Source organism: Dermacentor variabilis, chromosome 1 (assembly GCF_050947875.1).
Source record: "Dermacentor variabilis isolate Ectoservices chromosome 1, ASM5094787v1, whole genome shotgun sequence".
Lineage (NCBI taxonomy): Eukaryota > Metazoa > Arthropoda > Arachnida > Ixodida > Ixodidae > Dermacentor > Dermacentor variabilis.
Genome location: NC_134568.1, coordinates 236,795,215 through 236,867,303, shown reverse-complemented (window position 1 = coordinate 236,867,303; position 72,089 = coordinate 236,795,215). Strand labels below are relative to the sequence as shown.

At 47.8% G+C, this 72,089-nt stretch overlaps 2 long non-coding RNA genes across 2 annotated transcripts; one reads left to right on the top strand and one right to left on the bottom strand.

Annotated features, from left to right (window-relative positions):
- Nucleotides 1-13,028: 13,028 nt before the first annotated feature.
- Nucleotides 13,029-62,498, bottom strand: LOC142560011 (uncharacterized). The gene is made up of 2 exons (XR_012823297.1): nucleotides 62,045-62,498; nucleotides 13,029-17,250 (listed from the first exon to the last, which is right to left on the bottom strand). It is a non-coding gene; the product is annotated as an uncharacterized LOC142560011 (long non-coding RNA).
- LOC142560007 (uncharacterized) lies at nucleotides 25,800-55,915 on the top strand. Its single transcript, XR_012823294.1, has 2 exons — nucleotides 25,800-26,335; nucleotides 55,723-55,915. It is a non-coding gene; the product is annotated as an uncharacterized LOC142560007 (long non-coding RNA).
- Nucleotides 62,499-72,089: the final 9,591 nt, after the last annotated feature.

Below are 72,089 nucleotides of genomic sequence, written 5' to 3'. Positions count from 1 at the left end.
TTAACGCGCTCCCAATGGACGGGACAGTGACGTCTTTGCATAACGCCGCCATCGAAATGTGGCCGCCGCGACCGCGATACCATCCCGCGACCTCCCGCGATCAATCCGTCTGTGCGTACTTTCGTCGCACTGGGCCAGCAATGGCGGCCGGAGCACGCTGGAAAGAAAAAAATATACAAAAGCGCGACGCGTGCTTCCACGTGACACGGATTAACCAATGGAGGAGCGGACAAGGCTGGGGCGACAAGAGGCGTGGAGGAGGAAACGCCGGGGAGAGCGGGGTGGCGGAAAGATCTAAGAATGGCGCTACTTTTAGAAAACTGATGGGTTTTATCAATTCAGCCAACCGCGCCGTATGTGCCAGCCCCTGCATTGGAGACGGCCAAGTCGAGCTCTGCCTACAGCCAACCCGACATCGACCCTCACGAGTAGCAGCATACGAGGCGACCTAGCGAGTCGCAGCGAATGTCAAAACGTCGTAATGTCTTGCTACCACGTGACAGAATATTATGTCGGGATGTCATGACGCGGTATCCTCCTGAGAAACGTAATCGAAACTGCCTGTAGAAAAGCTATTATGATAAATTATTTACGGGATCTCCGAAGCTTGTCACCATTTTTTCTAGCATTTAGTAGTACAGTGGCCTTCACTTAACGCAAAAAAAAGAGAGAAAAAAATGGAGCCATTCCACTCTGTAGAGGTGGATGACCAGCGAAGCTGTGGCACATCATACAGGGTTAGACAAGAGTAGATGTATTTATTGTCATCATTTGGTAATGGCAGTGACAATAGCTTTGCATAATGCAAAGAAGGGGTAAGGCGTGCAGACACGGACACAAGAGAAGTGGACAACACGAACGCCGACTATCAACTTAATGAAGCACTGAGGCGAAAAAAGAAAGAAGACACAAAATTCATCTGCGCATGCTCTGGAATGGTAGCACCACGTGTCAATCGGGTACACGTACCGGTCTACGTGAGAGATAGCTGTTAAGGCAATTGATCTTTTCCTTACGTAAGGTACTGACTCACGCACGCACTTCCACCATTATTGATATGCCATGCATCGATCATAAGACGCGTATCTTCATTCCTATGTCTGTACAATATTGCGCACTCATCTAACTCAGGCGTGCCGTTACAATCTTGGCAGTCTTGGCAATGTAAGGAAAGATTATAAGGCACTGGTTAACGACCTTTTATGTTCCATTAGCCTCTGATTGATACAACGCCCCGTTTGCCCTATACGTAGAAATGGCCACAGCTAAAGGGAACTTTATATACCACATCCAAACGACAATCAGTAAAATTGTTGTTCTTGCTGTGGTTCGCTGGACAAACATCTGTTCTTTTTTTGCCTTTCACCTGCTCCTTTTTTCTCTGCACGCCAACGCATACCTTACCTAGCCTAATGGGAGCAGTAAAAACAACATTAACACCATATATACTTGTAACTTTTTTAAGACAGTGCATGCTGAATGAATGTAAGGAATAGCTAATACTCTTTTCTTGCTATTACTGTTTTCTGTAATCACGTCTGTCCCGCTCGAAATCGACTTCTTTAGGAGTTCAGCCACAGTGGCCACTGGTATACGATAGGATAACCTGCTTTTAATATGCGCCGGACCTGTGCATTAAAACTTGCTCTCATTTTGTGCATGCACGATCTGGTGAGAGGAGACTTAAGGCATGACATGGCAATTCATTTTTTACTACTTTGGAATTCTTGGATTGAAAGTTTAACAATGGCTTCGAGGATCTAGGGGAGTACTGCCAACACACGTGATTTTGTTCGAAAACCAAGGAAATGACTAGAAACTGTATTACGCGTCTCTGAGGAAATTCTTTGGTGAACTTTAATCCTCCTCCATTAAGTTTAAATTGCTCACTTACTGAGCTAGCAGCGGAACTTAATAGAGGAGAATTAAAGCTTACCAAGGAAAAGGAGGAAATGGGGCATTGAGGTTACTCCTTTAGGGGAGGAACTGATCTGCCACAACCATTCCTCCCCTTATCGGGTAAGTGCGAGGGGATGAACTGTTACTCTCCATGCGGTTACTCCTTCGAGGACTAACAGTTGCCCTTTTCCGATGCTCCTCAAGGGAGTAACGATCATTCTTTCCGATGCTCCGCAAAGGTGTAATTAATGAGATTAGGCATTTATACCCTGATAAAAAATTTCTGAGCTAAAAAAAAAAAAGAGCCTGAAAGAAGCATTCGAACTCACGTTATCTCGCTCACAAGTGAGGTACTCTAACCACTTCACCACGGCAGGTTTTTTTTTTTTAATTACGGCTTGGCAAAAGAAAATACAATGTGAGTATTACATGGCCATAAAAGACAACTAGTCAATGCCGGATTAGTGTGGCCCTCACCTCACCTCACCACGGCAGGTCGGTTGACGGTACAGGATATTGAGACAGGGTTAAGCATCGGAACGCAGGTGCGTCAATATAAAAGCGACTTGGCATTTTGTGTATGTTATGCGGGGAGAGTCTAACGTTGAGTGTATACTTGCAACCATAAGCGACTGCGAAAAGAAAGCTGCCCGAGTATTCTTAGGGTGATTTAAACTGAGGCACTACGCGATGTATACGTGTCCCGTATGAGCTACACATCACTTCAGTTAAGTTCGCAATCACCTTGGAACGGAAGGAACTTAGGTGCTATTGACCAAGAAAATCTAAAATAGACAGTTTTACTACTGTGCCATGACGATAAGTACGCAGCACGCAAGTGCTTTGCGGAACGTAGGAGCGCGTGTCGCGTTATGGCTTAACCCCATGAGCGCGATTTTGTGCGGGACAGCGACGAGCGACGTCTTCGAGCGACGGATCGGGCCGTCGCTTAAACAGATCGCTCGGTCTTGTCGCGCGATCGCTCGGTTCTGCAAATCGATAGAATTTGTCGCTCGTCGCCCGGAAGTGCTATGAGCGACTAGCCAGTAGCGCGAAGCCGGAACTGGATGTACATAACTCAAGTACTTCCGATTGTCGCACGGAACGAGCAAACGATCGAACTTTTATACATACAAAGATAAGAACCTATATATACGGGAAGAGCTTCAGAAATATTTTACGCTGCTTTTTACAGTAAAACACATCAACTAAAGTTAGTAAAGCATGCGTCACGCTAGTTTCGGCTCCTATATTGCTGCCCTCATACCGACAACACTGGGGAGACGTCGCTCGAATTCATCGCTCGCATGGGGTACGACTTGTAGGCGACGAGCGAACGCGACAGCCATCTACATCGCGTCGCTTGTCGCTGTCGCGCGCAAGATCGCTTGCATGGGGTTTATACTTTAGGGCTTTTAGTATTGCGAAATGCCTACGTACGTAACCGGGCGAGCGTTAGACGCCGGGCGCGTCGGAGCGCATTGGCCGCGTCCGCCAGTACGTCGAACCGTCGGTCGAACTTGACGCTCTTGATCTCGCTAACGTGATGTAGCGTATGGGCGCGTTCCCGCTTCGTCGAACTATATTCAGGCCTTTAAGAGACTCTACTTTTAATACGGACGAAATACACGAATCGTATCGAAAAAAATAAAAACCGAGTACTTGCTTTCTGAGGCTGGCACGGTCATTTGCGACGAACTGCGCCAACAGCAGGTCGAGCATTTCGCGCGAACAGCACACAGTGAACACTTTCTCCAACACAAAGTTCCTATTTTCGCTATGCGTTCCCACCATGCAGGATCCTGGAATGGTTTCTGCGCGTTAACTTCACGCAGCAAAGACAAATCGTAGGCCTTTGAAAAGTACAGCCTTCCGCAGGTCGCCTTTGACGCTGCCATTTTTGGGAAAATCTTTTGTCTCGCGCTCTCCCGAACAAACGACAACCACGAGAGCAGCACGCAAGGTTCCCTACGTACGCGCACGCAAGAATTGGATGCGTGCGTAGGCAGCGGCCGCGTACGCATCACGTACCGTAACTTTTCTATGCAGATGAGGGGGGATGAGGTACTTTTACTAGCACAAATGTGAATAATGCCCACCCCTCGCAACAAAGACGCGTAAACCCGCAAAAGAGAATTGAAATGAGGTGTATCTCACACGTGCGCGTGTGAGATACACCTCTCCTTTACTTGGCAAACAAGAAACCACATCAAATGGACTTCCGCATGAAAGAAGCGCAGGAAGAACACTGCCAAGAACAAGTAAACAAGCGAAAGTGTCAAATAAAGACTTCTCGTAGCGCTTTTTTAATTAGCTCTGGAAGAATTATAGATAAATATATATTTGGGGAAAACTAACAGTTCTTTTGTATCCCCCGTTTAATGCTCGACCAAATGGCAAAACCGACTCGCGTTATTATTTGGGAAGTTGCGTAATGATGCGTGGTCAGCAGTCCCGTATACAACCGCGTAGAGCGCAGGACGCTGCGGTTCTAGACATACTGCGCGCGCCGCAGAAGGTTAGAAAAACACCCACATTAGCACAGCGGAGAAGTGGCTACGTCAGGCGGCTCGATTGATAACTGTAGAAGCGTCATTCAAAACACGCGGAATTATTATCCACTTCCGGCGGCGTATTCTCTACTTCCTTTTTAAATAAAGAGATGTTGATCGATAAATATTTTCACAAACAACGCTTAAGTTTTTTAATTTTCGCTTTTCCTTCCTGTTTGGCTGTTGGCCTTGGCTCTCTCCCTTAGTAGATCGCTTACTTTCTCAATACCTTGCGACTGTTGTTTCCAGTTGTCAATTTTGCACGAAAAGTGCTGCACAATTAGGGAAAAGCCAGACGACGTAACGGGCTACATTCATATTGCTTATGGGTTTAACGGTTATTGCAGGGTCTGATAATGGACGCTGCTTCGCATTATTTCATTTTCCACTTCACCTAACCCATATCGCGGGTATATGGTTCCGAGGATCTGCCAGCGTCGCGGCGAGCCGTCACTCGAGGAAATAATGAAGCAAAAGGAAAAGCTAAACGCAACTGGCGTCTTCTCCGGCCGCAACTCTTTCCACGAGCATATATACAGACCAGCTGACTACGAACCGAATCCCTTTCCTGGTCCCTGGATCAGTCTAAACAAAGAAGATTGAACTAACGAAGCAATAGCGATGCGCGTGATCGGTAAATAGATGGTGACAACTGAACTCATTTCGAGTTAATCGCTCAGGCACCGAATCGATGAGAAAACAGGCCTTCACACCCTAGGAGATGCTGACAACTACCGCCATCCAAAAGGAGTGAAAAAAATTCACAGCCATTCCACTCTGCGAGGACGGAATGACAGCGAAAACTGACGACAGTCAAAGCTCTCGAGCGAAAAGCAAAGTGTTTCACCTCCGCCGCGGGTCGGCCCGAAAATATATTGCAACACCAGGCCGACCCCCGGTGGCAGTGAAGCAGGCATTAAGCACTCCCCATACGTGGGCCGATCCCGACGGTGGTGCAATGCCGGGCCGACCCGCGGCGGAAGTGAAGCAGGCATTAAGCACTCCATATGTGGGCCCATCCCGAAGATACCGAAGGACGCGTTAGAGGTCCTCAAGCCCACAGGTGTATGTGGCATTGAGCTTGGACCCTTTCTGCACTATCACCAGGATCGGCCCACATGATTATTTTTTCTGTTGACGGACGCAGAAAAAACTACGGAAGGTTAGCCATACACAGCTTTCGCTTTAAAAGGGAGCAAAATGTTGACAGCCTAATTGTTTCGTCGGCGCTTTAGGAATGTGTGAGAAGAGTGGTGGCGTGGACGGGGAGGGAAGTGGGGGGGGGGAGGGGTATGCCGCTTAATTTCGGGGGCAGGATTCCAGAACTCACAATTGATGCTCGCATCATTGTGTTCTTTGTGTGAGAGTCACTGGAGTCTGGGGATATCTGAATCTATCTATCTATCTATCTATCTATCTATCTATCTATCTATCTATCTATCTATCTATCTATCTATCTAATATTCGCACTTGCCTTTTGAGCGTTTAGCACCATCGCATTTAGCACCATCGGAGGCGAACTGCGGTGGAACGGTGCGATATCATACGTGGGATATTGCGACCGATTCGACGATTGTGATTGGCCGCGATACAGTCATCAGATTCCCTAGTCTAGTCGCCTAGGGTAGACGACGGCATTAAAAGCAGAGACCTTTCGTGCAGTGGTAGGTGCTGACGTGCCCTGGTGTGAACTCAAGACATATATATGCTCCTGCATGAAGTGGGCTTCCGTATCTGGAGCCAGTGTAACTGATGTAAAATAAACCCTTTTTCCTTCATTCCTACTACCGGACGTACTTGTCAATGGATTCCTGGCCCAAACGCCACCTCGAGCCGCAACACGCTGTTTGAGCTGCCGTCAAGGCCTTTTAGAAGCCTCTTCGATGGACTGCAAGCTTAAGGCTAAGAGGTTGATGCTGTCAGGAAACATTCTGTTACATAGGTTTGTTATACAAACATACAGGTTTCCGTGAATATCGGTAAGCAGCTGCTCATGTGATCCGGGCCCACCTAGACAATTCGGCCGGAAAGGAAAAAAGAGCCTTTATAGCCGCTGAGCCTTTGTAGCCGCTGTAATTTCGCGCCAAGTTACCCAGTGGCGTAAAACTTCCTCAGCTAAGTGGCCCATGCCCAGCGAGGCGGGCAATCCGACGAAAGCGGTGGCGAGTACAGACTCTTTATCGCGGAAGTTCTTGCCGGTTACGTAAGAGCAAAGGTTACGGGAGAACGCTCACGGAAGACGAAACGTATACGATTTGGGACGGCAGCAGCTAAGGAGCTGCGCCATGAGAGGAGCGGGCGAGGGCGGGGTAGGTTACGAGGCGCACAGGGCGCGCACCCGATGCAACCACAGGCATGGCACGGCCGCTGCATGGATAAAAACACACTGTGCTTTTAACGCGCCATACCGAAGTGCGCTACGCCGAAGAAGCTCTGTTGCACGATGGCCTCCGATATCAGACAGCGCTGCGTCGCCCTATCTCGGATATATAGGTTGCAGAATGTTAAATGCATTATCTCCACGCGACGAGGCTGTGACGCCATGTGCGACTCACAACTTTTACTTTTAACGGTGCCGAAAACTAGCGGTGTGCGGGGGAGTTGAGCGAGCATTCACGTTTTTCACGAGGCCATATTCATGCAATTTAAGTGGCACAAAAGAGCGGCCAGGAGCTCAAACCAGGCTTTACACACCGACACATGCTTTTATTATCATTCATACTTATGCAAGTTCGGACAACTGAGGGGCTTGTAAATGATGGACAACTGCTTCCTGTTATCCAGGGCACATGGCAATGACAGAAATGGAACAACGGAACAGCCTATTGCCATATGCACGTATACAGTGTGGCTTTCCCTGAAGGAGAGAAGTGTGATACTATGTAACACCGCACATTGCTTTAAAAGAATGAAAATGCAGTGAAACTGGCCAAATGAGAAATCGGAACGCCCTCGCATATAGACTGCCTAAAAGCCAGCCTTTCTTATTGAATGACTGGGAATCGTTGAGCGGAACTGACGTACCCCGTGGGTCATTTCGCTCCGGCACTGATGGACCCTTGTGCAACAAGCGCAGGTATACTTCGGCTGGATAATTCGGAACAGTCCTTACATGCATCGTTCTGGCTCCCTCGGTACTCCAATTGATGTGAATACTCCGATAATAAACGAATATTCAATAACTTCGAATGGTCATTCATCCAATCGAACACCGGGGACTATTCGATTCGAAATTTCGGATATTCGCGAAGCCTATTTTTATGTAAATCATAAGAAATTGCGATACAACTGATATTCTTAGTATGCGCAAGAATTCTTGGCTTCTGGCAAGCGCACAGACGTGGTTCCTTACCGAACAAAAATGCGTGAAAAAGGAAGCGAATCATATATGTACGTGTGGCGGACCTAGAAGCTGGATTTGGCGCAGAGTACAAGGTCAAGAAAGCTGATCGAGCCACATCCAGACGGATTAGGCGTGTGTTGTGTTTTCTTTTGCGTGTCAGCAACATGCGCGTGCAACTCTGCGCAGGCCCGCCAAACAAGCTCAATACCTACTCTCTTCAAGCGCAGATGCAAAAGTTCTCCCATGCCCACGTTCTTCCTTCAAGCCAGACGTTCTCCCAAAGCAGCGTCGGAGGCTCTCGCGCGGCGAGGAGGAAACCATGCGGCACGTCGCATTGCAGGCACTCGTCACAGTTACTGCGTTGTCCGACGCTTCGACAAAAATATCACTCGGTTGGCTCTTCGATCAAGGAAATACGCGTCATCCACATTTCTGTTCATTCTCGTGTCTCCCATTTTCCCCCCTTTATTTCTGTATCACATATTTCCAGTTCGCACTTCCATTTTCTCGTCACTTAACATACCTTTTGTACGTCTTCGTGTTTTGCGCGGATTTAAGTCGTTTCTCTCTCCTGTCTCGGAAGGTGCTCTCCGTTTTGTCATACTCTAGCCAACACGACCTTGATTCTGTCCCTGCCATCCGTCGAACCTTACTTTCATTTCTCGTTCATTTTTTAAGCGCTGACGCATGCTTCGATCGCTCTTACTGACGAAGAGTTTCGGTATCTGCGCCACTAATCTGATAGAGCATTTTAGTTTCCTTCTTGCGGGTTCACTTTTTAATCAGTTGACGGAAGTACATGACAATTTGACCTGCCCACAAACTTCTTTTCAAAGGTATATTTGTGCCTGAGCACAATAAACCCAACTACTTAGCAGTCAGCGCCTGTCCCGTGTTCCTCCCTTGTCCGTATTTATTTCGCGATGTTTTCTTCCTCTCTTTTTTCCCCCCCAATGGATTCGTACCAACTAGCTCGCATTCATGCCCTTTTAACTTACCTTGTTAACTCCCGCACCTGTTGTTATTATTACTTCTACCTTTCTTTCTTTCTTTTTTTTCGATTGAAGTATATTTTTTGGTTAACACACCCCACATTATTTCATTTCCAATTGGCTTTAAGCCTTCAATACCTTGGTGGTTCGGGCTTTCCTTCCCCTTCACTTTAAATTTATTCTAATGCAAGAGGAGCATAAGACTTGCGGTTGTCATGGCAAGTGTGCGACAGTAATTATGGGTGAGCACGCGCGCAGCACAGAACAGAGTGTCTGCAAATGCCACGAGCCGTGAAGGACGCTGTTTATTTTCTTTTTCTTAATTATTTTTTTCCCTCAACCGCTTTCCACACCCGTAAAAAAAAAAAAGACATTGCAATACGGAATTCACAAAAAGAGAGAGAGGAAAATAAAGGGGGAGGGGGATTGCAGTGGCTTGCGCATAGTGCACGACTCGATTTTCAGCCTCACGCATAAGCAGCGAAGAAATTCAACCCGCGTTCAGGGTCAACGGAGAAAAGTTTTGCGGGTGAGTTGTGAACGCGCCATGAGTGAGAATTTCGGGGGGCTGCACTACAGCGCTCGCGAGAGAGAGAGAGTAGAACATCTTTATTAATAATATTTAATTGAATGGCGAGAGCAGTGTGGAGTTGCTCGGTCCAAGACGGCGCGTGAAGCGGCGGTGAAAACGTCACACTGAACGCACACCCTCCCTTTCAGATACTGTGTCACCCTGTGCACTGTGTTTACGACGCGTCCGGCCGGCTACAACGCTAGGTAGCGTCACCGCTGGAAGCTGTTGTTTGAGCGAACGTTGTCTCCTTTCCTTCAACCATTTCACTTTCGCGAGGAAAACCTTTGATGATGCTCGGGAGCACAGACAGTCACCTAGGAATAAAGGCAATGCGCATCAAACTGCACATTGGATTTGCAAGTGCGAACCTTGGTTTCACGAGACTGAAGAAGCAGGGAAACTGCTGCACGCAAATTTTACAGCGAAGTTGTCTATGTGGCTACCTTTCGGAAAAATCGTGGCGGCCAATAGAAAACGCCTTGGGGCAATCAATGTATGTAGGTATCTTGGAAAAAAACTAATTTATGTATCTTGGAAAAAAGATCATACTGAAATTTGCAGCGAAGTCGACTCTATCATTACGCCGAGTTTGGTTTACTTCTCATAATTAGTCACAGTGAAGTTGTAAACATCACAGAATTCCCGACGGCTGTCAATACATGGGCATCTACGAAGGGAGTATGGTTACAGAAAACGGCTGTAACTCTTATTTTATCAAAACTATACCGAAACAAACTATGTGACAATTAGCCGCTAAGACGAATCTAACATTACGGCGAGTTTTATTTACTTGTCACAAATACGTAGTTCACATTGAAGTTGTAAATATTGTGGAATTTCCGTCTGCTGTCAATACATGGATATCTACGGGAGGGAAAAGGGCAGCCCGATGTTTGTCCGCTAGAATAAAACTCTAGTCCTTCCAAGTTTCATTCAGCTAATTAGCTAGGAAGTATGCTAAATCGCAAACAAACGTACGTGTTTTGTTTCGTGCACTTCTTTGAACTGCGCCCCGGTCAACGCATATCGTCGCTCACGTCAAGACTCGGTTTAACGGCCACCTGCGTGTAAACGGCGCTCCGTCGCAGCTGCGTCGACACCTGCGTCTTTAGAGCGGCGTCGTAAAAGCCCTTCGGCGGTAGCTATGTGTATTTATGACGTGGTGTGCGCCTGATATTTCCTTGTATTTCGCATAAATGACATATACATAATTATATGTATAGCTACGTACCAACAAAACCCTCAGTGGCTATGGGGTTGGGCTGCTGAGCACGAGGTCGCGGGATCGAATCCCGGCCACGGCGGCCGCATTTCGATGGGGGCGAAATGCGAAAACACCCGTGTGCTTAGATTTAGGCGCACGTTAAAGAACCCCAGGTGGTCAAAATTTCCGGAGTCCTCCACTACGGCGTGCCTCATATTCAGAAAGTGGTTTTGGCACGTAAAACCCCAAATATTATTATTATTACCAACAAAACCCTATACCAACATAATTTATACCACCATAGCAGCTTCGCTGGTCGACCACCTACACAGGGCAAAATGGCTCCTCTCTTTTTTTTTTTTTTTAGGCTTTTCATATCAGGAAAAGAGGCACGGATTGCGTCAGCGATACTTCCGCGTGTCAATTTAGAAACTAAATTTCCTTGCCTTTCGTTTTCGAGTTGCTTTGCTGGTTCTGGTCTTGTAGGTGACTCTAATGAATTAGATGCGAGTGTAGCTCCCGTGGGCTCCGACTTTGTGTGTTTTATTTGCGCTACAATTGTTTGACCCCAGATTGGGCTGCGCATTTCTGTCTTCAATGCCTGCTCCATTCCTTCGCTAGAGTAGCGCACCGTCACACTTGCGGTACTACAAGTATCTCTCCCTCTTTTCTCCATCCGTTCCATTTCTCTCCTGTCTAGGGTATCAAACTAAACGCTCAAATGGTTGTCGTTATGTTCATTTCATTCTATTCAGGCAACCATAAACAAGACAGCAGCCTAGGGAACTGACGAAAATGTGGGGAATTGTCTGACAGAGCGCCCGTTCCTGTACGTCCCACTGAATAAATGTTGCGCAGAGGATTAAGAAATGTATACATGCATCTTGTCTAAAATTAATCAGAGCAGAACGATACCTTGTTATCCACGTTGTGACGGCATGGTTACGACCACAGAAAACTTGTTGTCAAGAGTTCTTGGAAGCTAAGTTCTCTAATTGTTCTCCAAAGCTGCATCGGTAAAAGGGCGAATGCTGAAACTCGGTTCACCTGCTCAAGCGAGCAGTGGCTTCAAAATTTTTTTATAAAGCCTGTCGTGCAGAACCGAACACAGCGTTCGTCTTGAAGAAATACTGAGCGCATGGCATTCGAAAGAAATGGCAGCTGCAGCGCGATACAGGACGCGCCAAGCGTATATAGGGCCTCTGCAATACAAAACAGAGACTTCAAAACTTGGCGCGGATAGGGCGAAACGCTTGAAATACCCACAAGCAGCAGTATTTATATTACTTCGATTACAGAAGAAAAAGGTATTTTGTATTGCGTTTGAAGAAATCAAGAAAACGTCACTGGAGAGGCCTCTCCGCTGCCAAAACTGACAAAAAAGAAGAAAGAAAACCTACTCAGAACCGTGCCTTCCTTGGTATCGATAAAAGTTTAAGCACAAAAAGAAAGAGAAAAACAGATCGTCATTAACGAACTTTTTCAAACAAATTGAGGCATTAGGTTCGTGACAGCCAGCCTTAAGTGTGTCGGAGGCCAGAAAAAGGTTGGATGTCACGGTATATGTTCGGTAAATGGAATATATTTTTATTCCGGAATAATTTTTAGGGTGAACTGGGCAGCGTGAGAGCAAGTTGTACGCGTGACGCTACTGCGAAAGACTACACAATGAAAACAGCGCATTTAATGCTTCCGCAGAAAGGGGAGCGCTGAATATGTTTCGTAACGTATCGCTTTTCTTGGCACTTTTCCTTTCCATGAAGAGACTGCGAAAGAACGTGTTCAATCGTCTTTTCATTATCAATATTATTGAAAAGTTTCTCGCTGGGATGTTAAATCGGGCTTGAGGGGTACACACTTTTGAGGAAGCGCTAGTATTATTGCCCAGTAAAATAAAATACAAATTTTCAAGGTCATTCTTCTTGTTCACACCTGCGAAAGGCAACGTCGCATCGGACGCACCTCATATCTCTCTCCAGATATTCCCCGCTCATTTCTTAGGTATTCGCTAGACTGACTTGAGCTGGCTATAAAGCGTACTACTCGTCATGTTAGTATCCTATGCACTTCAAACGAAGCGACTTCACGCAAGAAAGATGAAGATAATGATTGGGCCAGATGGTGAGCGCACAAGAGCGGCGCGTAAGCTCATCGTGCTAATACACGCTAATCCTGGACATTAGCCCCACAATCAACAAGACACACACGTGTGCGCGCATGTTCCGGCTTTGTGCAGCGACGTGAAGTGAGCTGGGGCGTTCGGCCGGTCCACTACAGCGAAAGTCGCCAGCCAAACGTCGGGCGAACGTACAGCTCAAAGCTTTCCGCGCGTTTGCCTTCTGCGAACAGTGCAATAGGCATTGCGCATAACACAAATGTACAGTCGGAATCAGACTTGTCTGGAGCAGTCGAGTAGCCGGCTGACGGCTGCACGAGCGCCGCCTCTCGGTGTATAACTGTTGGGTTCAAAGTCAAAGAGTCAAAGAGTTTATTCAGACAACGTATGGTACAGTTGCCTACGGCGCAGACCAAAAGGCAAGTGGATGCCTGACACGGAGTCTGCGCCCTTCTTGCTCCCATTCGAGAGCACAAGACATTCAGCGCATAAGATAAACACTAAACGAGATAGAAATACAGAGTGGTTCGTAACATTGAAACGGGAGTTATTTCATATTGAACATTTATGTACAATTGGAAGAAATGCTGTAAGAAACAACAGAAAAAAAAAAGGAGTGGTCGTGCCTGCAGTGACAACAGATACACAGTGATGTTATTTTTGAAAGCTTTGAATGATTTACTTTCCTGGATAATGTTTACAGCAGGATGGTGATCGTTTAAAAAACTGGAAATTCTGTAGCTAAGTTTCTGGGTGCTCTAGTTCGTACGTATTTTTTCCTTATTGTAACATATGTGCCGGGTGTTGTAGGTGTGTGTTTTCGTTAGATACTGATGAAAAAAAGCCGTAGGATCGGAATGCATTTGAAGGTAACTAGCTAACGCTATCTTTCTGTTCATAACATTCCACAGTGTAAGCAGTTGATGCTTTCTAAGCAGTGGGGCAGTGTGGCTAAGGTATGGTGCATTATCTATTAGGCGCGAAAATTTATTTTGTAGTAAATATATCAGGGCTGAGCTCGGCTTGACAAGTGTCAGCCTGCCAACGATAAGACGGATGCTCCACGAAGCTCGCATGTACACGACTACATGTACTCGTTGCAATATACTCCGATGCCTTCCGTGCTCGAAGAACCATTTCCCGATGGCATTTTTTTTTTTTTGCTTCAGCAAGGTGAAGCGTCGGTGCATTCAGCCAGGTGCGTCAAAGAATTGCTGGACAACTTATGCATCTCAACGTTTGAGTGGCGCCTGCACGAAGCCCAGACCTGAACACGATAGAGAATGTTTGGGGCCTGGTGAGGCAAAATTTGAGCAGAAGGGTGGGTTTAACGACAGCCACAGCTGACCAACTCTGGGCAGCTGTTCAAGAAGAGTGGGAGCGCCATCGTCTTCTGCCCGTCACTTCGCTCTACGATTCCCTCCCTCGAAGGATCGCGTCTGTTATGGAACGGCGAGGTTGTTTATTGAGTTCGTGCATTTCAGTGCTGCACTTATATATTCTTTCTTTAGTTTCGCTTGATCAGAGTGAGTGAACGTGCTGCTTTATATTTATTTATGTATTTTCATGAGAGGCTTAATAAATCATGTGTGTCATACCCACTTGAAACACGGCTTCAGATATGTCTGCCGAGCTATTTACTTTCATTTGTTGAAATATCCGCCCAATAAATTTTTAAGACAGCAAATTGATGCTCGTTTGCAGTAATGCTGCGTTAAAACAAATCTTAACCGAAGGGCAAACCTCGGCTTTCACATTCAGTGGCTCCGGGGTATGCTGAAGTATCATATGCTTTCAAAAATCCTGTAACTCACTCCAATAATATCTTTGAAATCATTGAATTAATTTTGGAAAGTGCAGAAGAATATCAAATTATGTGTAATGCTTAGCTTCTCGCTGCACCATAACATATCTCTTTGTTTTGCAAAATGCCGTATTTTAGAGCATGGGAAGTGGATAAATTTGATGTATAGAATAAGTAAGCTATCTGAAGTTATTACAAAGCTTAGTACCCCAAAACTATCTTTCCAAGTTAGCGATGTAATTTGGAGCTCCGTATGACGCACTATCATTCTCTTTATAAGTGTCCCGAGATGCAACAATATCTAAAAAAAAAAAGACGAAATTTTTGTTGATAACCTTTGCGTCCTACAGTTATGGATTTTCGCTTCATTTTAATTCACCAAACCGTGTCAAATTCGGTATGGTAAAGGCCAGATAAACAATTTCAGCCTTTTATTGTGCGTTCCCTAAGGTAAAGAAGCTTCCTCTTACTGCTTCTGGAGTTTCACCGTTTATTCTATATACTGCTTGAAGTGTTTCATCAAGTCGCTACGCTCTTTCGGTATGGTCTAAAGCAAAAATGTATAACTTCAAACACTGCCAATCTTTCGGCTTCAACCAGATAGGAATGTTTCATTTTCGCTCTCTTATCAGCAGCGGCGGCCGCTGCACGCGCCGAAGCAGGCCAAGAAGAAAGCGCAGATTCCGTTCACCATCACTCGTGACAAAATCTGATAACGCAAATAGCCACGAGCAGCCATGCCGCATGCAGGCTTCTGGCGCTCGTATCCAACATAACTCGAACCTAGCAGCTACTGAGAGCTCATGCAGCCGTCAGCCACCTGCTCGACTGCTCCAGACAAGTCTGATTCTGACTGTACTTGTGCTGCTCGCACCGGCCCTTCTTTGTCGTGCTGTTCTTTCTATTGTTTACGTTCGCCCGAATCCTGCGCAGGCGTGCTTCTTCCTTTCTTTATTTTTTTTTTTTGTCGTCGGCAATATATCAGAGTTCAGGTCAAGAAACACTCAGCAAAATGGCAGCTGCTGTCATTCCAGGCAGCCTATTGTAACCGAGAGCCTTTCAAGGCGCCGCCCCGGTCGCGTGCCTGCAGACAAAAAGATCCAGGCAGTTCGTGGAACTGCTGAGGTTGTCACTGTGCTAATAGTTGTATTAAAGGCAAAGCGCGGCCACTGACAACGCGCAGACGTCATGCGGACCCGAATCGAGCGCCAATGTAATAATCATACGGCTTTTTCTTTTTTTTTTTCTCCTCGTTCATTTCAATTATTTGTTGTCGTTTAGTCTCACTATAACGTTTGCTGACCATGATGACAGCGGAGATCGGCGGGTAAATACATTCATTCAGTCGCCGGTGCGTTCCGATGCGAAAGACTGACGTGCTGTCGCGGTGCCACACAACCAGCCTCTATCGCTGGCAAGTTTCACCGGGCCGGTACTTCTTAAAAGCAACGCGCACATACGAGCGCAGAGAATTGCGCACCGCGTGATGACAACGCTTAAATGTGTGCTGAGCGTGCACGTGAGCGTTTCGTCTAATAAAGCTTTGAAAAAAAAAACAAACGAATAAACGCACAGCATGATGGAAGCACGACAGCTGCAGTGTGCTACGAGCGAACGGCAAGGTGAAACGGTTGCCATGCGATCGGTTCGCCTTGCCGCGTGCACCCATGAAGCGAATTCGCAATTTTCCAGATTCGCAGATCGGACGACAACGAGAGCACAATGTGAAGAGCCGTGGTCGAAACCAAAGGTGGACGGACCGCGACGTGCCTCCAAGAGCACAGTGCACGGCTTTTCTCCTCCCTCGAGCACGCGCTTGGACGCTGAGCTTGTGCGGCACGCATTGTTAACGCACCATTGTGCGTGTGTGTGTGTGTGTGTGTGTGTGTGTGTGTGTGTGTGTGCGCGTGTGCGTGTGTGTGTGTGTGTGTGTGTGTGTGTGTGTGTGTGTGTGTGTGTGTGTGTGTGTGTGTGTGCGTGCGTGTGCGTGCGTGTGTGTGTGTGTGTGTGCAGCGACAGCCAGCAACACAGAACTGGAATATATGTCGCAACACGCGCAGCAAACCTTCGCTACTTGTTATGAGTTATTCCAGGGCCATTACGCCCTCATTCGACCGTGTTACGTATTCTTACTACACCGCCAATGGTCTTTCTTGGCATTCGAATAGGTGCGGGCGAAGTGTGAAAGTGTGACGACCATTAGTGCAAGCAACCGTGGGGGACGACGACCTATCCGCGGCACAGGCAGCGGCTTCGGGCACACTCGTGCACTTTTGGTTTCGTCCGGGCGTCGCGACATTCCTCATCCACAACACCCCACTTTCCATACTTTAGCTTTCCTACAGTTTATGCCTCCCGAACTTACCAGAGCACCTATTTACAGCGGACCTCACGCCAGAGGGCGCGAGACCAGCGCATTATATCCGAAAGGTGTGAAGATTGCAAAGGTGCACCACTGATCACGCAACACACTTCATTCTCTCCTTGAAAGGGGGCACTTGTCTCGCGATGCACAACACGACGGGGCGGTCACAGGCGCCGCCGCATTAGGCAGGTCACGCTCGCTCATGGAGCCCGCTTGACACAGAACGCGATGGCACCAAACACGCGCGCACTGGCACCCACACACAGTATCCGCCGTGAAGCAACGTTGGTCTCTTCTGCCTTGGCGTAATCCACAGGGAACGCTGGGGCGGTGCGCGGACGTGGCTGTTACCGCCACACCGGGCCAGGACCGTCAGAGTTCCAGCACACGTTCGTCACAAACTGCGAGAAAAAAAAAAAAAAAAGAAACGAGAAGACCACTCTTACACAGGTGCCCAAAATCTACAACGTGTTCACTCAGAACGGAAGTTTATATTGCTCTTCCGTCCATAAGCATTGTGAAGGACACGTGAAGGTCACTATAATGCGTGAGATAATCATGAGGTAATCAGACAGTTAAATTCAATGTGCTTTCGTAATAAGTTCAGCTTAGGTTATGTTATCGGTCAGCAGTGCGACGGCAGTCCTGGAGCACGTTGTCCTGGAAACCAACGTTCTCGCTGCCGCTGTGCAGCTCCAGGTGCCTTAACATAGTGTCACCAAATAATGTGAAGCGTCACGCTCAAAACACTAGAAATTACGATAAATTAATTCTGTGTGAATAGAAAGAATAAATGGGCGCACATATGGATTTTGACGTGACACTAAAAGCAGGAGCGATCTGATTTTAATTGGGGGGTTTAACGTCCCAAAGCAACAGAAGGACAACGAGAGACACCGTAGTAGGGGTTTCCTGTATAATTTCGACCACCTGTGGTTCGTTAACATGCACCTAAATCTAAGCACACCAGGGTTCTTTGCATTCTGCACCCGTGTGAATGCGAACGCGGCGGCCAAGAATCGAATCGAACACGCGTCCTTGTGCTTAGCAGTAAAATGTCATAGCCACCGAGTCACCGCAGCGCGTCCGTAAGCAGGAGCGATAAGTTCACATATCCGCAGTTGTTAGAGAGATACCGATGTAATATGTGGCACGTCGGTAAGGCAGGCGATGTGAAATCCTGGTGTCCACGAAAACTGGACCACCAACAGCCGTAGGAATCCAAAGCAACAGAGAGGTTCAGAAGATGGTGGCTTGAAGAGATTAACAGGCTATAGAACCAAGGGATGTCGCCGAAGCCAACGTTTCGACAAAGGGACTTGTATTCGCCAGGGCAGCAACTGTTGAACGTTGGCTTCATCGACACCCCTTGGTTCGACCACTGTCAATCTTCAACAACTATAGAGTGGGATACAGAAACGTTAAAAACGTTTGTGCATATAAAGAACGTGGAGAGCGATTACCGCGTGATCTATTGTCCTTGTCTCTAATAAATGAATGAATAACCTCGATTTTCAAGGGTACTATACTTCTACAGTAGTGCAAAAAATCGCAGGAGGAATACTTGTTTCCGGAATGAATCGTGAGGAAGGAACACGGAACCCTTACAAGCTGCTTTTGTTTGTCCTGGTATTACTTTTAGCCTGGCCGAAAAGTACACCATGTTAACACATATGCTACCTGGAATAAATCTGTGAGCAACGCTGTGCGGTTTTACAGAAGTCTCATCTTAGCAAGCGCGAAATTAGAGTACTTGCGTTCAGAAACGCTTATTTCGTCTTTCTTTGATATACAGAAACGACAGATGGAAATGTTGGTCCGGATTATCTGCCAAGCGTCAGGCCAGACGATGTCAAGACTGAGTGATTGCCTTGTAAAACACTACACACATACAATTGGTTAAGCACAACCAACATATTACGTTAACTAGTGAATAGGTAATATGACAGAGAGAGCGTCGCACAATTCTTATGTTGTTAGCGCCTTAACAAGGCTGCTAACGATGCTATTCTGCACACTGCGCACCTTGTTCCGATTCGCCAGTCACTGAATAACTCAGTATCCGCATTTATTTAGGACGCCCAGAAGTTCACGGCGTCAACGTGTAGTATGTGTGCAACAATTGAGCGGAAATACTAGCCAGCGAGAAATTGAAACGGGTAACTTCGTACAAACTGGGTGACCGCTAAATGGTCAGCCCATGGACGCATGTGATTTCAGCGCATTTGTAACGTTCCTCAGGCTGGGCAGGGATCAACGAATCTGCACTTTCGTGCGCTGAAGGTACTAATAAGAGAATAAACATTCGAAAAACGCGCACAAATTATGTAATAAAACGGCATGATGACACCCAGCCCTTGTTTCCCTGGTAGCGTAGTATCCATACTCGATTCTTTTTTCTCTTTTTTTTTTTCTGGGTGGAATAAATGTGAGCGGCGCGGCTCAAAGAAAAAAAAAAACTTTCCGTAGCAGAGTTCAGAGTAATTCTTTATTGATTTTCGGACACACTTCTATATTCTATGAAACTGCACTGAAAGGCTAGAGCGGCACTGGCTCATAAGCAGGCTTTCTTATACGGACGCACGTGCCGTCTGAAAAGGAAAGAGCATGAAAACTAATTAATACACAAAGAAGAGCAGGCCCACGCGAGTTTGTTTTAGCATTTGCTTGGACAACCGCTGTCAAGCAACCTGGAAGCGATCGGCAACGCTATCTAGAACGGATAACGCAGAAAGGTGACCCCGCAGGGCGGTAGAGGTGGGGAGAGCGCGGCCAGATAGTGCGCGGGCAATGGGGCAAGGAGGAGTCACCTGTCACATGGGCGATCCCCGACACGTGCGCTTACTTCCTCGCCCAAAGAAAAAAAAGTAGTAGAGGGTAGAGAAAAAGCGCACTTGTAAGAGTGCAGATAGGGTGCCCCGTAGTCCTCCTCGCCCGCCGCTCCGTACGGAGCGGCGGGCGAGGAGGACTTCGAGGCAAAGTGCAGGGCGTGTATCGCTCCGCCAACCACAAGCTCGTTACGCCGTCGGCGGCCGAGAGATGGCGCGACGAGCCTGCGACCGAGCCGATCTATTCTTGCTGTTGGCAGGCGCGCGGAACTCGATTTGGGATCCTTTTTTTTTCTCTCTTCTTTTTTTTCTTCCTTCCTTCTGTTCTCCTCTTCGCAGTGGCCTTGACCATAAGTGTCAGGCGGTCGGTGCTCAGAGCTTCGTAATTTTAAGGCTAATGGCTAATCTTAATCGGAGACCGCAGTCCGCTTAAAACGATTTTTTTTAATTTCACCCTCAGTGGCCCATCTTCAAGCGTCATATTCGAACAGCCCTGATTAGGACCACTATCGTCAGTAATAATGCCAACTAGAGATCGATAACTACGTGCCGTGAGCAGCTTGCGGCTGAACGGGCGATGCCTACGTAGGCCGTACAGCTCGCATCCTGATACACTGTCCACACCAGCCCACGGCAGTTGGGTCACTTCATCAGCGAAGGTAGACGTTTAATTTTAGTAAAGTTCTGACTTGTGTTAGTTGGTTTGGTTCCATAGTAAAAGAACGCAAAATAGACGACCGAGCGCCGTCTTCACATTCGTCCGCGACTTTTGACCTGTTGTCAGTGCTTCACTTTAGGTTTGTTCACTGCAATGTGGCAGCACCATTGCCTTTAAACGGTGCTCAAGAGTTTGCTTGGCCGTGACAGCAGTAGGACGGCGGGAAAGCTCATCGCAGAGCAGTAAAACGGCCCGGAAGCATAACGAAGCGTCGATCGCGGCGGCACTGCTGCGGGCTGCGAATGACAGCAGTAACTCCCTTTTCCACGACAGAGCTATTTGCCCAGGGCTCATGCTATGGAATCGGCAGGAATGACAGACAGAAGCATAACAGCCATCTCGTGTTTCGTACAAGCGGCCAACCTTTCGTGTTGATGCCTTTATGATCAACACACAAGGCAAAGAGGTGCAGCGTTAATGTATGTACGTGGAATGCACAACAGGCGTCAGCGCTAAGCATAGTGAGCACCTGTATAAAAGGGAACACTTAGACTTTGTTGAAACTGTGATGTATGCTAGAGTGCAATCCTGAACCTAATTCACTGATATGTGCGACAAAGCTTGCCGAAGAATCCTGATCATATATATATATATACTTTTTTGTTGTTCTTCTTAAAAGTTCACTTCAGTAACAAGGTACATTAGCGGCGCTTTAAACGCACATCTGGCACTCTTTCATGCAGGCGTGCCGTGTGCAGCAGCACTTGCGCGTTTGTTTCTCCGTCTTCGCGGTGATAAACGCATGGCTCAAGCCAAGCAGGGAGGGATACCTGCGAGGCAAGAAGTGTGCACGGCTTGCACAATGCAGCCAGAAAAAGCACGTCGGCGCTTCCGCATAGGCCGATTTCATCATTGCAACAGGTCAGCGTGCCTGTGCGGCGACAGGAGAGAAGTGACGAAATGCGGACCATCACAGAGCATTACGCCATGCCCTACAGGACTTCCGCGACGTTTCTCACGACGGGTGGCGTCTGCTGACGCGTTCTGCTCCTCTGGCTGCTGCTGCTAGCAGTGAAAGGATGTGAAAAAATCTCGCGTCTCGTGAGCAGTACGTTGGGCGTGTTCTGATTATCACAATCAACTCCCTAACGCTCCCAGATGACTGGTAAATGATCAATGGAACGCCAAGTGCCGAGGAAGAAGAAAAGGGCAAAGACGCAAGAATAGATTGTCCGAAAGGCGCCTGTTTTCTCCTTTTCCTCGCAACACCATGAGCACACGATTAGAGTACAGAGCACGGGCGAGGGAAGGGAGGACAGGTGTAGTCAAATTAGCGTGAGTGACGTGACAGAACTACTGTGTTAATAGTCGCATGTAGTAAAATGAAAATCTGGATCACGGCCACGTTAATTACGTTCCACTGTGGGCACACAGGGTGGAATTCGGGTGTCTGTCCTGTACATCATGAGACGTGAGGTACAGAAAACGCCCACTACGCAGGACAAGAAATAGAACTAAACGAAGTAGTCGCTTTTAACCCTCGTGTTTCGCGAAAGCCCAGTTTTCGAAGTTTATATGTATTTATATTACCAGCTAGGATGAGTACAATTTCTTCTGGATACATGTATGCAAAAGAAAGAAAAGCGAAATAGAAAAACAGGACGTGGGCGGGGGGGCGCTTCCTGTTTGCACCGCAAGGTTATCCTTTTTACACTGAAGTGCCACTGAATAAGTGATTTGAAACGTTATAAACTGATAAACGCACCGATAGATAAAACAGAACCCATATTCGCAACCTTTGAGCGGCCAGCGGCAGCAATCTGCGCGATCAAACCGCAGGCAGCCATGATAACGTCACGTAAGGAACGAAAAGACCAAGTAAGGCTCTACACAATATCAACCCATGTCAGAACGCGTAGAGCACACGCCCAACCACCTGGCTGGATTCTGCATAGTTATGTGCACAAGCGACGGGCGCTGAAGTTGGATCTAACGATCCGTCTCGGCACGGGTGACCTTGGCGAGGCCGACTCAAGGGCACCTGCGCGCCACATCAGCCGTGCAGTCACAGAGCCAGCTGTTGCTAGCCGTGCGTGCCCTGCGGTTCTGCCACCCCATTGAGGAGTGAGGCTGGCGCCCACCGCCTCTGTCAGCGTCCCAGACACGGAACACCCGCGTTCACGACCCGGTCGGCACAGCCTCGAGGCGAGAAGCGACGCCGCGTAGTTGGATGCAGCAGCGAATGAAAGGAAGCTGTCCTGTCTGTCTACGTGCCAGGAGGTCGGCGCCGGTCTATTTTTCGCATTTCGCAGCGATACAGAGACGTGCAGGTGCCCCTGCAACATGGCTCTTAATCTTGTAAACTAAACAATAAAGACGGTATCGTATGTAACTTTTAGCGCCTCAAAAAATTCAGATAAGGTTGCCTAAGGTTACCCGGCACCTAAGTGATATGCAACGCAGAGTGCAACACTGTACATATATAACTTTTGCATCATAGCTAAATTCGCTATTGTGAACCACCAGCACAGATAGAGGATGTGACTCGGTCTGACAATCGCTGAAGTTTATTTTTCGCCTCAGCACCGGAGCAGCAGTCGACTACCAGTTGTTTTAACAGTCTCCGCAAGCAGCTGGGCTGCGGCCAATACGCGCTGCACGCATCTGTTTTTCAAGGTAACAGACAGTTAAGCCCTTCGCGGCTTTCTTTTGTTGCACGCGTGCGCACAATGACATGCTTAGAGATCTTCGGTGCAATGCTCCAGGGCGTAACAGTTCGCTCCATCGTATAGACGCCACAGGGACACACGCGCCCAGCACATCACACGTGCGCTCCGATAAGGCTCATTGAGTTGACCGCAGATAGCGTAAGCTAGCCGAAGCACGGTCAAGGTCGGCGACGCAATGGGGGTAATCGGGCTGGCGCCACGCGAGATTCGTCGATGCGTTATTCCTCACCCAGGCGCTCGGTGCTCCTGCGGGCAGTGCGCAAACGATTCATGGGTCGAGGGTATGGCCCGCGCCACTACTCGCACCAAGAGGAGCAGAACGCTCATATCCTGAAATATTGGATCGTCCGCGACTTGCAAGCGCGTCATGATGGGACCGCGCTACGGTGGCTTTATGCAGAAGTAAGCAATTGCCTCAACCGGCAGTAGTGAACCGTAGGCTACTCCGCATCGTTTCTTTCGTCTTTATAGTCACTTCGCGCCCACAGCCCAAGAGGAAATGAAAATTTAAAAAAATAATAATAATAAAGGGAGGAAACTGGAGGAAGGGGAGGTACAAACGAGGCAAAAAGGGCGAAGTATACAAAACACGGACAATAGGTTTTGATGAAAGATAAACTGGGTGGGGAGGCAAACCTTGCTGAAATTGAGGAACCTCTGTGAATGACGTCTCGAAAGCAGCAGACAAATTCTTGCAAAGGGGAGTGCGGAATCGGTGCGGAATAAAAAAAAAGGGGGGGGAGGGGGGAGACCAGACAGGGGACCAAGTTATGTAAAGTGAACCATAAAATAAAGATAAGTCAAATCTCAACCTATTTCAACTTTCGCATAATCTGAGTAGCGGTCTGATATTTGCTGTCGCGTATTGAAGCATGGTTCTCAATTGGTGTCCTTTGTCGCTCAGGTGGACTGCGACAGAGTGTCAACAGCATCTGAAAGCAACAGTAGCTCGCCAACTTTCCCTAAGAATCCTCAAGAGACGAATCTGCCGGTTGTCCCCTTCTCCAACTACAGAACGTAACCTACTTTCTAGGGGCAGAAGTGAATTGAACTTTATACGGCGTGCGGCATATTACTGCCCAGTTCATATATTTTGGCCCGTGGCAGTGTTCCCGCAGTGGCCTATGGAGATTTGTACGTGCATTACTTGCTACCGTCTTCGTTGAACAATTTTAGAAGATAATAACTGTACGGCGCCTGTCAGTATTTTAGCGTACAAACAGGCACCATTGGTATCTAGTCGCACTCCATTTGGGCGACAAACAACGTCGACTGCTTTCTTAATTACGCGGCAGCGAATATTGGAAGTGAACGTATTCTGTGCAAGTCAGCAAAGGACGCCAGTGGAGGATGTTAGCCGCAAGACAGTCGAAGGAATCCAACGCGCGACGGACGTGCGAGCCAGCTCTGCCGTAGCCAGTCACCGAAACAACGTCGCAGATGTGACAGATCAGAGAAAGCGAAGTCGGCGAACACCGTAACATCATCAGATAAAGCAATACGACACGCCAGTAGATATGATAGGATGCGCACCGCTGCTTTGGTGCGACTTTCGACAGTAGGCGCCGCGCCGCAATAAGGCGCGTCAATGCAGTTCGCCACGCGCTCCCGTAGTCCGTATACTTCTGCTCACCGCGGTGTACTGTATACTTGGTTAGTACAACAGTAATGGAAAAAAAAAAAAACTGACGCAGCATATAGGAGAATGTTCGGACAATCTCTCTCCTCGCCTTCTTTTCGTTGAAAAGATATAACCTTTCACTTTTAGTCTAAGTTTGTCCACCTCTCGAAAGTTGGGGAAATCACGGAACCTCAGTTTGTTCTTGTGCCCGAAAGAAACAAGATGCGAGTTGGTCCACGACGGTGCATTACGCTTTGCTAAACGGCTCAGCAAAAGCGGTATAATAGGGCTTGCTTTTTTTTTACCTACACTACGTGCGGGCTCATGTACAAGAGTGTAGTGCTGTGCAGAGGTTATGACGTCCTGTGCTACACTTGGCTCGCTGGGCTGTAACCAATCAGAGCAGACTGCGCGTCGTCTTCCGCATCAGCATACGAAAGGCGCTTGACTCGGCACTTACTGGCTGCGTATATACCCTTGCCTGAAACTAAACGCCGATGTACTGCGAGTTTCCTTTCATCAACAAATATAGACAAACTGCAGCGAAATACATCGCGAATGCGCAGTGCACGAAGACAACTTCTCAATGCGTTTGATACAGCGCGGAGTCCGTAACAGCCCGCACCATCCGCAAGTAAGATAATTTTATCTTCTTGGAAGATTAGCTCACCTTCCTATGTGACATACAGTCACACCAGCACTTCGCTACTGTCCTTGCAGCGAACAGTCACTATCGTCGCTATAGCAGCGCCGACAGTCACAGACAAAATGGCGCCACCCGTTTGCAACACCAGTCTGCTTGTTGGCCGTCTGCTGCCTACAGTCATCGAAATTACAGCGTTTTAGAAAGTTTAATTTTCATGCTACACTACAGCTATAAAAAATGGCTTCGTGTAGGAGGTGGAGCTACACTGTGCTACAAGTAAAAATAAAATGGCAACTTCCTACACTAGCTACATTCGTGTAGACAGTGTTAGCCTTAAAATTTGCCCTAATTTTCCAATTTTGTATCATTCACATGCGCTTCTACGAGTTGACTGAGGTGCTCGTCTTCTTAACCTACGTCACGGTGCAGAATTTCTCTGTCCTTTACTACTCGAGCAGGGAAAGTGCACCGCGGCGATGCTACATCAGCATTGTCACGCCGTTATGCGAAACATCAACCAGTGTCAGAGGCACGCGAGGCGACGTCCGAGACATGAGAACGTACGCTTGGAAAAGAGCAGCAGATCCTACCGCGCCACGCGCCCAACATTTGAGCGAGCGCTCGGTAACAATGGCAAAGCGTCATTCGAGCGGCACGCAGCACGTGCGGCCTTGGCGTGCCCTTGGCGCTCATCGGGCGGAGAGCGCGGCACAGCTGCGGCTTCCGGGTGGGCGAACGCGCCGGCCGCGCAGCCACGTGCCTTGGACGGGGCGTCATGGGCGCACGATCGCAAGGCGGGTCCTGCGGCCGCCTACGGCGTGTGCGCGCGACGCCGGCTGCTGAGCGGCGCGCGGACGCGCGCCAACTTCAAATGGGCGCGCGCGCCGCCTTGCGCAATGGCGGCCGCAGCGCGCGCCTTCTCAGAGAGTCGGCATGGTGTCAGAGACAATTGGGCAAGCGGCGGGGAACACGCTGCATGTCTCAGCCGGGGGAACGACCGAAAGGTAATGTAAGCCTATGTTGTATTCTGCGAAAGCGTGCTCGTATCGGGGTTGCCGCCGAATGGCCAAGCTGGGAAAGCGGAACTGCTAGGCTTCTTCCCGTGGCGCCACGAATGACCCGAGTTGGCTGAGCGGGATAGAATCAGTTTGGCGAAGATTGGTTCGGCGCTGAGTGGGGTTTGCTCTTCTAGTTCAGGTTAGCGCTAAAGGTGACTACAGCGAAGCAGCTAGTCATTCGCATCAGTAGTGCAGCACGCAAGCGGACTGACCTTATGCCCTCAAACGGTTCTTGAGGCATTTGACACTGCGCGAATTAATAGAAAATGCATGAGATACCAGTGGGTACCTGGTCTGTATGCGGCCGGAGAAAACGCCAGTTGCGTTTAGCTTCTCCTTTTGCTTCATTATGTCCTGAGTGACGGCTCGCTGCGGCCCTGGCAGATCCTCGAAACCATATACTCATGATATGGATTAGATAAGGTGTAAGATAACATCATGCGAAACAGCGTCCATTAAGAAACGCTGCAATAACCATTTGACCCATAAGCAGCATGAATGTAACCCGTTACCTCGTCTAGGTTTTCCCTAATTGTACAGCGCTTTTCGCGCAAAATTGGCAACTGGAAACAAGAGTAGCAAAAAGTTGAGAAATTAAGCGATCTACTAAGAGAGAGAGCCGAGTCAACAGCCAAACGGGAAGGAAAAGCGAAAATTTAAAAAAAATTAACCGTTGTTTGTGAAAATATTTATGGATCAACATCTCTTTATTTAAAAAAGGAAGAAACAACGCCTCCGGAAGTAGAGAATTATACCGCGTGTTCTGAATGACGCTTCTACAGTTATCACTCGAGCTGCCTGACGTAGCCACTTCTCTGCTGTGCTTATGTGGGTGTTTTCTAACCTTTCGCGATGGGCGCAGTACGTCTAGAACCACAGCGTCCTGCGCTCTACGCGGTTGTATGGCACTGGCGGCCATGCATCGTTACGCAACTTCCCATATAACAATACGAGTCGGTTTGGGCACTTAGTAGAGCAGTAAACGAAGGATCCAAAAAAACACAGATACACAGGCACGCCTGTGTAATCTCACAGGCGTACCTTTGAGATACACCATATTTCATTTCTTTATTGCCGGTTTACGTATCTTCATCGCGAACCGTGGCCATTATTCATATTTGTACTAGTAAAGGTACACCCCCCTCATTTGCATAGAAGAGTTACCCTTAGTTGGGGCCCCCTCGAAAAAAATATCCTGGGTTCCTGTATACGTGCCTGTATATACGTGCCTGTATATACGATACCGAACCGCAGCGTCACCTCCAAAAGTGAGACTCGTGATCAGAGGCCCCGAATACACGTGCCTGATGCGAAAGCCAACCCTTGTTCTACCGGTGTAAAGGGGTGTTGCACGTTCGAAAAGGCAAATGCTCGTTAGGATTTGCTTCAGTGAAACTAAAAGGTCAAGTGTGACATATTAGTACATTGCACTGTTTGCTGAACAAGCATCTAGCATGTGCTTATTATGCGCGTATTCGATGGCTCTCTCATATTATAGGACAGTGTGACACGCTTCTCCAATGAACTGACCCCAGTGACCAACAGACGGAAGCGAAGACATAAATCAAGGAGGCGATATTTGTTGTAGCTGGCTGCTGCTTCCGAGACATTATTTTTATTGACAAGTTTGATTCCGATAGATGGCTTTAGCTTTAGTTGATGGGCGCCGCCATCTTGGAAACGCTGCATCGTTCAGCCACCATGGGAATGATGGGAAGTACATGGATTGGTCTGATCTTCGTACTTGCGGATTCATACGTTCATGTGGTTTTGTTTATTATGCCTTATCTATCTTCATTGCCTTAAATTTCAAAGCGATCTATACTTTTCTAAGTGGAGAATACCCTGCGAACATGCACACTCGCTATTAATAGCAGCGGCTCATGACCTGTCGAGGTGGCCAAATTGAAACGCGCCAAACATCTCAACACGCTGGCTTGCCCGCTAGAAATTCAGAAGGGCTTTTTATGTCGCTTGTCGGTGCATGTGTCCGTGGCATAATGGTTTAAATATCGGGCTTCTGTGTTAGAGGTCCTATGTTCGAACCCTGCCATCGGATAGTTGTGATAATGTTTATTTAAAGGGACACTAAATGTTACCGTCAAGTTAAAGTGATAAAGCAATGCTCTAGAACGTCTAAGGCGTCAATATAATCGCGAACAGAGCTTTAGTAACCGAGAAATTGAGGTAAATGCATGACACGATTTGAGACCCCATAGCGACATTCCGGTACTAGCCCGATGACGAAAGCACTCCTCATCATAATTTATGTCACTAGTACTCAACTACTCGTATTAAAACGATCATTTCATTAGATTATAAGATGGAAGAAAATACTACTAGTCTACTTCTGTTCGGTTATAAGAAAAAATAATATTTTGACGTTACCCTTGAGTAGTATGGGTGATCGAAAGGTTTCGTTTTCGCTCGACTCTGCGCGCTCGACTTTGCTCCGCACGCGCTTTGGAGTTTCAGTTGTTTCTTTATCGTGTTGTGCTGCGGTGGTCCTGCTGGCTCGCGAAACTTGCATTTGGAACAAGCAGCGAGAATGCCACGTCCATGTGATCTCGTGGGATGCGCGAACGGTCCGCGGAACTTGGCCAAGGGCAGTTGAAGCGGCGAATCCAACGTTACTTATCACTGTGTGCCATCGAGTGAACCTCTCCGTTCGAAGTGGTTAAGTGCCGTACCTCTGCCACAGCGCGCTGGCAAAGAGCCGAAAAATCACGTAGTGTGCTCGCTGCACTTTCGTCCAGAGGATTACGAGTTCAATGCCAACTTACTGAAGTCGCGTGAAGTGCCTTTCAAAGCAGGCCGTCGTCGTTGTAGTAAAGCAACGACGCCGGCAGCGCGAGCCCTCAACAGCAGGTCATGTTCATCAGTGCTTAAATCGCTGAACTTGAACCCCGCATCGCGAGCTAATGTGTCGTTGTCAGGGTCATCCATTGCAACGAGCGTCGAAGTTGGCGTCATAAAATAAAGAACCAGCTTATCGTCGGGCGCTTTCCCTTCCGCTAGCCACCATAGTTCCGCTTTCGCGCTGCTGTCGGCTCTGTCTTGGCTCTGTTTCTAGCCGCACGTTTGCGTTTCGTGCAGAAAAGCTGTAGCGCCGTCTGTGGGAGCCGTTTTACTCACCGACGGCGCAACGTCACTATGAGACCATGACGTTAATACTCCTCAATCGGAGGGCGGGTGATTTGAGTTGCGTTATAGAGGTACGCGGACGCTTCAGAACGCATTTCCTCTTAAAATAAGTCTCTTCTTCGCACGAAACAAGCGTTTAGAGGTTTCTGGTATGGTATTTCAACAGTCCGTGTTGACTTAATATTAACCTTTAGTGTCCCTTTAATGACCTAGTACGCAGTACAGTGTTGAACTTGACGAATTTACAAAGTTTCGTGGGCATTTGAAGCCAGAAGGGCGAAATTTCGGCACATCCATGTACCTCCCATAATTCCCATGCTGGCTGAACCGCCCCGATAACAGCTCACGTAGACACTAGCGCCAGAGTTCGCTCTAGTAATTATTGTATAAAACTCTATGCTATTGAAGCGACATTCTTTTCCTGTTGTGTGCAATAAGAAGTGCAGTCATGGAGGAAGGAAATAAACTACGAGGGAGCATTATGTCACTGAGCCAGCCTTGGCAAGCCGACTTGTCGCGAAACCATTCTCTTCGCCTTTTCCCTCGAAAGGCCGGCCCGGCACGTGACCTCCGAATCTCAGCGTATTGGCCGAGCATGTTTTGTCCCTGGCAGCTTTTAGTCGATGCGCACTTGTTCGGCTTCTCTGCCTGCCATAGAGTTTCCTACAATATACGAGAGGGAACTCTGGCGCTGCATTCGTTGACCCACCATGGGAATGACGGGAAGTACATGGATTTGTCTGATCTTCGTGCTTGTGGATTCAGACGTTCTTGTGGCTTTGTTTATTGCGCTTTATATGCCTGCATTGTCGTAAATTTCAGAGTAATCTGTGCTCTTCGAAGTGCAGAAGACGCTGCGAACACGCACAATCGCTACTACTTTCTGTTCTGAGTGTGATGAACACAGTTTTTGAAAAACTAATTTACAAGAGACGGAATCGATTTCTAAACGAAAACAATTTGTCCGCAGCAGCATGGCTTTATTCCGTCTAGATAGACATCAACTGCAGTCTTAACACTTTCGCAACTAATGAATTCTGCACGTCATCGAAATAAGCTTATTATAGGAATATTTTCGATTATAAAAAAAGAAGGCATTTGATACCGTTTCTCACTCTATACTATTGCAAACACTGGAAAGTTATGGTGTTACAAACAACTTCCTCGAATTTTTTTCCCAGCTATTTATCCTCACGGAAACCAAGGGTAGTAATCGGCGGTTATTATTCTACATAAAGCACAGTCACCCGTGGGGTCCCACTGAAGGACCCTCTGTTGGACTAGTTGGTCTAACATCGTAAATTCCAAATACAGCGCAAAAAATACACGTGCACATAAAGAAGACACGAAAGACGCGGACAAGCGCTACTACCAAATGTTTATTCCAACCGACACATCCTCAGATTTTATGAAGTGAACCACGCACAAGTGTCACACCCCTTTTCTATATCCACAAAAATTCGCATGTCTGTGTAAGCGAAGCGTCTATGCTTTTGCACAGCGCCGAACTGGACTTCTTGAATTCTGCTATCTAAAACATGCAGCAGTTTTGTTCACCTTTTTAGTTTTTAGTTATGTTTATCACCGTAGCATGGGAAAAGGGGCGTGACACTTGTGCATGGCTGACTTTATTAAATCGGAGGGTGCGTCGATTGGAATAAACAGTTGGCAGTAGCGCTTGTCCGCGTCTTTCCTGTCCTCTTTATGTGCGCGTGTATCCTTTGCGCTGTATTTGGAAGTCAGAGTCCCACAAGGTTGTGTGCTCGGTCCCGCGTAATTCTCATTGTGCATTAACGACCTCCCTAATGTTCTTCAGAACTAACACGTTCTAATGTATGCAGATGACACATCCTTATTATTAACGAGAGACACACTCTCTGCACTGAAAACAGATGTGATGGCCGAGTTATCAAGAATTTCCTCGTAGTTTTTAGAAAACAAATTAACTTCAAATAGAAATAAGGCAAAATATGTATGGTTTAGATCTAGGGGAAACAATGTTGGCAGCAGTCAAATGGATATTGCGTTAAATAATAGCCCCATCCAAGAAGTTGATTCGTTTATATATCTGGGCGACATATTTGACTAACATATACATTGGAAAGCACATATTTATAATGTATGCAAGAAGGTCGGGTACGGGTATTACGCCCTAATTAAAGCAAGATTTCCCTCGTGAATTACTCAAATCACTTTAATATGCGTTTTGCCATAGCCATATTAGTTACTATTTAGAATCATGGGGCGTGACTTACATGAAATACTTACAACCTTTACAAAAACTACAGAAAAGGGCGCTGAAAATAATAAGCACTTCAAACTACACCACTGATACATTTAATAGTATTTTCCAAACAGAACATGTGTTATCGGTTACGACACTATGTAATCATAAGATCTCAATTTCAGTGAATAATATTTTGTGCACTAACTTTCCTATTCCTCAAAACGTCTTTTCTTTTGCAACTCGCAGTGCTACACGTGCTTTAAGATGCATACGGCGAAAGGGTAATTGAATGCAGTGGCACAAAAATCTGGAATATTTTACCCCTAAAGGTTAATACCGCACGGAATTTCAAGCAGTGTAGCAAATCCTTTTTACAACGCAGCTGTTATACGCTAGGTTCTGGCAGTTTGTGAGCGTAGGCAAGAAAGATGGCGTCCACCCCATAGCTAAAAGAGCTAAAGCACGAAGTAAAAGCGTATCGCCAGGTGTGCCCCAGCGGCGTTTAATTGCGAGAAGTGTCAAAACATATGGTGATAAAAAAATCGTAATAAAAAAGTAAAACCAGAATAGACCCTGTTTAGTATGGAGTACGGTTTGTCGTCACGGGCTCTATAGGCAAACCACGCAACCTTATCTCAGTTGCCTTCCACCCGTGCAATGGGTAGGCGGCGTGCGGTGAGGACTGCGGAAGAACAGCGCGCCCACGAAGAACGCCGTCGTGAACAGAAGCAGAAATGTACGCGGGCGACGGGGCGCGGCACGTAATACGGGCGAAGATTGCAAACGCCAAGCGTATGCACCTTCGGTTGGATCACCCCTACAGACTCCACTCCCATGGTAATTGTGGATGATTTGAACACGGACGTGTCTGGGCCATGCGGAAAGTGGTTCCTGACGTTTCTCTTGGAAAAGCTCGGCATTCAATGTTACACCAACATCAGTGTGCCCCCGACGCGTCACCAGCATGTATCGGCCTCACATTGGCCAAGAACCTTTCCAGTGTCGCCGTAGAGTCACTGGCCGTATATCATAGCGATCATAAAGCGGTAGTCACCTTGGTGACGAAATAATAAACCCAAAAAAGCAAACAAAAGAAGGATGAAAATAAAGAAATAGCATTGAGTACGCAATTTAATAAAACAGAAATTTCGCGACAAAACGAAATTTATTGTGGTAGTGTGTTTTATTTCCAATCAACATATTTATTGTCAACATATTTATCACCATATATACAACTCAGCTGGTCATCCAACTTGACAAGGTAGAATTGCTCTGAATCTCTTTTTTTTTTTTTTTGATAACCAGCATCTCTAACTTACACGCACTGATTAATTAGGAGTATTTCAAATTGTTTCTTCTCTGTTATGAATCCTGACGTGTTTCGAAATACTCTGCTGCTAATATCTGCGCCTGATTTGTCAGTTATATTTTGACACTGGACTGGAAACTAGCCTTCCCTGGTTATCTATCCAGACATCTGTATAACCATAATTAAGTGAAGAAAAATAAAGCACTTGCACTTGCAAAAATAAAAAAACAAAATGCCAAGGTCAATTGGGCAGTACAGCAATAAAACTGCATTGAAGGCCAACTGCAGCGACATTTCTGTTTCGGTACATTGGCTAGAAATGAGTATGTATATTATGTACTACTGAAGAATTTGTGGCAAAGCTGCATAACTGGTAGGTGTTTAATTATCTTACTAAAAACCTTCGCAAAGCACTTTAGCAAAAGACGCGTGCAGCTGGTGGTTAGCGAATGTGACGTAAATGCTAGCGCATTGCCTCCGAGATTTTCGGCGCTCTACGGACGCCGTCGTATCTCGGAGGTCATGCCGAGGAGCCATGCCGGCGTTTTAGGTTCTGCATCATTTCCAACGAGTGGTCATGGTAGATTTCTTTTTTTCTTTTCGTTTAGGCATCAGATGCATCCAATACTTGCGAGCTTTTCGTGACGCATCGACTCGTAACTCAAACATAAAATTTTGCACGGTGGCGGCTACATATGTTACACTATGTCAAACGGCGTTTTACGCTGCCCAAAATTCTGTTGCAGCTGCCCTTTAACAGCCCAACATGGCGATACCCTAGCAATCGCATTGTCTGTCCTTACTGGCATAACATATGCATACTAAAGTGCACGTAAGAGTTGTTTTTTTTTTTCTTTTATCTAGGAGGGCTGCCTTTCGGCATTATTATAAAAAAAAAAACAAGAAGCAAATGTGATATAACCCCGAATCGGTGCCGGAAGTCCAGCAAGGCTCTGTTAAAACAGTAATCATGCCGGTCACTGCGGAGGCCAGACGGCTGTTTGCAGGATTAAACAAGCGTACACTGCGCACCCGACGACGCAACGAGCTATGGAAAGAAGAATGATGGGTGTGACGTTAAGGGATAAGAAAAGAGCAGATTGGGTGAGGCAACAAACGCGGGTAAACGACATCTTAGTTGAAATCAAGAAAAAGAAATGGGCATGGGCCGGACATGTAATGAGGAGGGAAGATAACCGATGGTCACTAAGGGTTACGGACTGGATTCCAAGGGAAGGGATGCGTAGCAGGGGGCGGCAGAAAGTTAGGTGGGCGGATGACATTAAGACGTTTGCAGGGACAACATGGCCACAATTAGTACATGACCGGGGTAGTTGGAGAAGTATGGGAGAGGCCTTTGCCCTGCAGTGGGCGTAACTAGGCTGATGATGATGATGATGATGACACTGCGCACGAGAACGAGAGAGATATAAACACGGTTGCTACCGCGATTACTTTTCGTGGAGCAGTGACTGATATGAATCCAACACTTCTATAAACTTTCAACAAATAATGTGCGCGGTTTCCGCTAATATACTAGCTATGTAATTCGTTTTCGTTCTTCCCTTTTATTTATTTTATTAACATTTTTGTGGAACAGTCATCTTCACTACTTTGATTTGTTTTAAACAAGCAAAGAAAAAACAAAGGAAAGAAAAAGGTCGGGTGTGAAGGGTGGACAAAGAAGTAAGCGGTAGCACGACGTCAGGAAGTTAGGGCGGGCAAGCCAACCTTCTCTGAGGCCGCAGTCCTTTCCCCCTTTCCACCTCTCTTATGAGCCCATAAGCGTGTTGACTCTTGAGTAGAGCGTACTAGGATATCCTTAGCCCAATGTGCATTTAGGAATCGGGTTCTGCACGTGGTTGCTAGACCTTTCAAGGCATTCCTTGGTTCGTGGTAGTCTTTAGTGGCGCCTGCTGGTCATAGGTTCGCTCTGTGGCTGGGGCAGGCGCATTCGCCCGATGCAACAAAGCCCCTGCTTGCCTGTCACAGGGTGAGAGTCCTTCTTTCATCGGCCTTCCTTTGCATTTCTTCGTGACTAGGCTTCAGTGTTGTCACGCGACGCTTTTTTTTTTTTTCTTCGCAAAAATTACGAATCTCGCATGAAATGCCGGGAGAGCGAGTCGAATGGCAGCACTAGGAGGCTAAGTCACTAGGTATTACAACGAATTTCGGGGGGTAAATTAGTATAAGGAGATACTTGATTAAGGAGCTACAAGGGCGTTCGAAGCGGGAAAAGTGAAGGCTGTACGAATTAACTCTGTGTTGCTATAGTCTAAACATGTCACCGCTGTCCAACTCGCTACCTTGCCTGCATTTAATGGATCAGAAAGCGGCCAAGGAAAAATCATGCCGGTTTCGACGCGTTTTCAACTTGCAGTTCACGCAGACGCCAACAAGAAACAATTGACATATGTGACAGTGAGTTATTAACCCGAGGTTAATAACTGGCTGTCAGATATGTTGCTAAGTTCTTGCGGCTACGCGGTAGCGGTAAAAAAGTCGGCAAGTTCATTGCGTAAAGAAGGAGTGACTTCGCAAAGAATATAGTAGCATGTACTGAGTGTTTGTATACTCTGCTCGATATGACATGGAACGCTTGAGTTGCATATATGTCAGGGCTGACATCTTCAGCTTCCATTAAACTCTGTCTCTCACACAGATGCTGAGCATAAACAGATAAGCCGACGCTTGTCAAATGCAATTTATTGCACACAAGTTTCTAGAGGGAAATATGCATTGTTAAATTTTTCTGCTCGCTTACGGGGTATATGAATGCAACTCATAAAGGTTTGTGTAACATTTGTTCTGGTTATCGTGCGTATTAATCGCGTTTTAAGCCGAAAATCGGACCGCAGGTTTGACTTGGTCGTTGCATTTATCCACATCAAGTGCGAGTCTCTCGTGCTAGAGAAGTTGAAATGTTAGCAAATGAAGCAGTCACTACCTTCTTTCGAACCTTCTTTTTTAAGAGTGTAGGACCATATTTACCTCTAGTGGTGTTTTTTGTGCAAATACATTGAACTAGGTGGAGAACAAGAAGAATTTACGTCATAGGGATTCTTCCTAAAGTTTACGTGAGTTGCGACGCTTAGAACGAAAAAACTGTCAGCGACATCACTAACGTGAGGCGATTGACTACTAGAGTGAATATATATATATATATATATATATATATATATATATATATATATATATATATATATATATAGTGAAGACGCAACGTGCGGATGAGCACCGGAAGGAAGTGAAAGAGGAAGGGGGAATAAAATTGAAGAGAAGAAAGTCGCCACGGGTCTGGTTCTTTACAATGGCGCACTTGTTCGGAAAAATAATGGTTCGTTGAGAGTCTACAGACAGCTCAACAAGTGTGCGACGCCCAACGCGTACGCACTACCTCGAATTGATGACGCTATTTATACGGTCCGTCATGCCAGGTTCTTTTCATCGCTTGATTTACACGCGGGATACTGGCAGATCAACGTCGCGGAAGAAGATAGCTGCAAGACAGCCTTTGGCACTCCTCCAGGCTTGTACTAATTTAACTGAACGCCAGTTGTGTTGAGCACGGCTCCTGATACCTTTCAGCGCTCCATGAATTGTGTGTTAGGACTTCTGAAGAACCAAGCTTGTGTTTTATATCTCGACGACAGCCTGGCCGTAGCGGAAGAGGAACATCTGCGCAATTTGAACGAAGTGCTACACAAACTCTATGAGACTATTTTTCGGTTGAACATCGAGAAGTGCCACTTTGGTCACTCCAAGATTTCATACCTAGGACATGCTATCTCTCTAAACGGCATCCAGCCGCTAACGGAGCGTATTGGAGCTGAGGCGGAATATCCCACACCAACTTGCCTGGAACAAGTTTAGCCGTTTGTGGGTATGGCTTCGTATTTACGCAGATTTATTCCCCACTGCGCGTCGACCGCCGCTCCCCTGACCGATTTACTTAAAAAGGGAGTTTGTTTTGAATGGGGCGTCCCAAAAGAAATCGCTTTCCGAACTTTAGGACAGCAGTTAATTTAGCTCACTGTCCAGTACTAAGTTAATTCAATGACGACTGGACTACAGAAGTGCGCACCGATGCCAGCCAGATGGGCCAGATGGGACGTATTGTCGCATTGCGAGCCGCAAAATCGCAGATACTCCAATGAGCCGGAATGTCTAGCGATGCTATGGAGTGTCAAACGATAAATTTCATCACTATCTCTTTGGGCGCAAGTTCACGGTGGTGGCCGATAATGCTGCGTTAACATGGATGTTTTTCAAGCAGCAGCTGAAGCATAAGTTTGCCTGATGGATTATTACGCTGCAAGAGTACGATTTTGAGAGAGAAGTGGTTCTTGAAGGGAAAAGGAAAGGTTGACGTTATTTCCTGCAGCCCTTGCGGGAGCACGGCTCAGCGTCAACAGGGGTGGGGGGATAGTGGGAGCAAAGGAGATAGGAGAGTAGGGGGTTAAAGTGTCGCCATGGCAGCGGCTGAGCAGTCCAGCAGGAAGGGCCTAGTGGTTCCGGCAGGAATGGTAATCTGGTGAAAGGCCAGGGGGCGGTGATCCAAGAGGAACCAGTTGGTTTGGGCAGACCGAGTAGCCTGGTTTAAATAGCCATGAGGTTATCCGTCTTTGCAGAAAATCCTAGAGTCTCGCCGAGAGCCCCGACGAGTTGAGGTACTCGACGACACTTAGGAGGGCTGGTAGCTCGTTGCGACCAGGGGAGAGGATGTCTTCCTGCCGTGCAGAAGGAAGCCCCAGGCGTCGGAAACCCTGCAGGAGGCGGCCACGCTGCTGCAGGTAAGCAGGGCAGGCCAGTAGGAGGTGTTCCACAGTCTCGGGCTCCCCACAGGAGGCGCAGGCTGGAGAGGCGATGAGGCCGTGCCGGTGGCGGCGAGCACCCGTCCAACAGCAGCCAATCCTCAGTCGCAGAAGGAGGGAGGTCTCTCTGCGTGCGAGGACACGCAGTGGAAGTGGTCGCGGAGGGTGGCCCAAGGACATCCGCTTGTCCGGATGGCAGGCCAGCAGATGGCGACGAAGCCTGTGGCTTGAGAAATCATTGGCTGTCACTGCCAGGCTGGGCGGGATCAAGCAGTGGTGTGCACGCTTTGCCAGTGCATCAGCTTCGTCGTTGCCCGGTATCCCTACGTAGGCTGAAAGCCAGTGCAGGGACACTGAGCAGCCTGCCTCCTGGAGTGCCATCAGCCTTGTCGAGAGCAGGGCGACCCCAAGGCTGGCCCTTTCTGGCCTCTGCAGGCTGAGAAGTGCCGCCTTGAAGTTGCAGTAGATGGTCACTGGGGTCGCTGGCAGCTCCTCTGCGAGTAAGTCCACAGCCAGGTGGAGGCCTGCTACCTCTGCCGCTGTTGACGTTGCATGGTCGGGGAGGCGACACTGCCTGCTCTTCCGCAAGGAGGGCACCACAAAGGTCGCAGTCGACGAGCCTGTGTCCGGCATCACCGAGCCGTCAACGTAGATCTGCAGGTGTCCTCCGTGGTCCTCATGCAGGAGGGATGCAGCCGTCTGCTGAAGGGCACAAGTCGGGGAGCGCCGTTTGCAAACGCCGGGCAGCTCTGTGGTGATGGGTATGGGTGGTCTCTGGGGAGGAGACAGCTGTGCGTTGTTCGCTGGAGGCCTCCCAATCACCTCCTCGTACAGTCCAGGCTTTAGACCGAGCTAAGCAGTCTAGATGCTGAGCATATATTCTGCTGAGAAGCGTCAAGGGGTCTGAACTGAGAGTTACTAGTTGACGTAAGAGACGACAACCAACGTCTGCAACGAAGTTCACGGTAGTTCCCCTCAAGTTAGCTCAACCTACTCGAGGGAAAACGTCAGACCTAGGCTTCCGGGAAACCCAGCCCAGCAATCGCATCCACCGCAATGAGATCGGCTTGCCAGCGTTTTTCGGGAAAGCTCTGCCGTTGACTCCAAGCTTTATGGACTTGCTGCTGCTGCCCGGCTATGCGTATGCCATCATTTGTTTTCTTTTGAACTCTGTTCAGTTGGCCACCATTAAGTGTGTTTTTGTAATGTTTATTTCTGTATTTACTGTTAACTGTTCGTTGTATTTCTTTTGTCTTCATCATTGATATAGATTAAGTGCATGTGTGTTAGCGTTGTGTTTTTTGTTTCGTTTAAATTGTGTGTCGTTGTCAGTCTATAAATATTTTTTTTCTCTCTTTCTCCCGACTCTGACTCCTTCGCTGTGTTCGCTTGAGTACAGAACGACCAACCGGGTTGTATACCCCGTCGACGACTTCGCGCCGACGGCGAACAGGTGACAAGCCGTGACAAACCCCCTTGACCGCGTGTCCCATAACGAGGAGAAACGCATTTTCATATCTCAACAAGGCTTTTCCAAAGCCCAACAGAAGGGCAAATACTTATCATCAATCATTGCGTCAATCGCTGCTCAGGAAAGAAATCGACATTTGTAATACGCGATGACACACTGTATCGGCACAGTGGCGACACTGTATCGGCGTCAGTGGCACAAGGACCGCTCAGAAGAACGTCACCTCCTTGCGATTCCTAATTGTTTTAGATCGTAAACATTGCGAGCCATTCATGGCACCCCGGAAGAACCGTACATCGGCCAGCGAGGCACGCTCCGCAAAATACAAGAACTTTTGTGGCGGCCGAAGATGGGAAGTAATGTCTGCTCCTACGTCGTCATTTGCGAAATCTGTCAACAATATAAGTGACTGTCAGGTTGCCAGCCTGAATTACTGACACCTATTCCGCTGCCATAAACTGTTTTGCATACTGTTGGCATCGACTATACATCGGACCTCTACCGATCACTACAGGAGGAAACCGCTACATCATTGTGGCCGTGGTGGTTTAGCGGCTGTGGTGTTGCTCTGCTAAGCACGAGGTCGCGGGATCAAATCCCGGCCGCAGCGGCCGCATTTAGATGGGGGGCGAAATGCAAAAACGCGCATGTACCGTGCATTGGGGTTAAAATTAATCCCGAGTTCCCCACTACGGCGTGCCTCATCATCAAATTGTGGTTCTGGCCTATTATTTTTTTTTTTTTTTTTTTTTTTTGCCGTGGGCTATTTGGCGAAGTACATCGAAGTGGCCGCCTATGCCATCTCTCGAGTCCGGTCACCTAATCGATTTCCTGAAGCTCAAGTTTGAATGGATACATGAGCTGCCAAAAAAAAAAAAAATAATATCAGACCATGCTACGAGATTCCGCAGCCGCGAACTAAAGTACCTTAGTACGGCAGGGGTACAGCACCATTACACGTCCGCATTTCATCCACAGACAAACGGCCTTACGGAACGAACCAGACAAAGCATTCAGGCACGACTCACCCCGTATAGGACAATAGGGGGAAAAAGGAGAAGCTGACTGGGACGTTCACCTTCACTCAGCTGCTTATGCCGCTAGTACTGCGCTGCGGACGTCTACCGGGGCAACGCCATATGAAACCCGTCTACGCAATGCTGCCCCAGCTGAAAGTGGTCCTCAACCTAGACGCTCCCGTTGCCATCTCTAGCTCCGACGACCGAGAGCACGTCTTTAAAAAGATAAGAACAGCAACGATCAGAAGAGCTTCACACACGCAAGAAGCGCATAAGCGCCACTACGACAGCTGGCATCGACCTGCTCCGGTGTATTACGTCGGTGACGAGGTGTGCGTACAAAGGGGAGTCAGCTCACCAGGCAAGAAGTTACCAGCGAGGTTTGAAGGACCCTTCACAATTAATGAGCGCAAAGGAGAGATCGCCTGGCGCATGAGCCCCTCAGTTCCAGGCGCCCGCCTCGACAGGCGTAAAAGAAATAACTTAGCCGTGCACATGTCAAGCCTCAAGAAAAGGTTCCGGCGGTTGAACTGAGCTGTCGATCTTAAATTGCACGGTCGGTTCTTTTTTCGTATCCGCAGCGTGGCCGCGTGTGAAGACAGAATATGCGGATGAGCACTGAAAAGATGAGAAAGCGCAAGGGGGGAATAAAACGGAAGCGAAGGAAGTCCCTCGGAAAGACGCCCACGGGTCTGGTTCTTTACAATATATTATATCTATTGGAACACGAGTTATAATTGCACAATATTATACTTGCGGGAGGCATTTATTACCCCCGATAATGAAGAGTAATGATAGATTTAGGGCTATAAGTAAGCACAATTTTGTCATTCTTCTTGGAAACAATTTTTTTTTCTGCTGCACTAGTGAGTCGACGGTGCGTATGATGTATTGAGCAGTCGTTCGTGCTTTTGTTCTATTACGTACTCTTGGAGAATTTTTGTGAGTTGAATATCATCAATTTAACTACATGCGTGTGAGCCAAAAACGATAGCTTTGGTGCTCCAGGGCGCAGATGCGTCTGGTTACGGTTACATTAGCGACTATAAGTTCGGTACAATATCGCAAAGAAACACTGCGACACAGACTTGTGATGTGACTCCCGCACGGCTTCAGTATTGCACGGCGGCTCGTGGAATATTCGACAAAGGTTGCTGTCAGGCAGTCTTCTTTTTTTAAATTAAGAGCACGTATATATGACCCTACGTGTACTTGTGTGCGCACGTGTATGCATATCCGTGTGAGTTGCGTGTGGATATTTGGATGCGGGCAGCCTGCGTGTGTTTGTACAGTGCTCAGCGATTGGAACGCGATACTCAGACAGCATGGCGGCCAACGCTTTTTGTGCCACCGGTGATCGCTGGGTGATCGCTGAGGAGGCCGAATGCAGTTACGATGCATCAAAAAGGTTCTCGCCTTCATTTGACACAAAAATGCATCATCTCAGTGTCACCAGGAGCCGTTGGCGCAATAATGTACCGGCCGCCATGCAGTCCGAGTATCGCGTTTCAATCACTGAGCACTGTACATACAGGCCCAAACAATGAAACGCTCTTTCCTTCGACCTCTTCCTAACCTTACGTGAGGCCTCCTTACAGCGAAGGAGCGACGGAGGAAGCAACCGTACTCTTGAAAGCTCCCTTGGCCCATCCTCATGCAAGGAACGGTTGCAGTACGCCTGTGTTCGAGAGCATCTCTTATAAGCTTTATAGGAACGCCTTTAATCAATAAATGGAAAGTTGGATGGTCACATACTCTTTAAACTGAATTGCTAATATGGAGACGCGCGGACGCTTTCTTCCAGTTTTGTTTACTCAACGCGAGAAACCACCGCAGTCGTGCGCAAAACTTGATATGTTCGAGCAATACTAGCACGCCGGCGTTGCGAGACGCCGCTCATGCTGAACGGGCGACTGAAACGAACGCCGACTCCTGGCATCGTGCTCGCTCCTCTCCACAGGCGGGCGACAGCGCGCATGCGCAAGCAAACATCGCGTGCGCCAGCACTGAATGAATCGCTCGCTCAGGGCCAGGAGCAGCGTAAGCACGCATGAAGGTAGCTACGGAGCAACCTCACGCTGAGAAAGCACCAAGGAAGCCTTCATCGAGGGCCGCTCAGTAAGGAAGCTTTCAGAGTGACATAAGGTGACCTCACAGCAATGAAGGCTTCCTTGCTGAGGTAAGGATGGTTTCAATGTTTGGGTCACAGATACGGTTGCACCGCAGTGTATGTATGTATGTATGTATGTATGTATGTATGTATGTATGTATGTATGTATGTATGTATGTATGTATGTATGTATGTATGTATGCATGCATGCATGCATGCATGTATGCATGTATGTATGTATGTATGTATGTATGTATGTATGTATGTATGTATGTATGTATGTATGTATACATGCATGCGTGTGCTATCTCGCTCAAGGTGAACACGCACTCGGTTCTCTAGTTGTTTTGCCACCAAAGAAAACCGAACTCAACAGGCAACTGCAAGGAAATTGTGGACAGTGTAAAAAGCCTAGTTTCAGATAGTGCAGATATGGAGCATGCAGCCTCCGTGCAAAATTTTGCATCTGATGTCTCAGTGAATGCATCACAATATGCTATAAACAATCGACACTTTTGATACCGGAACTGTAAGAAACAAAACCATTACTGCTTGCCGGAAATGACGCAGAAGCTGGAACGTTGCGAAACACACGCTGCTCATCGGCACGACGCCCTAGATTGGGCGGCAACCGTGCGGCGAGCTGATAATCTGAGAGCCCGAGGACCATGGTTTCGAGAAATGCCGCAAATGAGAAACTTTGGCCCCCACATAAAGAATCAATTCCTCCTTTAAGCTATCGTGCCTTCTTTGCGAATCCACTAACGAAAGACACGGCCCATGCCGGAGCACACCGCGGTGTTTTCACGCGTCGCGCTTCGCGTGTTGCGTCACAACTAGCGGTCGTAAAGTAAAACACAGCAAGTCAGGCGTGTTTTTCCACCCTCTTTCCGTGGTGCCATAATAAATATAGCACACGCAGGGGGCGCCACTTGTCACGTAGGATTGACACAAGTCAGCCGAGTTGATTCTCTTATCGGTGTAAGCGTGTTCAGAATATTGGCTCTACGTTGTCGCAAGGAAACATATCATATCCGACGTTTCGTGTTACACAGTCCAATGGATTTCGTTTACTGCGGTACTATTGACACTTTGGGGTTACGTACGTTACAGCGAACGTGAACAATATTTGCGAGTACTTAGAAAAGGCACGAGAAAGAAAGTGCCCAACGATTACGATACTTCCTAATGCGACATTTGAGACCGAAATCACCGCACCGACTGGCAGTGGGCCACTGGCATCAGGAGGAGGATTAGTTTTATGTTTGTTGCGACTATGGAAACTTCGCAGACCATGCAATTAGTCGCACACCTTCTAAGTATGCATACTATTGACGACAGACGCATGCATTTAACAGCTTCACATGTTCACAGAGTCCAAAAATATTGTTAATCAGAAGGATCCGGCAGAAATGGGGGCCAGCTTCGCTAAGCCGCTTACACGCAAACGTCGTTCACGTACACATATCTGACGCCCAACGGTGACAGCGAACGAGTTCATAATCGAAGCGATGTCAAATCGCGCGGGACTTTGGGGAGAAAAGTTTAATAAATTGAAAGCTACACTTTTCTTTCTCAACGTTGAAATTTAATATCATTGGGGCACTAGCACTCACAATGCCAACTGTAATTTTGTGGATTTGAAGACGAACCGTAATAGCTCGAAGCTCAGGGGGATTTGAAGTGCAGCTGCGTCGAGCGTCGGTGGCAAAAGCAACAGGTGAAGTATGTTACTCCAAAACTTGAACACAGATTTCGCTTGGTGGCAGTGCAAATTCTGAAACTTGAGACAACGAAAATACATACATATCGACATGAGCGACGACGCGCGTGAAAGCAAATACATTGCAAAATTTTCGTCGCATACGCCGCAGAAGATTTACAACATCTCACCTTGATCTCCATCTTAAAACACCATAAAACAACGGTCTCGGTTTGCATGCACAGTTGATGGCGGCGACACTACATTAATGCGGCTTCTAGCAACCTGCGGTTTGACGGGCTACTGAAACAAGCACTGCTACCCGCAAAAAAAAAAAAAAAAAAAAGTGGAATTCGGTTTTCTCCCTGTAGCGTCGCAGCGTGGCATAAAGTGAAGCGGCTATTCAAAACATTCGCAGTTAATGAATAGTCGAAGCAACTATTCTTACACCGTGGTCGAAGCATCATGCGGCCTGCTGCAACGGCCGCTTGGTGCTTCAAAACTGTACAGCCTCGAACGCGAAGCCGCCCCTCGGGCTAAAAAAGAAGGCGAGACGACGCACACGCTCTCGGCGAAGCTTACCTCGGGTGCACAACAATGAAGGCGCTCGGAAAACGCGAGCGCGCGACTCTATGGTCCGCCAGAGCAAAGCGGCCCCGCGAACGCGCGCGCGCAGCATCGAAAGCACTGGGCGGCCGCGCCGGAGAGTATATTGGGCTGCTTGCGCAGGGCCGTGACGCTCGGAGAATTGGGCAACCGACGTCTGTCTTCAAGCGCCCTGCACGTAAGTGCCTTTCCGGAGGCCGCTGCGCCTTCTGCAACGCGTTCGCTCTCCGAGGACGTGCAGGAACCATCGGTGGGGCGCCATCGCAGCTCCGGCGCCGGCCGACACGGCGGCTTATGTCACGCCTCGGCTGTGTGGCAATTTCTGATAGCCGCTCAGGAAACGGCGGCGCGTATACTGCGCGGTAAGAGAGGGGGAACGAGGACGGGTAGCGCAACGCCGTCGTCGGCCGCAGGAGCTGCTTTCGCATTTCGCCACGAAATCAAATATCACCTCACTTTCGAGCGCGATCGCCGCGTCGGCATCAAGTTGGCGCACTTTTCGCATGAGCCACAGAGAAAAGGCAATGGGGGAAAGGAAAGAGAGTCGTGCGGTAAAAAAAAAAGAAGAGTAAATACCAAATTGTTAAATGGCATCAGACGACTAACTACGGAAACAGCAAGAGCAATCTGAGGGAGCTTTCCATGGCATGAAGACTGCATAGCTTTGTTGTGTTGGAATTTTCTTTTTCTCTCGTCGTTTTATGTGACAAGGATGAAGAAGGCAGCGCGAAGCTTGAGTTCCGGTATTCTCCCAAGGCGCATCGAAATTCTCGCATTCAACAAGAGTCCGAAATGCGTCGCAGTTACACAGAAACAGCTGGAAGGAGAAGCTTCCACGATTAAGCTCAATTTCAGCATTGCACGATTTCCGTCAAACTGCAGGCCATCGTGCTGGCTGAACACATGCCTACATTTCCTAAGTCTAGAAATCCGAATTTCAGGCTATACGTAGTACGTGCTCATATATAGGCTGCGCGAAAATATAGCCTTTTCGCAATTTCCGCGAACCCCGAACTACTGAGGGCACTAGTATACGTTTACTTATATCAAATTAAAAGTTACTCAATTAGCCTAATTAGACGTAGCAACGAAAGCAACTCGCAATTCAAGTTGGTGCTTTTCGTCTCCGGCCACTGTTTCAAGCACACGGTAATCGTGCTGTACCGAGCGATGAACTTGCGTAGAGGCGGAGCGTGGCTGCGCATGGTTCAGGGCAGCGGCCGTTCAGGTCATTCGGTGGAAGGAGTGCAGCTCTGAGCTAATTGGTGAAGAGATGAACGAGGTACGTAGGACCACAACATCATGGACATGAAGCAGTGTCAGTGCATATAGAGACAACTTTCCTTTCTGGCCTTTTCGTGCACGCTGTGCAGCAAGCCGCCACACTGCGGCTACGTGCCGTATACCAGTAACATCGCACACGGTATTCAATAGCGGCCGCCGGGTGCGCTCGCAAGATGTGTGCGCTTGGCAACGAACGTCGGTCGTGTATAGCGGAACAGCACACAGGGTCGGAAAGCGCGGTTCCCGTGAGTATCTTAACGCATTAAGGTGACATCCTTGTAATGGCGGCTTTCTTGTAGAGAAAACGAACAAGACCCGAATCCGCAAAGCCATTCACACAAGCAATAACGGTTTCTAAGATTGGGCGACAGCCAATGGCGATGGTAAACGAGGTGACATCGAAGACGGCAGTCAATAACGAACAGCTCGTGCAGTACTGAAAGACATGGTGGACATGGCCTCAGACACAAAGAATGCGTTTCATATCATTGAACAGATCTTCGTTCTTTGAGCACTCGGAATCACACGACCTCGCGATCCACTTTTCGAAAATTGAGCGTTACGTGGGTACCCAGGCCTCGGTATACCATGCATTATTAGAATTATGCATTATTAGAACCGTGCAGAACGCACCCAGACATATATGCGTTGGCCCTCCCGAAATGCAGGCACAAAACGCAAGAATGAGACTGGCCAAGTAGGCCGACAAGCTATGTCAAAAGAGTTCAACCATAGTGCAGGGTACTTACCCTCAGTCACAGAGCCGAATTGCTGCACTGAATGAGACCAAGCGAGAGCGCGCACAAATACAGCGAGGGGCGCCTCCATCGCTGTTCTTGTTTATTAGCCGAATTCCAGGCAAACACAATGGGGAAGGCGCGAGCTGACAGGAAACAGAGACGCTACTTGGTGTCGCGAAAAGGTGTCCTAGTTTTGACGCCACAATACGCGCGCATGTCAGCGTTTCACCCTCGAGAAAGCACGCGAGAAGCAACGTCCGCCAAGGCACCTGTGCGCAGAACGGCAGTCCGTTGCCTAAGGGGTGCACCGCGCCTATTGTCGGCAGTTCCTGCTTGCAAATCTCGACAGAGCTCCTAGTAAAACCTGCACAGATAAAATGCTCCGAAAGCGTGCAAACCAAGAGGAGAAAAAAAAAAGGGGGGGGGGGGGGGGCGGGGGCGTGATCCTGCACCAACAGGCCCGTAAGGGCTCACCTTATATCAGTGTATTCGGAGCAAAGATCCCCCGGTTCGTCCTTACCGAACAGCATTAGGAGCGTAAAAGAGGAACTCAAATATTGCGAAAATGACAGCGTTAACTGGAGTTGCCCGCTGCTGCTGACTTCATTACAGAACGTTCGCTGTGCTGATGCATTTGATATGTACTGTGGACAGGGATGGAAACGGCCAAGGGAGTTTTGGAGCAGCTCTGGGAGCAACACATTGGGCACATTGGAGCAGGTTTGGAGCAGCAATTCTTAGTTTTGGGGCAGACTACACACGTTTTCGAGCATGCTAGGTAAGGCTCAACATGAGTGACATACCGACAAATCAAGAAAAGATACTCTTTATTTGACTTTGCAGAACGCTATTAGATTACGGCGAATCAGTTCTACGGAAGCCCGCAAGGTGGAGGAAAGTTCACTAAAGGAAACAAAAAATGTCATACACCCGACAAAGGAAACCAATATGCGTTTTTTGTAAACCACTATTAAGTTACATGTCGGACGTGCCAACTAGATGTGGCCAAGAAAGAAAAAGAAAAAAACGTCACAGTTGCGCCGGAAGGGCGAAGCATCGATTAGGATAGCAAATTAGTAGACAGCTATACGAAGTAGGGATACTAGTTTTATGGGCCGTATGAACTTGTAACCATTCGCTTATTAACGAACTTAACAAGCATGGTGTGATGCGCGCACAAGCAAACAAGAACATCTCACTCGATGACCGCGCGCACTCACTGTCAAAACGCTGGAGTGAGAAATTGCGGCAGCAACAGCGAGTGTATATGCACCATCGTGCTGCGCCTCTCTTCAACGCCAACTACTCGGCAAGAACACAGCGCACACGAAGCTATCAGCACTCGGCGCAGCTAGACTCTATACTCATCGCAGATCGCTCGATCGTGTGGTTGTGCAAAATACAGTGTACCCGGCGTGCAAGTTTGAGTGATGATTACGGTTGTCATTTGGACATTTCTGGTCAGGAAGTTTCACGAAAGCAAGCAGCTCGTTTTTCAGCGTGCCGCACTGCCATCCCTGTAACCGGGCGTGGTGCAAGTGCAAAAAAAATTCACCGACGATTACGATACTCCCTAATGCGAAATTTGAGCGCAGCTCTATAGGTCATTTCATGTCGCGATATATTCGCTGGCCCGGACAATCTGTCTCGTACGGCACACTGCAAACGGAGCGAAGAGTGGCGCGACTGCCTCGCTAATCGGGAGTATATAGCCGCCGCAGACAGACCTGCGCTCATGCAGCGCTTTGTTCCAGTATATGGTGTAGGTCGACGCGCTCACCGCATGCCATCAGTGAACAGACGACGGCGCGCTACTCTGGCGCCACCTCGTAGCGGTCGTCGCCGCAGAGCCCGTATTGCGCGACACTACGCTTTTCTTCTCACGCTTTCGTCGTACCCCCCTCCTCCGCGTTCCCGAAGGCCGACGCCGACGTGATACGCAGAGACGAGCGTCTAAAGAGCTGCGCTCTAATATATATCTTAAGGTTGCACGCATGGTTTTCCCACTAATCGACGCATATTTACCAGTAGGGAGTACAAGCGAACCCTAAAATGTATAACGACAGACCGTGCGATTTATTCATTCAGGGAGAGCACGGCTTTTTTTCCCGACTGCTCCATAAAAAGAGCGCCAGTTCAAATCTTCTTTAGCTGGTCCGCATATTACACAAACGCGTAAGCATTATATAAAACATTCGTAATGCATTGTATAGCACAAAACATATACCTTTTCCTGCGGCCAAGTTTCAATGCACCACCAAACACACCTCCGAAGACGCCGACGCTCAATCGGATTGCTTTAGCTTGGCTTTTAGCGTTATATGCTGGGTTGTCACTCAACGCGAAACTCCCGCAAAATTTAGCGACTTCATTCGAAGTTATATCATAAGAAGGCAACAACACTGACACCAAGGAGAACATAGGAGAAATTAATTGTACTTAATAAATGAAATAAATGAACTACAAGCTAAAGGAAATGAAAATTAATTGTGCTTAATAAATGGAAAAAAAGAAACGATAAATTAATGGAAATGAAACTTTCATTTCCATTAATTTATCGTTTCTTTATTTCATTTATCATTTATTATTTGTCATTATCAAGCACGTTCTCCTTGGTGTCAGTGTTTGTTGGCCTCTTATGATGTGACTAATAGAAATCGGGCCCCTCGGTTAACCCACTTTCTGCTCTTTCATTCAAAGTTAGTTTTTTGACGCAACTCGGCGCAGCTTCGTGGTTTGGCGCAATCGGCGCAGCACTTCCATTCCTGTGTGGTACATAAACTGTTTATGCTTATGCGGCTATTTTACCTATGTTATACTGAGCTGCCGCAGAATCGCAGGCCAGCGTCACAAACTATCGATACGGGCTGCAAACAGACGGTAACAGCGACATTCGGGAGGATATGAAGTCCGAGTGTCTGACGAAATATAGCTCGCCTAGAGCAATGAACAGGGCAGCCTTCATGCAGATTGATAAAATGGTCGTTAGCGATTCTATTTCCGAGAACTGGTTATTTGCAACATATATATATATATATAGTGTGAATTCATCTAGTATGACTGTTCACTCCACGCAATCATAAGTTTTCGAAGTACTATATTGTCGGCAAGGATCTAGTTCACCGCGAGAGAGAAAGAACGAGACCGTACAAAGTAAGAACTTCCTGCGTCTGCGCAACACGTCTCCTTTTATTTGCCAAATAACGTCCCATATCGTCCCAGTTAAGCGCCGAAGATAAATTGAGAACTATGGTAATGCGAGCCCGCCATACCTTCTCAGTTAGCGGTGGAAGTAAGAAGTTCTCACCGAACTTCGTTAAAAAAGTTCTTACTTCCCGCTTTGAGACTGTCAATTCTACAACGAAGAATAGCGTTGCAGCTATACCGCCCCCGCGTCGTGACGGGTGTCAGCCCTTCACAAGCGTCAACTAATTTGCGCTGCTTATGAGGAGATTCTATCTGACAGCGGCTGTAAATGCAGCGGAATAGCTGCAATTGATTCCATACCTGCTCCCCTCCCTCTTCTTATTTGTTTCTGTCATGAGTGCTGGAAACACGGTTGTCTTACCAGGAAATGGCGGGAAGGTGGCGAGCCGAGGCGGCAAGCCTGCGGGAGTAAAAGGCTAAAGCGTCCACACATAGTGTTAAATTCGGCTGACATAGACTGCTTGGTCGAGCGTTCTCACAAGAACGGCCCATTGTTTGAATCGGCACCGTCCGATCAAGCACCGAGTAAAAATCGGTGCTCGTGTAAAAAGGGAGTACAGTATTTTATTTGCGCACACATAGTTGCACAACATAAGACGATTTGTTACAAGTTCGCCATTAGCTGCAACGTCCAACTAGCACTGACGGCGCAAATTTGATAATTCGAACAGCTTATTTAACCAGGCTGCTAAATGATCCGACAAGAACTTCTGTCCAGGCTTGTAGCGAATCTCCTCCTACAAAAGGTATCATTGTATCTCGAATCCCCCATTGTTAACAAGTAGGGACAGTCGATCGTCGCTAAAGCACATAGTATGTGGTGGTTTTGCTGAGTACAGTTCACGATGAAGTGTTACTGCACGATACCAGAAATGTATTTATTCTTGGTTGGCTCAAGTATGAAGACAATCGCGAGAGTCTGCGACGTTCAATTTGTCATTTGTTTGCCTAGCTAATTTGTAAAATGTGCCCATAACAGTAAAACCGGAAAACACAACCATTATAACCGGTTGTAACAATAACCGGTTGTAACAATAACCGGTTATAGTCATATGCACGGGGATTTCAGAAGTGTCGATCAAGAATACGAAGAAAGAGAAAAGGGCGGCACTTTTTCCACGAAATTACACTATAAAAACATAAGCTGCGAAAAATAAGACCCTCCTAAGTTATTTCATTGTTTAAGTAACAGCGAAGCTCACTGGTGTATTAGAGGCAAAATAAAGTCAGTAAGAGAAATTAGAGGAAGAACATTGAAAGCTATAAAAGCGTTTCGTGGCAAGAAACGTTTTACAATCGTGTTCTGTATTGCACTCACTCGCCTTTCGCTAGTCTGAATAGGCTGAAAACGCGTGCCAGAAAGGACAGCTTCGCATCACTGGCACTTTCCGAGGCGATATTCTTAGTATATGACTTCCGTGCCGCGTTACTGCCCAGAAAATAACTTTTCGCAACGCAAGGGCGGATTGCTGCGCCGAAATTTCGGAAATTATTTTTGCAGAGAGCCAACGTAAAAGGTGACGCGAAATTGACGGATCGATGCGAACCAGATATCTCTACAAACGGTGTAAGGAAAAAATAAAGAAGAAAAGGATCATTTATAGGCGACTAAGAACGAGTGCGTGTTGTTAGGAGACTTGAAGAGAAACCGCTGCAGTAATTGTTTAGTACGTGGCATCCAATTAGCTTAAAAGTAATTTGCTAGATTTTTAATTGTTGTTATGGTTGTAAAGATGTAAATTACAAAGTTATAGAGAATAGTAAGGTATGCCAAAATGAGGTGTCTCTAGCACGGAAAGATCTTTTGTTGTTGTCGTTGTTCTTTTTTTGCGGGGAGAGAAAACCTTCGAAATATGAAAAATGCCACGCGACACCAACAACCATCAAATAGTTTTAACGGGAAAGCAAACTGTTCACCTCAGGCTCACCACTCGGAGAAGCGCATTTTACTTATGTTGGTAGGTACGCACTTATCACTGAGAGATGTACGGACCATCGCTGCTCTCCCCAGTAACAGATGAACAACTTACTGATGAAAAACTGGCTGTCATTGGTTAAAGCGATAACTTCAACTAACTAGCGACGGTGACCACTTTGAGGCTTATGAGCAAAACGAGTATAAGGTAAAAACGGAAGCCAATGTTTCGACAAGTGGACTTGTTTTTTTCAAGGCGACATGTGCTTGCCTCGCTCATCCGCCTTACCCGCTCTCCCCTTTAGAATATCGTGAACCGAGAGGTTGCAGCGCAGCGCCAGGACCAGAGGACCAGCGTAGCAGTTTCTTAGAACGGACGTGCTAGCGCCGCGAGCTCGCGCCGCCCAACTTAATTCTGTCATCTCTCTGCATTGCCGACCGAGAGCGCCTACATTTAGCGTCCGCGCGTAGCGGCGTTGGTGGGCGCTACAGGACCTCCCGCCCAGACAGAACGGCGAAATGTACTCGTCGACGAAGTGGAGATGGTGCTGGTTGGACTACGTGCAGGTCCGCGAATACGCCAGCGACATCCGCGGGGAGCTCCTTGGGAGGCGGCTCGAGGTATGCCAGTTTGAGGCGGCCTAATGAGACTACCTCTTCGCGATCATTCAACAGGATGGTGGCGGACTTCGGCATCTGGTGAAGGACACGGTACGGCTCATCGTAGGAGGGTGTAGGAGGTGCCTCTACAGCGTCTCGTCCGAGAAAAACGTGGGTCGACGACGCAAGGTCCGGATGCACAAATATGCTGTAGTCCGAAGATCGAGGCGGGACGGGGCCCAGCTGCTGAATGCAGTCCTGTAGGCATTGAAGGCACTGCAGCGACTGGGGCGAGGGGACCGAAGGAACGAACAAGTCTCCAGGAAGCCGCAGGGGTGCACCATAGACGACTTCGGCCGGAGAACAGCCAAAGTCGTGACGAAGGACAGCGCGTACGCCAAGAAGCACCATAGCAACGTAGTCAACCCAGTGCTCCCGCGATCCAGGCGTACAGTGAGGGCAGGCTTGAGATGGGGGCGTTGGAGACGCTCAACCATGACGTTGGCACAGGGATGATACGCAGTGGCAGGCAGTGTTTAGCGCCAAGCAGGCGGTTAAGAGAAGTGAAGAGGGTACAGTCAAATTGCCGGCCGCGATCAGCGGTTAAGATGCTGGGCCAGCCGAAGCGGGAAACCCATGCTGAAACGAAGGCTTTGGCGACCGTTTCCGCAGTGATTTCCGGAATGGGCATGTCTTAGGTCAACGGGTGAATTGGTCAATCATTGCTGGAATGTACCGGCACTCGTGAGAGGGAGGAAGTGATCCAACCAAATCAAGATGGACGTGGTCAAAGCGACTGCCAGGTGGCAAGAAAGACTGCGTGGGAGTCTTAGTGTGGCGGGTCACTTTGGCAGTCTGGCACGCGAGGCACGAACGTGCCACTGGCAAAGATCGGTGTTGTTAATGTTTGGCCAGACGTGTAGCGCTCTGTCACGAGGCGCTGCGTGGCTTGGATGCTGGGATGGCAGATGTTGTGAAAGAATTGGAACACCGCATGACGGAAGGCAGACGGAATGATGGGGCAAGGTGCAGCTGCTCACATGTCACACCAGAGTGAACCAGACACAAACGAGGAGGAATGAGTTGTAGACTGAGGGAACGGAGATGGTCACGCATCGCTTGCAGCTCAGCGTCTTCCATATGCGCCCGAGCGAGAGGTTCCCAGTTGACAGTTGATGTAGAAGTGCCGAGGGAGGTAACGGGGAGAGAGCATCAGCTACCTCGTTTTCGGTGCCCTTGATGTGCCGGATATACATAGTGAACTCCGATATATAGGCCAGTTGACGAAGTTCACGTGCGAGATATTTGGAAGAGTTTGTACAGAAGACATACACCAGAGCCTTATGATCCGTTAGAACATAAAATGGCTCGCCCTCCAAGAAGTGCTGGAAGTGCTGGATGGTGGAGTAGATAGCGAGCAGCTCACGGCCAAAAACGCTGTAGCGAGTCTCGTCAGGTTGGAGCTTCCGAGACAAGCCCAGTGGACGCCACTCGGAGTCGATTTGCTGCTGGAGAACAGCGCCGACAGCTACACTAGACGCATCCACCATGATACGAGTAGGCACGTTAGTTCTCGAGTGGATGAGAAGCACCGAATCGGCGACGGCTTGTTTAGCAGCCCTGAAAGCAGCTTGAGCTTCGGGAGATCACGGAATTACGGTTGAGGAGCTGTTGGTCGTGCGAAGAAGGTCAGTCGATGGATGCAGAAGCTCAGCGCAGTGCGGAATAAAGCGCCGGGAGAAATTTACTGGCCCAGGAACTCACGCAGCTGGCGTAGGCTAGTGGGTGCTGGGAAGTCTTGCACGGCCTGGACGTGGGAGGCCAACGGACGAATTCCCAGCGCCGAGATGTGGTGACCCAGGAACCCTACCTATATAGGTGACCCTACCTATGTCACTTTACCTTGTTCTCGTTTTGCTCATCGTCTTGAATTTCCATATCCTGTCTTTCCCGTGCTTTCCCTGGACCATCTAGACGAGTGTGCTTTCCTAGGTCACTTGAAATAAGTTCGGCAGCATGTTACACTCCTGTAACACATGAAGGCGAAGGCCTGCTGCCCACGTGGTAATACATTAAGTTATATGATCCTAGGGGTCACGACATAACGCGAGGCACAACGAGCCGCAGTGTGAAGTCAACGCATGGTGCTGTATGTCAACCTCCTCAGCGACACATGCAAGCACCTAATACACTACCAAAAGGTTCTTTCGTTCTCTTTCTTTCTTTGTTCTTTCGTTCTTTCTTTCTTTCGTTTCTTCAGGCATATTAAGCCACTGCACCTTTGCTTGTTTACAGGGGTATGAGCCATTCCTGATAATGATATTTTTTGCATCACTGGACTAGACGCCGCTTTTTTCGGGTGTGAGCCATTGCAACAATCCCACTTAAGGCTTTCACCTTAAAATCTTACCAATCGAAAGGACAGACAAAATCAAGAAGGTGGTATAGCGCCATCTTACAGTTGTCAGCAGAGGTATATACAGAAAACCCAGTTAAATACCACGCTTAGCGTTCGACGAATCCTTACAGGCGGCTCGGAGAAAACTATACCAGCTCTTGACCCCACTTATAGTAAGCTGCCTTGGTCACCGCTACGCTTGCCTTTTTTACTCTACGCCATTATTGCTCATCGTTTAGTGAACGTATTTTTTTCTTTTTCATTTCCTATATTTGTTATCTTTCGTTATATATTTTGTTATGTTTCGCACCCCGAATAAAATGTGGCATAGACTCTAAACATTGCGCCAAACAGAATGAGTGTACTTAGTGTCAACTACTAGGAATTTGATTTTTATTTTCTTACTTGTATACAGACATCATTTCGCGGCATGGTCACCCCAGTGTAGTATCATTGCTCACGTGTCCGCTCAGCACTCCCCCCACGCCCTTTCTTTCTTCCAGCTGATGCTTAAATGAACTTCGCGTTAACTAATTCAGATAAGACCTATTTTCTATAAGGGATGCAGCCACGGATTCAACTCTTCCTGGAGGCTACATTGGGCCTTCGAACGCGCGCGCCGCCTACAGCATGGCGCTAACACACGCCTTGAACACTGAATTCGCCGCGACATTGTCACATTCATTCCTGCCATGCTTGAATGTTACCCATCACTTTTAGTTCGTCCCTGTAAAATATAGCAATCTAGGTCCGTCTTTAAAGCCCCGTATCTTCTACATGTGCGCAGGTTCACGCGCCCAGGATCCCGGCGTAAGGTGCCAAGACAACAGCTGCGTTTGGAGGCTGACGGACCTTGGCTGGCGATATGACAAACAACACTTCTAGCATATGGGATGCAAACCCTGGTCGACACTACTGCTGACAATGGAAATAAATAATTCACATTCGACGTCGACATATATCCACTTAATAAAATACAATCTGGTGTCGTTGTCTGCTTCTCGAGCACACGTGTGACACATGCACTTTATGCGATGCGTACAGTGTACGCAAGCGACGCTGTTCTAATCGAACAGTCAGTCAGCACTACCCCGCAGAGGACAAAATGAAACGGGACTGTTTACTTTTCACAAAGAACTATCAACATTTCTGGAAAAGAACTAGCAGTATTGGCCTCCTATAAAGCGACTTGGTTTGCGACACCGCGCGCAGTCCTCTGTAGGGATGCATCAGGTTTGCAAATAGGGCTTCCTTATTCCTTTTTGCAGGTCTGCCTTTGGACGGCTAATTTAATCTGCACCCATTCCATGATGGTGGCGGTATGAAAGTGTCATTCACATGGCGCTAAAATTTTTGGTAATAACATTAAAACAAGAAAGAAAGAAAAATAAACCGTATATTTGACCGACGTGCGATACGATCGCACACTGCGGCCAACCTGCTTGTTCGTATTTGCCGCCGTCGAAGGCTTACTTGCAGGCTTTTCCGCGCGGTCACAGAGCGGTCTCTTGCTTTTCCTTTTTTATTCACAGTTGGAAAAGCAAAATGAAAGCGACAACAAAACGAAGCGAGGGTAAGAAAAGAAGCGAAACGGCGCCCTTATGCTGCCTCGTTGCGGACTCTTGAGCAACACACCAACTTTTGGCGAGCATTCGAAGCCGCTGGCGAAGATTTGAAAATCGCACTGCCTCTAGCGATACAGCACCGCAGCTGCCGGCAGCCACAGCGATGTGCAGAGTTGCACAAGAGAGAGAGAGAGAGAGAGAGTGAACAAAATTACGCCACGCTGTGTTATATCCTCCTATAGTATAAAAGAACGAGCAGGTTGAAAATAGGCGATACAAATTCGCGCAGTCAACGGCGATCTCTATACAGGCGGAGCGATTGAAGCGTCTGCATCGCACAAGTCTTCAGGGAGAGTCATCATCATCAGCCTATTTTTATGTCCACTGCAGCACGAAGGCCTCTCGCCCTGCAATCTCCAATTACCCCTGTCCTACACCAACTGGTTCCAACTTGCGCCTGTGAATTTCCCAATTTCATCACCCCACCTAGTTTTCTGCCGCCTTCGACTGCGCTTCCCTTCTCTTGGCACCCATTCTGGAAGTCTAATGGCCCACCGGTTATCCATCCTAGACATTACATGGCCTGCTCAGCTCTATTTCTTTTTCTTACTGTCAATTAGAATATCGGCTATCCCATTTGCTCTCTGATCCACACTGCTCTCTTCCTGTCTCTTAACATTACGCCTAACATTTTTCGTTCGATCGCTCTATGCGCGGTCTTTAACTTGTTCTCGAGCTTGTTTGTCAACCTCCAAGTTCCGGCCGCATATGTCAGCATCGGTAAGATGCACTGATTGTACACCTTTCTTTTCAATGATAGTGGTAAGCTCCCGGTCAGGTTCTGCGAATGTCTGCCGTATGCACTCCAACGCATCTTTTTTCACTCTTCTGCAAATTTCCTTCTCATGATGAGGGTCCCCTGTGAGTAATTGACCGAGATAGACGCACTCCATCAGCGACTCTAGATGCTGACTGGTGATCCTGAATTCTTGTTCCCTTGCTAGGCTACTGATTGTTATCTTTGTCCTTCTGCACATTAATCTTCAATCCCACTCTTACACCTTTTCTGTTAAAGTCCTCAATCATTTGCTGTAATTCGTCCCCAGTGTTGCTGAACAGGACAACGTGATCTGGAAACCGAAGGGTGCTGAGATATTCGCCGTTGATTCTCACTGCTAAGACTTCCCAGCTTAATAGCTTGAATACTTCTTCCGAGCATGCAGTGAATAGCATTGCTGAGATTGTGTCTCCTTGCCTGACTCCTTTCTTTATAAGTATCTTTCTAATTTTCTTGTGGACAACCAAGGTAGCTGTGGAATTTTTGTAGATATGAGATATTCACGTATGCCTCCTGTACTCCTTGATTATGCAATGCCTCCATGATTGCTGGTATCTCTACTGGATCAAATGCCTTTTCATAATCTATGAAAGCCATATAGTTGACTGTACTCTGCAGGTTTTTCGATTACCTGATCGATGACATGGTTGTGATGATGTGATCCATTGTAAAGTATCCCTTTATGAAGCACGCCTGTTCTCTTGGTTTACTACGTCAAGTGTTGCCCTTATTCTATTGGAAATTATCTTGGTGAATATTTTATGCAATACTGAAAGCAAGGTAATGGGCCTATAGTTTTTTTCAATTTTTTAACGCCTCCCATTTCGTGGATTAGTACAATGTTCGCATTCTTCCATTGTGGTGTATATAATTCAGCGCTGTTTTTCACTGCACATTGAATTGCCCATTTTAGGAACTGCAGCAAAAATCACATCGTGGGCACGACACCATGTGATAATCTGGACAAGATCCCCGTTTCTTTCTTTCCCTACGCTAGGGCCTCATTGTTTCTTTTTAATTTTTGCGCGCGTTTTTCTATCTCTCTTTCATTCCTCGTTCACGCATGATTGCTACGTCTCTTAGTATTGCCAGGAAGCGTTGTTTCTGTCTTCCCTTTACATTAGTTTTATAAGCATATCTGCAACATCTGCATCATTGATCTGCACCATATGCTGCTGAGTGGGAAAGTTTCGAAGGCCTCGAGAAATCATAGAATTATCAGCCGCGCTTTTGTCTACACGTGGACCTTCGCCACCAATGGTTATTCGATTTCAGCCCTCGATGCAGCGGCTTTTGTATACGCGCAACAGGTGGTGACCCCCACCGCGCTCGTTACTGCGTCACTTAGATAACGGTAACATTCACGATTTGACCTAATGCCCAAAATGCATGTACAAGCAGGAGGTGGGTAAAGCCACACACGCACGGCGCAACGTGCTGCTCCAGTTGAAAAGAACGCGGAAGGCAACGCGATTACTTAACGCGCGGGGGCGTTAAGTAATCGCAATCGCAGCCTGTGTGAGGGGACTATGGGATATGCTGCTCCGCTTAGGGAGGAGCTGTGCTCGTCGAAACAGCTCCGACCGTTGACGTCGAGTGTCGAAATGCGTTGAGGCTGTTCGGGATACTCGCGGACTGGAGAACGATTAGCTGCCGCGGTGACTGTTTATTTATCTTCCTTTTTTTCCTCATCCTTGGGTCACATCAAGCGCTGCTGCAATAGCGGTTTCAACAAGCTGTCTTCGATCCACCGAACTAGGAATCAGCAGCAGCTTGCGCGGGTTGTTCTTCTAAGCCTCAATTATATAGACAACTCCGCAACATTTCAAGAGCAAGTAGATTGTGGATAGCCCAGCCGGTGTGTCGACGCACGCAACCTTTAACTTTGTAGATGCCGCCGACGTACCGAGAGCGTCTACGCGTACCGGCATGTGTATGCACTCGACGTGTATGCGTCGGTTTTCCCCCTCTATTAGCTGTATCGCCGCTGTATGAATGCGAGCGAACTTCGGTTCGCGACAGGAGGCTGAGCGCGCGCAGCTGGAGCCCGCGCACCAAACGGCATTGACGTCCGCACGCGCCGAGCTAGCCGTAAATTTCCGCGTTTCGCGAGAAAGCCCAGATGGACTCGCCTCTCTCTCTCCACGTGCGCGACCCCGGTTGCGCAACGGCCGGGTGTCCCGTTTCCATCGGCGCCAAGGACGGCCGCGGAGCTCCTCCCCGCGCGCGTGCGCTCCGGGGGAGTGCACACGTCAGTCGCCCGCCGATGCGGCGGCTCTGCCGAGCGTTTCTCCCCAGTTGCGAGTGGCGCGCATTTTTCAAGAGCAGTCTTTTTTTGTTCTTCGGCCGATTCCTATTGTGGTTTCCCGGAAGACTACACCAGCTCCAGCAGCCCGCGCAGCCGATTTCCCAGCGAGACCTTATCCCCGCTACAATCCATTTCGTTTCTCTGCACGAGCGCAGCAGCCCTGAAAACGTATCGAAGAGCTACTTGGCGGAAACGCCTTACGACTGCTGCGCACCCCTATAGTGTTCTAGTGCAACAGCCAAAACGGTCTGAATGCGGCTCTACTTTGCTGCTCGCAGACCACGGCCATAAATGCTGGCGCGCTGACTGATTGATACCTTACTTCCGGGATGACAGAAGTAATTGGAAGCGGGTCACTGACCCCGCCGCTGCGCAGTGTAGCGAGAAAAGTCTGCTGCAAGACAAATTGTCCAGCAGGTTGGCGGTATGTCTTCGCACCTGACCATTGGTTAGTTTCATCCTGGTGTCACCAGTAAATTCCATGCGCCTTTATTATTATTATTATTATTATTATTATTATTATTATTATTGAGGCGGGGATGGGCGATGCAGCTGTCAGATCTTTCATATTCCTTTTCTGTTATGGAAAGCTGCGAAGTTTCGAATGGCGCTCGCATTTTGGATACTCAGACCCGGTCACTTTATGGCATATTCCTTTTTACATCCACGAATGCCCAGAAACGAACTGAGGGCAACAAGCGTTGAACAACGAGAATATCTACTAATGGTGTTTGTTCATTGTCAGACCTATTAACTTTTCGCACCGTTAATGGTCAAATTGAGAGACCTGCAAGATGCAGCGAAGTGAGAGACTTCACTGGTTGACACGTCCAGCAGTGTAACTCTTGTACAGCTCTTGAGCGTGGATCATTTCTCAACAGGCACCTCGAGTTTTTATTTCTTATTTATTTATCTTTTTTTCGCGGACGTACGGTATCTACTGTCCCTCTGATCGTGGTATCGAAACATAGCTTGTGAATCACTCGGAACAGGTTCATTCTTGTTGTTTTGTTTGTTTGTTCCTCTATTTCTGCGGATTCAGCAGCAAAGGAGAAGGGCTGCTTGCACATAAATGTCCAGCAATAACAATATGTTCAGGTCGGGAGCCGTAATATAGCCGGCTTTATAAACAAAAGTCAGTCCACTTTCAGCCGTTTAATATTAAACACAGTGTTGCACATACTTCCAGAAACGGTCGCCAGCTTCGAGCAGCACACAATTAAAGGTTCGTGCTGTCAAGACAGCGTGTTGCGAAAATACGTTCTATTGTATTGTGTCTTGTGTTGGAACCGAAGCCCATAAGCTCCAGTGCGACTGCCGAGCAATGCCTGCGATTTCGTAGTCGAATCCACAGAAGCGCAGATGGAGCGGACTGCTGCCGCCAACGCGGCACTGCGGTCGCCAACGCCGAGCGGCCAATCCTAACGCTATGTTGACGCGCTCGATTCGAACGCGTTCCTTGACGGCTAAATGCGTCTGGCCCAAATTCGTGTGGTCCCTTGAGTTGTGTGGCTGTAAACGCTGCACGTGTGACGGCCAGTCGAAGCAGGGCCCGGGCAAAGGGGGGTGAGCCCACCAGCGAGACGGTTTGCTCGAAAGGTCGAGCGGCGCTTCTTCGGCAGAATTTCTGGAAAAGGGAATATCGCAATACCAAGAAAAGCGGTATTGTCCGTTGCTTTCAAAGACTAACCACGCAGAATGATACGTCGCAATGCTCTCCCAGAATGTGAGAGGTGATCGGTGCTTCTATGGAGGTACGTCATACCGACCACATAGCTTAAGCCTACGAGCTTTAGTAAAACATGCCACACAACGCCGCTAAATGCGCCCATAAGTATGTCCGCCGACGTGCGTAAATTTGAATACGTACGAACACTCAAGTGCTGACCGGGACATAGTCGGCCGGGCTAAACAGCCTCACCCTAGCTTTTCTCAACTTTATCTTCATTTCCTAATGTGAGTTCTTTCAAATATAAGTAATTTAGCCACGCGCACTAACCAGCCCACTTTCGATGGAAAATTGAGCATTTAAGGAAGCAATGTGCTGGTGGTATGCGAGGTATGTAAACGTGTTCCCCCATGGCATACGTGTCGTGGGTAGGTGGTAAGCTAGTAAGGCACGTGGGTTTCAGTTCCTAACTTGAAAAGTCGCAAGAAACCGCAGGAACACTAGCTACGACGCTGTCACGAAACCAAGAAAATTGGTCAGTCACGTCCGTGAAATAATTGTCTTAGATGCACTGATGACGACAGGACACCTACCAGAGGCAGGCTAGCATTCTTCAATTTGGGGTACAGATGAACCAGCTTTATTTAGTCGATTTTTTAAAGTACACGCCTGAGCCAAAACTGGTGCCTGGGCCTAACAGAAAACGTGCTCGATGCCGAGCTAGCTCACCTTTTTCGTGAGTAAACCCCCAGACGAGGACTTCTGGGGACGATAGGCCCTGGCCAAGCACAGCGCTCAGCGCGATCGCAGCTCTGTCTCCTCCGGGTTGCCTCGGCACGTGCCGCACTCGTCCTCTACGCCCCTCACTCAGTGACGAGGGCTCTCCACGTGCCGAACGCTCTCGGCATCGGCACGTGTACTCCGGAGCGCAACCCAGGGAGCGGCGCCGCGCGACGCTCACAACCGGCGTGCGGTAAAGAGCCGCATACTGGTTCTTTCCTGTAGGAAATTTTTCCCTGCTTTTAGACAGCGAGACGTACGCATACAGGTTACGCTTGCCGTTTAGTACCTTTATAATACTATACCCAGTAACGATGGTTCGCACTCGAATTGATTCGCCAGCAAGCGCCCGCACTGCATGAAAAGCGACGGTCGCTCCGTGGACGCTAACCTCCAAATCGGGAGCCAAGACGTGTGACGTCAATGCCCATGTGATAGCGGCAAAGCTCCGCCTACTTCTCGTGTCGTGGCGGGCGTGCGCTCGCTCGTGGTAACAGCCACGGCGCGTGGCTAGAGGAGGGCAAGGGCATAGAAAGAGAGAGCACGTAGCGCACCTGCTGCGCCGAGGGCGATGCGCTAGTAGCGCTGCCGTGAACTTCGAAAGGCCTGCCGAGCTGCGTGTCCATTGTATGCAGCTCTAGCCATCGCTCTGGTATCGATCGACGCTCGCGGCGAAAGCCCTGTGGAGAAAGCTCTCTTCCTGCTGGCACGCGCTCTTCCTGTAGACGGGCCGCATCAAGCGCGAGGTGTTGCTTCAGAAGCGCGAATAAAATGTCAGCGGCAGGAGCTGCTGTTCAACAGTATGAGCTACATTTCGGGCGGAAAAACATGCATGAAAGAGAAAACTGAAAGGCTGTGGAAGACAGCAGCCAGACTTGCAACGAATAAAAGAGGAACATTCTTATACAATACAATGTCACGTATTTAGATGGAGAAGAAGAAGAAACTTTATTAAAGAATGGTCCGGCAGTTTTTGTTGTAGGGGCCTCAGGTGGCGGCTCGAAGTCCTTGGACTCGGGCGGCATCTTCGGCTTGCCGTACGTCCCAGAGCTGGTCTGCCAACTCCCAGCGGCGGCGACGCCGATGGAGAAGGTCCCAGGTGGCTCCGGCAGCCGGCGTGGCGTCGGGAAGAAGCGAGCTCGAGGCTTCCTGTCCTCTGGCAACGGCCGCGATTATGGACGCGTTGTGAACCGAGGTGGTTTCAGTATCGTTGTTGCCGGCACATTCCCAGAGCATGTGTCGCAGCGTTGCTCTCTGTCTTCAAGCTTTACACGCATCTGTTGGATATAAACCCGGGTAGCAGCGATGCAAGACGGCGTAATTAGAGTGTCTTTCTTTCTTGAATTTTTATTTTCTCTCTCTATCTTTTTTACCAGTGACTTTGCATATTCTTGCTCATGATAAGCAGAAGTAAGCACTCGATTCGGACAATAGAAGCCAGTTTGCGGTGGAAGTTAGTTACGTACAGCATGCAGGGAGGACAACACAGCATCATCATTAATGGGGTCTTTACGTCCCAAAGAAACACCTGGACTCTGTCAGGCGCCGCAGTGGAATAATATTGGGCACATGGGGTTCTTAAACTTGCGCCTAAATCTAAGGAATGCTAGCGTCTGCATTCCGCCACCATGGGCCATCCACAAGGCGGGTGCAAGAACATCCCATCATGCAAACATCTCCTCAACAATGAGCGCAAGAAACACTGCACACATCATTGGCGAGATCCTTGTTTACTGGCGCTATCCACCTGTTGACTGCCGTAGTGTAATCAGCCATTGCAAATGAAACAACGTGCTCCGCGTCGATTTTACTACTTCGACTTATTATCGTAAAAAAGCCGCAGAACGTGCTTTGTTTCTTTTTCTGTTTTGTTTTTGTTTTTAACCCGCGTTTCACGAATGCTGAGACTGCTGCCGATATGGTGCGTGCAGTCTTATCGGTATTGTTGAAAGTGCCACGACCTGCGGCATCGCAAGTGGACACGACACGACCTGCGAGCTTTACGCTTCACTCAACCTGCCCCTTCCTGTCTGACAACGTGGAACGATTTCGCGTACTTAAACGTTGCGTCTGAGGCTTTTCTCGCTGACAGGCGCACGGAACAGTAGTGCTTTTCGCATTCGAAATGAAAATGCGTGAAACAAATACTCACGCGTTTCATAACAACAACAAAAATGGTGTGTGAGCATACTCATTAGCTAGAATTCGTAGATTGAATATGTGCCGTAGAGTAATTAATCAAAGACTCAATTAGTGTAATTTGTCTCATTATTCACTTAGGCATTTTGATTCCTCGTAGAAGTGATGGCCGCCTCTTCGAATAATCTAGACCATTGTCTAGAATTATCCTATCCGCCACAGGCATTTTTTTTGTGTGTGTGTGTGTGTGTGATTTGGGGCAAATAAAGTTTTGCTCGTCGGCTGTTCTTCTTGCTTCTCCGTTAGAACGTGAAGGTTCTCGTGTGATGATCGGCAGCGATGATCAAACGCAGGCAGGAAGGTACCAAGATCAGATGGACAAGAATGTTGATAGATAAACTTTTCTTCATACATGGCAGATAAAACAAATGCAATTGCGAAAAACTTGAACAATTGCGAAACAGAGTTTAACTCTTCGACTGTCTGAATGAATGCTAGAGCACAGACTCATATTAACGTACACGGAACGGAGCCTCACTGATCTATCAGCAATCCTGATTTCAGCCCAACTCGCCGTGGTTGCTTAGTGGCTATGGTGTTGGCCTGCTAAGCCCGAGGTCGCCGGATGGAAGCCCGGCCACGGCGGCCTCATTTTGATGGAAGCGAAATGCGGAAACCTCCGTGTACTGATTTAGGTGCACGTCAAAGAAATACAAGCAGTCCAAATTATTCTGGAGTCCCCACTACGGCATGCCTCATAATCAAATCGTGGGACCCTATAACGTAAAACTATTCCACTATATTTTTATTTCAATCTCCTGACGTCAAATTTATGTAACTGCCGACGCAAGCATCGGGCAGTGACCCACAGTGTTCCGATTCCATGGCTCGCGTTGATGTAGCGGCCACTCCTCGGACAGATGACAGACGGCGACAAACTACATAAACTTTGTTTTTAATGTATATCAGCCATCGTAAGGGCGCGATGCTGCCACACTGCTGCAACACCGGTGGACAGACAATGAAAAAGAGAGGGGAGCATAGGAGGGGAGAGAACAGAACGTGGAATTATGGGAGTACAAGGTTGCTTGGCTAGAAAGAGAAACCGAAACTTGAAACAGAAACCGAAATTGCGGCGGATTAAACACATGGTTCCAACACACACAGCGTTGCCTGCACAGCCCAATCAAACGCTCTCCTCGTTTATAGGAGGTCACTTTTGTTTGCTTTCAAAACGAATAACATTGCCGACATTGAGAGCTTTTTCTTATCTAATTGGCAGACAAGGGGGCGAGGAGCACGCTAAAGTGGATAAGTTTTGGACGGGGCCACTGAAAGCAGATAACCGCACTGAAAACAGATAACCGGATGGAGAGGTGGTACCGGCGTATGCGATTGGTCCGCTTTCCCTTACTTGGCTTGCGGTGGCTTGTATAATATCGCGGCGGCATGCAACGGACAGGTAAAAATGCTGCTAAAATGGATCCTCAGCAAAAAGAATTGGCAGAGCGATATGGTATATGTGCTGAAAGAGCTCGATAACGTTATACGGCCACGCAAAAAGTTTTGTTATACGCAAATAAACCCACGCTCTCCGACTGGTACAAGTAGCCAGTGCCTGAGCGATCGGCGGCAGCCATCTTCTACTTCTTTCGTAACGGGACAGTCTCCGACTATTCAGAAAAACATCCAGTTTTGTTCGGCATATTAATGCACATTTAACGCCTACACGTCACTTTGACGCAATGAGGTTTTGCGGTTTTGTGACGTCGAGTGGCAGACAGGTGATGTGGGTGCGGCCTGAAACCTTTTGACCAATAGCAGAGGATTAATGGCGAAAAGGCGTCGAATCGGAAATAATTATTAATTTTTTCTTTGTTCGGTCGAATCACACATAATCAGTGTGCACATCTCATATCAGATTGGAAGCTATCGCGGTTTTAGTGACGTCGCGTGACAGACAGGCGGAGTGAGGGCGGTCCAAAAAAGTTTGCGAACAATCGCGGAGGGCTGATTGCAGAATTTGAGCATAAAAGTTTGGAATAGCTTTACGTTATAGCGCCCGTGGTTTCGGCTCATAAAACTCATAATTTAATTTTAATTTCAGCCCAATCTGAGGTACAGCATACCCTTTAAATTAGTACAGCTCAAGCAGCGTTGGCCCGTCCCACAGATACAATTGCCAATGACAGTTAAAAGTTTGTTAAGCCACAACCCAAATGGATAGGCTTACTCTCTTAAAAGTAAACGTATTGGAAAACAAAACTGTTGCCCTTCTTCCTACAACACCATTCCCTTCTCGTATTTCCTCGTGGTCAGTGACGGCTATACCAAAACACGCCAGGCCCGCACAATCTATTGCTAGGCCATCTCAAACCTCGGCGGCGTCTCTAGCCTGCAAAGCTCTCGGAAGCCAGGGCCTCAACACCGCGTACCGCAGCCCCACTCAAGGTTTGTCCGCGTGGAAGAATTATGACCGTTAGTGGCATTCGATGTCGGTGTTTACAAGACGACGTTCTCACAATGCGCTCTTCGCATGCGTACTGCACCTCTATACGGCCCGCACTGCAAGTCCGTCATTCGACACCACGCGGGATTTTCTCAGCACTCAACAACCAGATCCCGACGGTTGCCGCATGGACGCGTACATCCGCTCCGTACATGTAACACGTGGTCAATAATACTGCTAGGCCACTCCAAACCTCGGCGGCGTCTCCAGCCAGCAAGGAACTCGGGAGCCGGCGCTACAACACGGCGTACAACAGTCTAGATCGCGCAAGGTTATTCTTCGTGGATTACTATTATGACCATCGGCGGAATGCCAACTCAGCGCGCGCAAGACCGCGTTCTCCGAATTCGTTCTCCGCATCCGCACTGCGCCCCCTTGGCGGGCGCGCAACGTGAGTCGTCACCAGACACCACGCGGGCCTTCTGACCCCTCAAAAACACAAATGGATGCCCATCGGACGCGCAAGGTGGAGGGGGGGAGGATTGGACCCCTCTCTATACACAAAACACTTGGGCAACGCGCGACACTTGGGAAGTATTCAAAACAATTAGAAGATAAAAAAAAAAGCGCTTCTTGCTCTGAAAAAGTTTTTAGAGGACACCAACATTTTGGGAAAATATTAAGTATTGGATGATCCGAATACGCTAAAAATGAGTTACATAAACGTTGTTCGTGGTTCATAGTTGATTTATGTGGTGATCGCAACTTTTACGCAATATGTATAATTCTGTCCTGTACTTGGAGTGTATTACAAGTGTTGTGTGTTTTGGCTGTTCAAAACATCGGACTTTATATATGCGTACGTGGACTGAACTAATGCACAGAACTTTGCGACTCATGTACTGTTGGACTGTATATCTTTTATTGATCCGGTGTTCTACTGGGTGTTATATTAAGTGTCGCTATTCTCCCTTATTGCGCAAATTGACACAGGGGAGCGCAAGAAAAGTCTTGCGCTCCCCTGTATCACTTCCGTGTCCGTTTCATATCCAGTTTTCGTTTCGTCCACGCAGTGTCTTACCGTAGTTAGCGCATGAAAAATGAATACAAAACAATCATGCGGCCTTAAAGTACAACGAAAAAAAAAAGAAAAACACGCTGAATATATTTCGTGGAGTGTATGCCGGGAAATGCGGTATGCGTTCCCAGAATTTGTCTTCAATAACAACTATGTTGCACGTATTATTATGTTATCTTTAAGTCCTGAGGGAGAATTCGTAGGACGATGATGTCTTGAAGCTGTCTTGATGTCTCGTTCATTGGTGCAAGGTAGTGTGTGTGTATATATATATATATATATATATATATATATATATATATATATATATATATGATTATGTATTGTGTGTATGTGTTATATGTATTGTATGATTACATATATGATTATTATTGTTGTTATCGCTTATGTTTCAGTTTCGGAAAGGTTCTCAGGAGGTCGAAAGCCCGGAGATGTTGGCAGAAGTTCTTGGAGCTTAATCTTTCGGGCGTGCACAAATAGCGACGCTGAACTATGAAGAAAGACGCCCGTTCGTCTCGGCATATGCAGTCTGACCGAGCATATAGTGCACATTTCCACACTTTCTCAATTAAGAGTTGAGCGCTCCCCCTAGACCTTTCCTGGAAAGAGAGAAGCGGAAGATATCCGGGCGAAAACAACATGTGAGAATAATACTTCTGCAATAATCTTTAAGCCTAATCACGGTGCAAGAAAATATATTCAGGTGTTGACACTGCGCGCGCGAGAGCGTCCATATATATTTGTTCGCCAACGCCGAGACTGGGACCGATGGGACCGCATCTCGCAGCGCCCACTACGACGGCGCCGACCGAGCTGTACCGGCGTATAATTACTGTATATGCTATCCAAGGTAGCAGAGTTGCCCGTCTGCTTTATCAACGCCGCTCGCCCCTCCATTGGCAGAAGGCCATCACGTGGGTTCCAAGCAACCGCGCACTGCGGAAAGGTTGGCGCTCGGGCCAATTTTTTGTATTTCCCGCCGCCACCGCTGCAGCCAACTGGATTGACACTAGTTAACGCCAGTCAACTTCAAAGCGAATCCGGCTCTTTATTGCGTTCGTTTTAAATGTGCGCAGCATCTCGCGCTACGGTTGTTCCATAGCAGTCCCATGGCCCCAAGCACATCAAACGCGCGCGAACAAAAAGCGCGCCTTCAAAACGCACATGCAAGCACAAAGACGCCGCACGCGTCTTGCCGCCGAGACTGGGACCGTATTTTGCAGCGCCCTCCACGACGGCGCCGACCGAGCTGAAAGCGAGCCGAGCATAATCTGGCCGCGAGCGAGCAGCCTTTTCGCCAGCGTTCGGGGGAGAGTGTCAGCGTTTCTCTATATCGTTCTTGCAGCGTGAGCCTAGTTCAGCTTCTCCCCTCCTCTCGTCATGTTTTTTTCCCCTTCAATTTACACGTGCAGACGCATTGCGACAAAATAGAAACAGTAATAATAATGAGCGAATATACTTCTTTCCGCGGACATCAGCGCATATGGAAGTAGCAATAATGAGAAAGAAAGAAAGACAGAAATAAAGTGGAAAGAGGCACAAGGAAATAACCTGGCCACTACCTACGGCAATTAAATTAAAATCCTGCCATAAAGACACTACCCTTCGTTGCTGCCGCTTTGAAGACAAAAGGGACTGTGTTATCGTTGCTGAGAATAATGCGGGACTGCAATTCCATATTGTGCAGGCCTGCGGTCGCAAGCAGTAATCTACCAACTGAATCACACTCGGTCTTCTTTTTTTGTTTCGTCTTTTTCTATTATTATTATTATTATTATTATTATTATTATTATTATTATTATTATTATTATTATTATTATTATTATGCGCACGATCGGTTCCGTCTGGAGACTTACAAGAGATTTCCGTTTCCCATTCCCCTTCCTGAAATTGTTGACATCCATATGCCTCCCATTACTTGAATACGCCTCATTTGTGTGGGATGGCACCCTCAATTCAAACTTTTTAATTCAGCGTGTGCAGAAAAAGTTAATGCATTTGTATAAACGGTCCTTCTTTGACCTCGTGCAACAACAACTTTTCGATTTTGAATAAATATCATACGTTTCCGCCACTTACCTGCATAGGTAGTCGCACCGACGAGCTGTCTTCCAGGAAAAAAAATACCATTCATGGAATTATGACATGCACGGTTGTACTGGCGTCTGTTTCCCCTACGGGTTCTCCTTGAGACTACCAGGGACATATATACACGTTTACACGTTCCTGCTTCTTTCAGCAGTCACTCGCCTCTCCACAGAATGCAAATTCTATATGACTCTAATTTTGTCCTCGTTGATATCTTCCAGAAGGTGTTGCCTTATTTGTGTTCCGAGATTCACACTTTCTCTTGAGCCTTCGATCTAGCTGCACTCCTGTCCTGTTTTCTCTTAGTTTCTCTATCCTTTCGTATATGTGATTAATGTGTAATGTATGTAAGTTTGTGTTATTTCTTGATGCTTGCTCATTATGTACAGGCTCATCCTATTCTTTTTTTATTATATTAATTTTATCCAACAACTTTTCGTCGTAGTTGTTTTGCCTTTTTACAATTTCTTTTTGTTTCTCTGTGCGCCACTAGTTAGACGTCCGGTTGTTAATGGGCACATAAAATAACCATTGATTAATTGATTACTACTACTACTGTTACTCCTAACTCCTACTACTACTATTCTATTATCAATATTCTTCTTCTCCTTCTTCCTATTATTATTATTATCATTATTATTATTATTATTAGTAGTAGTAGTAGTAGTAGCAGTAGTAGTAGTGCAAGTTTTGTTGCTTGGGGGGGGTGGAGGGGGCAGCGTAGCTTTTGCCTGAACATTCGGTGTTAGCGTGGAATAATAATAATAATAATAATAATAATAATAATAATAATATGAAGAAGAAGAGGAGGAGGACTGAGTGACTCGATGGGTAGTTATTATTTGTTTTTTACAAATAGAGCTGTTTGTTGCTTTCAACACCGGTCCTGCATGTTATTAAAGGGAAGCTGAAGAGTCTGTCGAATTCAATAAGACGCTCATATACGGATGCGGGAACCTTATAAACCATGTAGGTAAAATTTGGGTTTTTTTTTTCAATTAGGAGCGACGTAATCGTCGGTTAAAATTACGCTCATATACGGATGCGGGAACATTATAAACCATGTAGGTAAAATTTGGGTTTTTTTTTAATTAGGAGCGACGTAATCGTCGGTTAAAATTGCGCTGTAGCTCCGCCCCCCGTCGAATGCCGCGCGCTGCTGCTGACGCTGAAGATGCGAGCGGAGACCGGAAACCGCGGTGTTGTGACGTCAACACGAGTGTTCCGTTCCTTCGCAGCCTCCGCGACCGTTCCTGACCGTGCTTGTTTCTGCGTGCGTGCCATCGTAGTCTGCTTCGATCGACCCTGCATTCCTTTGTTGGTGCGTCTGCGTGTATGTAGAGTGGTAGTATACGGCCAGCCCTGCAATTCGGCCTGCGCAGTTGCTGTATATGGCCACAGAATGAGAGAGGACTACTTGCCACTAGCAGGCTTTCTAAACGCAGCGCGAAAAGATCGGAGCAACGAAAACAAAGACGGCACGAGTGCGGACTGACTGATGATAACTGGTGTTGGAAGGCCTTATGAATACACGAACTCGCCCAAACCTGGATTTTCATTTACTGCGAGCTCCTTCGTGTTAGCACGCTGAACGGAAGGTGCATGTTTATCTCCCGCCCTTGACGCAGGTTTCGTCGCAAAGCGCCGCGAATTTTTTATTTGCACGTGTGTTGTAAAACAGCCTGCATGCACCTACCATAACGCAGTGCAAATGTAGAGTTTGCATGTGCTGGAAAGCCGGCGCACGCCAGGACGCTACGCTCCCCCCTTCTCTCACGCACAGCGAGAAACCGACCGTCTCACGTAGCCGACGGAATTCGCCGCCTTTACGACTTCGGTTACGAGTAGTGTGCGGATGGCGCACAGATGAAGGTCACTACACGTACTGCACGAACCGGGAAGCTTTTCACGCGTTTAAACCGTCTTTGTAGATTGCAGACAGCTTTGGACAGCGCACAAATGCCGACGATCGCATCCCCGCTTGCGTTCCACGAGGAGGCATGCAGGAACACAACACTACAGTTGTTTGACCGGAAACGAGCTCACTAGATCGGCGAAAGATCGGCGAGATCACTAGATCGCTTTGCAAAAAACATACTCACCAAAGATCTCAAGACTTCGCTTTCGTTCGCGTCGAAAGAACTGCTCGCACCAGCAGCGTTTGCTTCTTCGAGAGGCCGGCTCTTCGCAATCGGCTCGTACATGTAGGGCAACGGCGAATTCCTCAGAAAAACGCAGTC